The sequence below is a fragment of the Puccinia triticina genome, chromosome 15A, assembly GCF_026914185.1.
Source record: "Puccinia triticina chromosome 15A, complete sequence".
In the NCBI taxonomy this organism is placed as follows: Eukaryota; Fungi; Basidiomycota; class Pucciniomycetes; order Pucciniales; family Pucciniaceae; genus Puccinia; species Puccinia triticina.
The window spans coordinates 2,299,692-2,369,959 of record NC_070572.1 but is presented as its reverse complement, the minus strand read 5'-3'; the positions used below and the strand labels follow the sequence as shown (position 1 = coordinate 2,369,959).

Sequence of the window (70,268 nt, the reverse complement as noted above, 5' to 3'; positions counted from 1 at the left end):
ATGTTGAAAGTTGAACTAGAGTAGGGATGGTACTTTGCACCTGGGTACCCACGTAGGTGCAGGTAACCTGACAGAATTTCATTAAATCAGACACCTGCACCCGTGGAGGGGGTACCCAGGTGCAAATGGCAGGTACCTGGGTGCAAGTGGTGAGTGACTGGGTGCAAGAGGAATACCGGAACAAACCCGTTCATTGGGAGGAGAAATACACCTCTTGGTTGTTAGTATTCATGTATTCTAGCTCTCAGTTTTTTTCACCAGTCTAAATTAGAATAGCTTTATATTGTTTTACCTGTTTTGTAGCATATTGTTTTTACTATTTATAGCCTGAGTTTGTATATCCAGAAATACAAACTCATCAAGTCTTTCCCTCTTTCATTCATCTATTAACAGATTTACAGTCTTGCTTCTCCAACAGAAGCTATCTTTTAGATAATGGTCCTTTGTTGGCTGGATATTGTTCTTCTTCATTTTAGCTGAAGGCCCTTTGTTGGCTGCATATCATCCTTCTTAGACATTTCATGGTCCTTTGTTGACCTCATACATTCATCCTCATATTGTAATGGTCCTTTGTTGACCCTCTTACATAGTTCATGGTCCTTCGTTGGTTAACATACTATTTGGTTTACTCTTCGACTCATTCATGGTGTCATTAGCATTTAGATTACTGTACCAATCTCACTATCAGAACACCCACCATTTCTCATTACGGTCTCTTACATAGTCGACCAAAGTTCTTACTGGCATTACTGGAACATCCAACCGTTATATTGTCTCCGGAACACCCACCAATATCTTCTTTCCACCTCGGTTGTTTGAATTACAAAGGCAATCACATCAGACTAGCAACAAGCAGCCCACCATATCCAGCAATGACAGTATATCATATCACCCGTCTTGATCATCTGCCTTGGATTCCTACGGGGTGTACGATCTGCCTTGAATTCCTACGGGGTGTACGATCAAATCATCTTCATCGTGATCTCTCAACATCTCAAACCCCTTGTTAGCCGTCCAAATGAGGACTCATTGTTGTCTTGGATCGGACTTATTGCCGGAGAATTGGACTCGTCGTTGTTGGATTGGAGTCAATTATTGAACTCTTCATCATCAAAGTGGATCCTCTTTGTTGTAATGGACTGTGTCATCTCCTCTTGACCTTGACCTGTTTGGTCCAAGAACTTTTTGTCTTTGGTCCCTGACCATGCCCTCATCAAATCTACTGCATTCAATGTCAATCTCTTGGATCGCTCTTGAACATCACCCCCGGTTTCCGTCTCATCGTCTGGGCCGAGCCTCTTACAACCAATTACATTCACTCACTCGCTCACCAATCTGTACAGGCTCGATCGTTGGAATCTCTCTCTGGTCGTCGTCATAATCCTTTTGTTGTTGGATTCAACCACTATATTGCCGGTACTTCCCATGCTCGCCTGGATCATCCTCCAGTCGTGGTACAGCACACCAACCGCCCACTTCTTTTCACATTTGCTTCATTGCCGTTACTGAATCACCCGCGCGTCTTCTTGACGCCTCTGAAAGCTCGTCGATCGCATTTGAACTCGTCAAGCACTCCTGGTTCCCCTTGATTGGATAGGATTAGACGCAGTTTTTGATTGACTGGCTTCATAGTTACCTCTCTTTCGTGGTCGGACCATTTCTCTGATCTCGGCACCTGCTTGTTGGTCATTGGAACGGATTCTCCTTGCTGCCACATCAGCTGTGATCAATGATTGATGAAATCAACAGTACAGCAACCCTGTTGCCGCTGAACTTTGGAAGCATTCTCGCCGTTGCCAAAGCATCTTTGTCTCCATAGAAGCCTCCCGGTCTCAACTGATTTTCCCCAGCTCAGCTCAATCTTGCTCAAAAATTGATATCATTTATGTGGACGCAATTCCTGACATGCTAAATTGGATCCCTTTGTTCCCAAAGCAACTTGGCTTGGTCTCCTGAATCCATCCACTCAAACTTTCTTCATCAACCCTGTATCACATCATGACCCTCATCTCATCTTGAACTCAACACTATCAGCATTGTTGACTTTCATATTATTATTGAAGACAATTATCTACCTCTTCATATCTCAAATTTATATCTATATGTATCTCTTCTAAAAAAACAGTTCGCTAGGGGGAGTGTTAGTATTCATGTATTCTAGCTCTCAGTTTTTTTCACCAGTCTAAATTAGAATAGCTTTATATTGTTTTTACCTGTTTTGTAGCATATTGTTTTTACTATTTATAGCCTGAGTTTGTAGATCCAGAAATACAAACTCATCAAGTCTTTCCCTCTTTCATTCATCTATTAACATTGATGACTGGAGCAGACCCAGTCATCAAGGGTCTGCTCCAGTCAGCAAGAGGAGAAACACTCCCTCAATGAACAGAGCAAGCTGTTGAACAAGAGGAATGATATTGAATGGTTTGATCCAGTCATTATGAGGAGCAATTAATCCCCTCAATGGACGGTGTGGAACTAAAGATGGCCCCGTGGGACCCGGGTACCGGTTGACACCCGGGTACCAGCAACGGTGAAACTGATAGGTTGACACCTGGGTACCAGCAACGGTGAAACTGATACTTTACAAGTATCATTATTGTGTGTGTATTGTATTGAAATAGATGTATTGGTTACCAGATACAATACATGGTTTTCCAAAACTGTGTATTTGGGTGCCCAATACAATACAATACAGAATGTATCAGGGGAAATACATGCTGTATTGTATTGAAATACATGTATTTGTGATGTATCTGATATCAGATACAATACACACTTTTCCAAAACTATGTATTGCCAATACAGATACAAATACATATATTGTATCAGTTTCACCGTTGGTACCAGGCCAAATTTTAGCCAAATGTCCGCACCAGGTACCGCACCAGGCCCCAGCAGGCGGGTACCAGTGGTACTTTCAGAGGGACCTGCCACCAAAAAAAAGGAAAATGAATTGATCTTGATGTAATCTGTTTGCCCACACAACACCTGTTAGCGGCGGCAATACCAAGAATACAGTCTTCTAGCTATTCCGGCTGCAAAGAGTATTTATGAGGATGGGCAGGTAAAAAAGGGTACGGTGATTGGTAGATACTAATCACCGGTAGAAGCTTTTTAGAAAATAATTTTTATATATTTTTATTACAGAGGGGCTTGACTTGGTAAAAAGTCAAGGGTATTTAAGTGCCCTCCGTTTATAAGAATTTCAGGGCCTGCAGGGCAGGGGTGTTTTGGATTGCCTGAAGCAGTGGGGGCCTGAGTTACAGGTGTGGCTCGCTGGGATAACCCCTTCTGGAATCTGGGAAGATTCCTGAAGATAATTAAGGAAAGGGGAACTCACTTGTAATACCCGAGTCCTATTCCTTAGAGTAATGAAAAGAAACGTGTCAAAAGGGCGCGCACTAGGAAATGTTGTGAAGGTTAGAACTTCAATCTGATACTGGCTTCTAATACGGTATAGGTTTGGCAAGGTAAGAGTTTGAGGAACAGATAGTACAGTGTCAGGAGTCGGGGTGGATGAAGATGCTTTTCTTTTTCTCAGCGGAAAGAGTTTGTGCTTTTTATACCCTATGGTCTGAGTCCTTTTTTTACCGCAGAGGTCTAAGTCTCTAGGGCTAGTCTGTGACTTTTACGGGAGCTCATCTTCCTGTCATACCTTCAGTCACAAAGATGAGCTCTTCTCTGACGGGGGCTCATTGTTTTGACATGAATTACTAAGATGAGCGCTTCCTACTAGGATGAGCACTTGTGATTCAGCGATTCTAGTTGCAATATCTCAAACAAGTTTGCTAACATAATTACACATGTACAAGTGGTTGGAGCGCTTGGTAGCAATTCCACGTCACAACTGCGCATGCGCGCCATAACTCTCATTGAGTCGTGGGACCCAATTGTAATTCATTGAGTCGCGGGACCTAATCTCATTGAGTCGCGGGACCTAATCGTAATTCATTGAGTCGCAGGAGCTAATCTCAATGAGTCGCAGGACCTAGTCTTAACTCATTGATTCGCGGGACCTAATCTCATTGAGTCGCGGGACCTAATCGTAATCCATTGAGCCGCAGGACCCAATAGTTTACACACTTGGAAGATTAAACCTAATTCATTGAGTCGCAGACCTTTAACTTTTTGGCTTATGTACTCTTTCAATTTGTAGTTTCACCTCCTTATTACTTTTTTTCAAGGAGGTGTGTCCTTTTTTTTAATTAAGTGAGAGGTACCCGGAGAGGTACCCAGGTACCGGGTCAAATTTTGCCCAAAAGCAGGCACCAGGTACCGCACCGGGCACCAGCCGGCGGGTACCTTCACAAGCCAGGAGGTACCCCCAACTGGTGCCGGGTACCTCCAAATGGGTACCGCAATACCATCTTTATGTGGAACTACTCAAAGGGCAGAATAGAACTTGGAAGGGAAATGGATAACTACACTAGTACTAATGTAAGGTATGCCAAGGATGCTGATATGAGAGCTGCCTTCCTGACTAATGCTTATGGGGATGAGAGAAACACTAAGAAAAATAATAAATAGGTGTGCCTAATTTCTACTACTGACTAGTACCTATGAGGTGAGAGGGAGAGTATTGGGGTTGAGAGGGTATGTATACAACTCTTGAGTCAAGGAGGACCAAGCAAGAGAGGGGTTAATCTGAAGTATAGTTTCTCTGGAGTTTATCTGAAGTATGGTTGATGAGTTAATGATCTCTTTAACAGGTAAATACCAGCATAAGTGCTATATAAGTGCATTTAGTACATATATATAAGTGCATGAGGGAAAATACAAGGGGAGTAACTGTAGTCCTTATATAAGTGTTGAGCACAGATGACAAGTGTTCTGGCTATGAGAAGGTGAAATTACAATCTGAGGTTGAGGTGTGAACATGATAACAGGTTGTGATGATGAGCAATACTGAAAAGAGGAAAGCACAGATCCAATGATGTAATGTGAAAAGTACTTAAGTTGTAGAATGGGCTATGTATATGCTGAAAGAGGAATAAGGTCTGAATGTATATTATGTATATATATTATGTAGCTATGGATTAATTTTTATTTAAATATATGTACTAATGGTCTCCCATATGTAACTTTAATGTGTACTGTAATCTACCATGAGAGGATCTAACATTGCTTATAACTATTTAACCATTGATAATTTGAGTGTAGTGTAAGTGAGTGACTACAGGTAAAATGAGGTGTAGAATTTGATTCTGTAATAATTATGTGAGATTTGTCAAGGTTTGATGTGTAATATGTATTCTGTAGATGTTCATATGTAAAGAAATGATAATAAAATACGGCTTATGGTTTGGAATGGATCACCACAACGCAACAGACCCAGCCATTGAGAGGAGGAAAACTCTTGATCACAGGGCTCTGGTCATTGAGGGGAGTGTTTACTCCCCCCAGGCCGTAAAGAGTAAACACTCCTCTCAATGATTATCAAGAGGATTACTTAATCCCCCCAATGACCAGTTGTGTTTCTCCTCATGATGACTGGGTTTGTTCTGGTAATCAAGAGGTTTTTTTACTCCTCTCAATGACCAGGACCATTTCAGTCATTGAGAGGTGTGTTTTCTCAATGACCAGGACTGTTCCAGTCATTGAGAGGTGTGTTTTATCCATGACCACAACTGTTCTGGCCATTGAGAGGCTTCATCCCCTCAATTCTCCTAGTCGGACAGGCGGGTCCCCAACCTGGGTACCCGCCCTTTTTCTAGCAAAACTGAACACCTGCACCCCCACAAGCCACAGGTACCCACCAACAGGTGCCGGGTACCCCTGGCCATCTCTAAACTAGCAGTACTCATAGGCTCTTGAGCATTTCCCTTGTGTCCCTTTGACAAAAATCAGTGATTTGTGAATGAATCAAACAGAGTTCTTACACTTTTTTCTTTCCCACAAACCCCAACCATAATCAACTGGTCAAATTTATGTTGGTTGTGGCTGTTTTTTTTCTCAGCATTGAATTTGGACAAGTCTTCCCTTTCCTTCCTGCCCAAAAATGATCCTGCAGTCCTGGTACCTCCCTGCACTTCATTTGTCACATCTGCAGTCCTATTCTTGGACAAAATTGGTATTTCCCTTGGTCTTTTGAATATCAACACAGGAACCTACCAGTCCCTCTGCCAGCCGCTTGGGCTCATTCAGTGCTAGGTGGACGGTGTACACAGGACCATCCTATCCAACTTCCCAGCCTCCAACACCTCCTTCAACCACTCCTTCTCTGCACTTTCCAACAGCAAAGGTCTTGCTAATTTGTCTAGCTAAAGTCAGGGTGTAAATGGGTTGGGCCAACCCAAAGCCGACCCAAGACGTGTTGGGTTTTGGGTCAGGTTTGGGCATGTTCTTAAAGAAAATGGCATGACCCAAACCCAACCCAACCCGGCTTGTGAAATTGTTGGGTTGGGTTTAGGCAGCCTATGTCCTAATTGGGTTAGCCTACAGCCCAATTATGGCGCCTCCAACAGTCATGTTGGAGGTTTTTGGCGCCTAATAGGTTGGGTCAACCCAAGACCCAAACCGACCGAACCCAAAAAAGTATGACATTCGTTTGGGTTTGAGCAGCATATTTTAAAATCTGCCCTGACCCAACCCAACCCACGCTAAATGTTGGGTTGGGTTCAGGCAATGTTTTTCAACCCAAACCCAACCTTTTTACACCCTGAGGCTACAGTGACCTGCCTCTACTCCCAATGGTCATTTAAACTGAATGATTACCAAAGCCCTGACTGGCCTTGCCTCCTCTGCCCCTTGTCAACCCCACTGCTGGGCCTTTGCCGCCCTCACTTTTCCAACTGCCTGTCCAAAGTTCCTTTTAAATTCAAAGGAACTAAGTTTGACCCTCCTCTGTTCTACCCAACTGCAAATGAAAAGCAGGTAGGTCCCTCCCACCAAACAAGCCCACTCACCTGGCCCATTGAGTTTGGCCAGCTCATGTTTGTCTCCCTCATCCTTGATCTGTCCTGTCCAGCCCCTCTGCCCTGCAAGCTGCAGTACCTATCTGCCCCTCACACTTGATGAAGGCTGTTTCCCACCTTGCCCTTACAGACCTCTATCCAAGTTCACTCTTGCTCTCCTCCAATTTTTACTACCAATTTTTCTCTTGCTTGGTCTTGGAAGAACCACCAAGCAATGCCCCCCAATCCTTTTTTGTTGTTGATCAACCAACCCAACTTCCCAACCTCCCAACCTCCCAACAACTCCCCTTGCCCTGCCAATAGCTTCTTTGAAAACTAACAGCTTCCTTGGGCCTCTGAAGACTTCCTTGACCACCAACAACTTCCTCAAGTGCCAGAGGCGTGATTCATAGTGCCAGAGGGAAGAGGTTTGTGCTAACAAAATTCTGCACATCTTTGAGGACTGGTTTAGCTTCCATGATTTCAATCCATTTGTCAAGTATATGTGTTGGAAATTCATCATCTCCCAGTCTCTGTTCTTCCCTTCCTTCTCTGTCACTCCTTTCACTCCCTGTTGCTCTTTTCTATCTCTCCAGAATGAATATGCAATTTGTCACCTTCTGTCCTACATCTTGTCCCCCCAGATGTAATAGCTTAAGTATTCTCTGTGTAGATAGAAATTCATCATCAGTCTTCTGGGCCTTTTCCCTGAGACCCTTTGAGTCTCTTGTAGTGAGGAGCCTTTTTTCCTCCTCACAAGCTAGCAGCTTTAGCCCTCTTTGAGGGCTTCCTTGTCCTTGTTCCCCACCTCTGAGCTTTTTTCCTCAAGGCCTTTTTCTCACATCCTCGCCCTTTTGTCGCAGCTTCAACAATATGTATGGCCTTGTTGACCCCGCCTGGGCACCTATGTATGGCCTTGTTGACCCATGGGCACATATTCTTGTTGACTGGGAGGGATTCCTCCCCGTCAACAAGGGCTGGTCGACACGGGCATGTATGTATGGCCTCAGGTGTTGAGGTGGATGGCTCTGGGCAACAAGGACCCTGAGCACTTGCGTTCCTCAGCCAACCTTTTGCTCAGTTTGGTTTAATCATAGCAGCCACGAGAAACCCTTTTCAGCACTGGATTGGCCATCCACGTTTCCGTCGTGATTGATCGGGAATGACGCCTTCTCGTTGACGCATACGGACTAGTGGCCAAGAGTAAGGAGGAGGAGCAGGCGGCGTCCAGGAGGAAGAGGTCGTCGGCGTTGGAGCAGAAGCCGATGATGAACGGGATGCCCTCGAGCACGGAGCTGTACCCCGACCGGACCGAGGTGGCGGACCACCGCCGAGCCAAAAGGGCGTCGTCAACACGCTTTCCGACGCGGCCGCTCGGCCGGAGCAAGCTTCCCTGTGCAAGCAGGGAGCGAAGGAGCGGCGGAGGCGAGCTGTCTGTGATGCCATCCCATTACTCTTGTTTGAGTTTTAAGGTGTTTTATGAGCACGAAGTTATGGGAGAGACTCCCACGGGGCCCGGGCTGTTTTTCGAGTGCTCCGGTCAGATGATGATTACATAATCGTGGACAGCATTTTCATTTTCTGGGCGGATGACGTCACTGGAGGTTTCAGCCTGGGTATCATTGGTCAGCCACTTTGACTTCCCCCGCAGTACTTATTTATTTACTCCCCAGTGCCACTGCTTCCTCCAAAAACCCCAACAACTACCACCAACAGCCAGGATGGGATCCCAAGCAAAGCCATTCTCGACGGTCTTCGACACCATCCCCAGTGGCAAACAGCTCAAACCATTCAGCAGGGAGGAGGTCGCCAAGCACGACAAGGAGGGCGACCTGTGGTGCATCATCGACACCGCCGTCTACGATCTCTCCAAGTTCGTCGACTTGCATCCCGGCGGGGCCTCTGTCCTCGTCGACAAGAACGTTGCCGGCAAGGATGCCACCAAAGCCTTCTTCGGCTTGCATCGCTCCGAGGTCTTGAAGAAATACGGCCGGTCAGTGACCTCACTCCATTCTTCCCTCAAGACCAGTCCTGATCTTGCCCCACCCTCCCCGCGACAGCTACGTGATCGGACGAATCGAGGGCGAAAAGTCTCAAGTCATCCTTCCCAAGGATGGCGAACTATCGCTCGTCCCCCACGCCGAACCGTCCTGGCTGTCGAAAGGATACTCGTCCCCCTACTACTCCGACGGCCACCGCGAATTCCAGAAGGCCATGCGTCTCATCTTCGATAAACATATCACCCCCGAGGCCAGGGAGCACGAGCTCAACGGCAAGCGCGTCAGCCAGGAATTGGTCGACCTCATGGCCAAGGAACACATCAATGCTATGCGACTCGGGCCCGGCAAACATCTCCATGGGCTCACTCTGCCTGCCGGCGTCAAAGGCGAAGATTTCGACTACTTTGTGAGCCATTTATCCCACGCTCACGACAACTCATATCTGAGCGACTGCTAGAAACGTGCATACTAACGTGTCTTTCGAACCTGCCCAGCACGAGCTCATCATCACGCAAGAACTAGGCCGCTGCGGAGCCCGAGGATTCTCAGATGGGCTGTTGGGCGGGATGGTGATCGGGTTACCGCCGGTGCTGAACTTCGGCTCGGCGGAGCTGAAGAAGAAAGTGATCCCGGAGGTATTGTCGGGCAAAAAGTACATCGCTTTGGCGATCAGCGAAGCTTTTGCGGGCTCAGATGTAGCCGGCTTGCGATGCACGGCAACCAAGACGGCGGATGGCCAGCATTACATCGTCAACGGGACCAAGAAATGGATCACCAATGGTACCTTTGCTGATTACTTCTCCACCGGCGTCCGCACCGACAAAGGGCTCAGCGTCCTGTTGATCGAACGAGGCGAGGGCGTCGAGACTAAGCCGATCAAAACTAGCTACTCGCCCGCCGCGGGGACTGCCTACATCACCTTCGATAACGTCAAGGTGCCTGTGGCTAATCTGCTCGGGAAAGAGAACAAGGGTCTCCAAGTCATCCTGTCCAACTTCAACGTCAGTAATACTCAAATCAATTGCTTCTAATGCCTTCCCAGCCTGATTGTTTTGGACCCCATTCTTTGTAGCACGAGCGATGGATCATGTGTTGTGGTGTCATCCGCGCCTCCCGATTCATCACCGAAGAGTGCTTCAAAGTAATACCCTCTTTCATCATCCTCCCGAACTCTCCGCCACACTCGTCCTGACTTGTCTTGCTTTTTTTTCTGCAGTGGACTCATCAGCGTGTCGTCTTCGGAAAACCGTTGATTTCTCAACCGGTTATCAGGTAGGTTCCCCGTCTCCATCTCTTTCAAAGACGCAGAGATCGTTTTTTCTTGTTGACATCGGCGTTCTTCCGGACTGTGAAGGAACAAACTCGCGCAGATGTTTGCCAAGTGCGAGGCCACTCAGTCGTGGCTGGAGAACGTGACGTTCCAGATGAACCGAGTAAGTGGAAGAGAGATTGCTCCGTTGTGATGAGGAAAATGATGATTTTGATTCGCTGTGACGGCTGTGATGTTCCTATTGGGTAGATGTCGTATGCCCAACAGGCCGATTTACTAGCGGGCCAGATCGGCCTCTTGAAAGCCTTCTCGACTCGAGTCGCGCACGAGGTAGCCGACGAAGCGGTCCAGTAAGCCTCCGTCCACCCATCGCTGCTGTCGTCTTCCCCAAGCACTCGAATCGCTGAACTCTCTCCGTTGCATTTTTCTTTCTTGATCGAAGGATCTTCGGCGGGCGTGGGATCAGCGCGACCGGCATGGGCCGGTTCGTCGAGATGTTCCAGCGCAGCTACAAGTTCGACGCCGTCCTTGGTGGCTCCGAAGGTCCGTTTCAAGCTCTCTGCCCTCATCATCCTCTCCGTTCTCTTCATTAAATACGACTCCTTTGGGGCACTGCGAACGTCCTGCCTATTTGTCTGATGCTCTTTTTTGTTTGTTTTTTTGTGTCGAGCAGAGGTCTTATTCGATCTGGGTGTCCGTCAGGTACGCTTAGCCATTCCCTTTCCTTCTCTTTCCGTGTCCCTTCGTCCTTCGTGGATGATCATTGACCTGACTGTCGCGCTTCATCATGAATCTCTCTTGCTCCTTCTCGCACGTCTAACAATAGGCCATGCGCAAAATGCCCTCAGCGGTACTCTAAGCCTCACCACTTCCCAAAGATCCCACTCGTCGGACTCGGTTTGTGAATGTCAACAGTCGTGTCGGATTCTTCTCCCCACATTATATGTTTATGCGTGTACATGGAAAACAAATGGCAGGCATGTACATCTCTTTCTTATCTCCATCCTTGTAGACACATACATACATAGTCTCTGTTAGTATTCAGTGGTGTCGACACGTTGTTCATAGTCTAGCAGCATGCATCATCCATCCCTTGTCGCTCTCGACCTCCAGTATTCTTAGGTTTACACTCGTCCTTCCTGTATTACTACTAGTCCTTATCTTTTCTCCTCTTTCTTCATACTCTTCCCTCATCCCCTGCTTTTTTTGTAGCCTAGGCATCCTGCTCTTGCTGAAGAAGAACAAGACTCTCACCACCTTACTCCAGCTGGGCCACGACTAGATCAAGGTCACAGCCAACCACCTCGGGATATACATAAGCGCTTCAGGATGGTTTAGTCGATGAAGAAAGGTGACGAGGGGGCGAAAGATGGGACCCATGGTCAGAGCCAAGCACCCAGGCCAACGTGGCCACCCCATATCGAGGGGCTTTCAACAGGGCTGATTGATGAGGCTCAGCGTTTGTCTTGCGTCTGGTTTGTGCATACTGCATGTCCACTTTTGTTGCCTGCAAGAGACGTGTTCCTGCACTGCGGGGTGAATTTAGAGGAGGCCAGGTGCGCAACACTGCTTCCGGGAGGTTCCACCCGGGGAGTCCATCCACGGGGAAATCACGCGGAGTCCACGAGGACTCCACTGAAGAGCTGGGATATCAGGAAATGGCGAGAATGAGATGAAAACTCCCCCAAGGGGAAATATATTTCTGGAGGACTACTATTTATAGATGAATGTATGTACATAGTTGGGTTGGGGAGAAAACAAAACCCATAAATACATAATCTGTAGTAAAATAGCATGTGAAATATAATGCAAAAGTGATGTGTCACAACATCCACGTGGTAGCCGCGCGCGAGGTCGGACCCAGGGAATCACGGGGTCACCACCGGGAGGATCACCCGTGGATTCCACGGCAGCTTTCGGCTCCGCGTGGAATCCCCGTGGATTCCCTGTGATCCCGACGTGAAGGTCAAGCCCACGGCCCCGGGTGGATCACTGCTCCTTCAACCGTGGACTCCCCTGAACTCCCTCCCTGCGCGAGCACCCTCCCGCTTGCGGGAGGGACTTGTGCCTAATGCCCGACATTTGGCCTGAGGCTGCCCAGCCAAATGGCCAAAAAATCCTTCTAATCCACATATCACCGCATACCCCTCGGATTTCTTCACACCCTCCAGTACCATTAGAATCAGCTCCTTGTTGTACATGTTACCATGTATCCCATCAAAGTTGTATCCTCATCCTTTGGAAGTAATTGTGATGTAAAAAAACTGCCTTGGGAGGTCTGGTGAGGCCAAATCGTGAGAACCTGTCCAATCTTGACCAGCAAGTGGCACGATGGGTCCATCACATTGCTCAGAAACAGCCCTGGAAAGAATGGCTGCTGAGCGGCCAATTTTTGGTGAGAATACTTGAAAAAATATGTACAAGATAGCTGAGATCAAGGGCTACAACATGGTCAGCTGGGATTCGGAGTAAAAGCGTAGAGCTAATCATAAAATAAATGTAAATACAAAATTGCTCATTTTCTTCAAAAAACCTTGTCAGCCTCAGGCCAAGAATCTGACTTTAGTCCTAAGCCTCTACTTCGCAGACGTTTCACGCCTCCTCAGAGAGGCTTAGTTAAGCTTGGGACTCCCCAAGGAACCACCGTGATACCCACGCGCGGGACGGGCCCACAAGGGCCACTCAGCTTTCCCCGTGGTTTGATTAGCTAGCCCGGGGTGGAGCAGATTATATCCGTGGGTAGTAATGTAGCAGAATGTGGTACCACGCGCTGCATTGCAATCCAAATGACCGTTGTGAAAACATCAAAAAAAGAGATACATAGATGAAAAAATGACAAAGATAAAAAAACACAAATGAAATCAGGGAAATGTGAGAGAAATGATAGGGATGTCAGATTGGACAAAACAACCTTTGATCTTTGCGGCAAAGATCGGGGATGATTGGGGTGAGCTTAGCACGACAGGCCTCAGGGCTTGGTTGTTGGCGGCCTTGTGTCTCTTGAACTCGTGCTTGATGAGCTCGAGGTGTACTGGATGTTTGACGGCGACATGGCCGGCAAGGAAGATGAGCTGGCTGAGCTTGAAGGGGCCGACGAGCAGAGCACGATGTTTATGTTGTTGTTGACTTGCCGACATTGACGACGGGCCCAGCAGACTAGCGGATCCCATTCTGCTGGTGTCCTCCTCCTCCCCCGGCGCCGCCTGCGGATCTGTTGTGGGGGGGAGAACATCAGATGGGTGGTTGATGTCCATCATTCCTTCTGTTGGCCCAGTTGATGGCCATCCGCTGGAGGATCTTGGTGCACAACAAGTTGGGATGGTTGGCAAGTCCATATAGAGTATTGAATATTCAGTGCCTTCTCAGCCATTAGGAGCCTGGATGATATTGACGAGCTTGCAGAAGACGGGGTTATTGAGGGGCAAGCGGATGTTGTGGTCGATCAAGGAGCCTATTGTAACACTGGGTGCTTCAGTCTTCTCTTCAGATCCTGTATCAAGCCCTCCTTTGAGACTCGCCTTTCACTTTCTTGGCACTCTCTCCCAGCCGACTGAGTGCAATACAAGAATCTCTAGCAAGCATGAGATCGCCCTACAGACACAAACACAAAAAAAAACCGCACCCAATCAACACTACATGCAACACAAGCATGCCCGATAAAAAACACACCTTTCCCATAGCTCCGAGGCCAACCGCAACAAGCTTATCGAGATGGTCAGCAACGACAGAGGGCCTGGGAGCGGCAAGCATGCCAAGCACAATCGCGGCGCCACGGCGCTGGCGTTGGGAGATCTCTTTGAAGGTTGGATAGAACTCCCACAGCTTATTGAGCATGTCTTCTATCCGCGCTCCATCATCACACCTAGCAGTTCTTTTAGGGATGTAAGTTTGGCTAGCGTTGCATGGTACGTTAATCTGTAAGAGAGTCAACTAAGTAAGTAAGGAAGGTGGGAAAAGGAGAAGGGTGCACGGACTCGATCATGTTGCATGCAATCCGCGCGATTTTCCAGGTTGCATACGCCGCCACACTTTTGCCCTGCTGTTGGACGAGGGGCGCGAAGTAGAGTTCTTGATAGCAATTGATGAGGGCGGCGCGGACGCCCTTGGTGTCCTTGATGGGCTGCGGGGCAGGCTTGCCCTCATTGTTGTCCTTGTTGGGAGGCTTGTCAACGGTGGCGTTCTTGATGGCCCAGATGAGATGGACCAACCTCTTCATGCCGGGCTCGGCCCCTTGAAGCTTGTAAGTCCAGGTGGTCTTGAAGAAGTGGATGGCCTTGAGCACCTCAGATCTTTGTGGATAGGCTGGTCATGATTGGCCGCAGTTTTGACAATGAATGCGGAGAAAATTGAAAGTACCAACCAAGCCAAGGACTCAGGAGTGTGATGGACTGCTTGGTTGTTCCTGGATTTTGTCTTGGTAGGAGGCTTTGTTGCACAAGTCTCTTGTTGCCCTGGGTCATCCAGAGTAATCAAGACGGACCGGAAGTTTGAGCCGCGGCGGTTGTCATCAAATTAGCCCTAATCTCCCAATGAGCTGCGCTCTTGTTGGTTCCACTGGCAATGCAGGGGCAGCCGTGGGTTCCTTGTTGTTGAGAACAACGGGGAATCCACAGCTGCCCCTGCAGGTTGTGTGCTTGTGGGCTACACTGCAATCCCACAGGCGGCCATGGAATCCTCGTCATTCTTGAAGTGGAAGTCCCAGGTGGGTGGAGACAACGGGAAATTAGTCGGTTGTGTCCACCCATTTTCCACGGGAGGGTGGTACCAACGGGGAGAGCAGTGAAATCCATGTGGGTTTCCCAGAGCCGGTGATCCCGTTGTCTCCACAAACCTGCGGGCCAGGAAGCACCCCCACTGTGTATGTCCCCCTCACAGACTGAAATTTCACAGATCTATCACCCAACAGATGCCTTGACAGATCTTTCATCCTAGGCAAACAACATCTAAAAAGGTGTAAACCTGTATTAGATCCAGTTGCTTACAGTGCCCCCCACCACTTCTCGACTACCCCTCCCCCACAAAAAACGTGGAACTTTGAACAATGTGTTCAAAGTCACCAGACATGTATCCTATGTAAACTACATATTTTTGAGCCCTACAGAAGTGGTAGATCACGATTCCAAGGATGTCAAAACCGTTGGGTTACTGCCAGGCGTTGACTCCTATGTATAATGCAACATTGTGTGCCTAATAAAGCCTTCAATCTTCTGTAGTCATGGGAGGAAAGAAAACAATGAATTAGATCTGCACTTACTTCCAAAACGGACTTGTAGTTCTGCTGCATAGCCGAGTAGAGCTAGTGGATATCCTTTGAAACTGTTTGTCTTGCTGGTATGTTTTTTACAACCGTTGAATGAAGGATGGCCCAATGGCTTGAATCCACTAAAGCTGAAAAGGGTCTGGCGGCCTTGGTGCACCATACAGCACAAAGTTGTGGAACATAGGCCAATTTTGGATGTTCAGCATGATTGCCCTGATGCTAGCTTGTTGCCTATTACTCACCTCTTTTGAATCAATGTTGCCTGGTTGATGACATGATGGCGGGGCACACAATGTCTGCCAAAGAGCCAGCAGGCACACCGGTTGGATGGCCGGTGTAATAGCAGTGTCAATGGAGGACTTCCCGTCACGTTTCAACAGATCTGGAATTTGAGATTTTGCAAAGAAATCTAGAGATGGCAAACGGGTACTTGTTTCCGGGTACCCAGTACCCGTTTGGCCCTACAGGTACCCGCCAGTGGGTGCCGGGTGCGGGTGCGGGTGTCCAGAATTCTGGTGGGGAGGACGGCGGGTACCCGCCAGTCAGCCGGTCATCAAAGAGGATACCTCTCGATGACCGACTGACCGGTCATTGAAAGGGATACAACCTCTCGATGACCCGCTGACCGGTCATCAAAGAGGATAAAACCTCTTGATGACCGGTCAGCCGGTCATCAAAGAGGATAAAACCTCTCGATGACCGTTAAGCCAGTCATTGAAGAGCCTATAGCCTCTTGATGACCGGCTGACTCTTGATGACCGGTCAGCCGGCCATCAAAGAGGCTACACTCTCAATGACTGGCTGACCGGTCATCAAGGAGGCTACACTCTCAATGACCGGCTGACCGGTCATGACTCATCAAAAGGGATACAACCTCTTGATGACCGGCTGACCGGTCATCAAAGAGGATAATGGCTCTTGATGACCGGTCATCCGGCCATTGAAGAGGCTACACTCTTGATGACCGGTCAGCCGGCCATTGAAGAGGCTACACTCTTGATGACCGGCTGACCGGTCATCAAAAGGGATACAACCTCTTGATGACCGGCTGGCCGGTCATCAAAAGGGATAAAAACTCTTGATGACCGGTCAGCCGGCCATTGAAGAGGATAAAACCTCTCAATGACCAGTCAGCCAGCCATCAAAGGTGATACCCGGGTACCTGTGCCTGGCACCCGGGTACCTCCCCCTCTGCACCCGGGTACCTCCCAGGGCAGGTGCCGGGTGCGGGTGTGGGTACGGGTGTGAGGAATTTGTGAAAAAACAGGGGGGTACCCGCACCTGCCACAGGTACCAGGGTGCCTTATGCCATTGTGGCGATTTTTGATGTCTGCCCAATAGTTTGAAGGGCAAAGCATCACTTGGACACTTCTGGAAGCATACACTCAGGTCTAAAATATCAATCAAAGTAAGGCTCAAATGAACCATCAGGAGAGATCAGAAAAGTGGCATGGGCTAACTATGAACATCACCCATGACAGACCGTTGACAACCAACATAATCTTTTTCTTACTATATCTCAATCCTTACTCTTGAGTAGAGAGCGGCTCTGTTCCTGCTCTTAGGTACATTTCCTTACTCTTATTTTGTTCTCACGTTCTCATTTTGCATCACAAAACTATTGTACATAATCTTAGCAACATAGTCTGATCAAAATGAACTCTTAGTTCTTTGAAGTTTCTCATAGGAAACTAGGAAAATCCAGAGATTTGGGTAGATAAGTCCTAAGCTATGTATGTTGGAGTTGGAGTGAGAAGAGAAGAAAGAAAAAAAATTGGTCAGGAAGAGTGGTCTTTGGGGTGAATGAGATGAGAGTTGGCCCTGTTGTTGAGTGGGTGTCAAAAAGCTACTGTACCCTCAACATCTAGCGTCCTAGATGAGGATATACCACTGGGTAGCTACTCCATGGCAGCTTAACAGGACCCAGGAAAGCCCCTATGGAACACAGTAACAAAAATGTATGAATTTTTGGTCAAAAAATGAAAAACGTATGCACCCCAGATGTATGAATGGGAAATTTGGAGGATAAGGTACTCACCCCAATTGTATGAAGATTTTTGGGGGACAAGGGGGGTAGTAACTAAAAATGTATGAGAATGAGGATATGATGCCACAGTTTTTTTTGCACCCCCCCCCCCTATATTGGTCCAGCTCTTCCTGTATCAACCACATATCCCAATTGCAGCTGGTTTCTACACTTCCTTGCTGAGAAGTAGCACATCTGCACCATTTATTCACAGTCACCAAAGGCTTAAATATTACGGATGCTGGTGGGAATTGTGTATCCATCTCCCAGAGATTACATTCTGTCAGACACTGAGACACTAAGTCCATGTGTCTACAATGCATAGTACATGTCTTATAACCTAACGGTTAAAGACTTCTTTTAAAATTGATTCATGTACATAAATTCAAGAGTTCAATAGGGGGTATCAAATATGTCCAAATCCACCATTATGTCATTGACTGGTTTGAAAAAACCCACCATTTTTAAAACATGCTGGTCCTTCTTCTACTCCACTGTGGGATCCATGGATGGCAGATTTTGTTTTTGGCTAATTGACTGGTTTCTTATTGTGGATTTCTCATATTTGATACCCCCTAATTCCCTGTCATTACATTGATTATGTACCTTTTATTTCATGTACTCTTATTATGTATTTAAATACATATTTCACACTCTTTTGAGTATGTAATTAACTTTATTTCACATTGATTACATATTTGTTAATACAGAGAGAGATAATCTTATCTCTCTATGTATTTATCCTGATTAAGCACAATATATGTACAAATGGGGAGATTACATACTTATTTATGTAAATCCCCTTCTGAATTCCGTGGATTACTCCTCTCCTTGGAGTTAAGGATCCCTCAGGTCCTTGACTCAAAGGAGGGAGCTGATCCCTGTAATATAAAAGGGGGGGGGATCTTTCCCCAAGATTATTACACATACAAACCCGCCAACCTTACTTTAAAACCATAAAAGTGAGTGGGGTTTATTCTAGTAATCTACTGACCTATTTCTCTTACAGCTTCCTATTTCCTTCGAGTATCCTCCTAGGTACAGGTACTCATACCTGTATCCTAGAAGAATAGGCCTTTCTTATCCTGTTTTGAGCAAAGGTGCTTGGCTAGACTCAGAGTAATTGCCGCGTCCCCTTACTTACGTAAGGGTGCTAGTTGTTGAAATTTCACAGTCTTTTCTCTCCTTCTTCCTCCACCTGTCACACGTTCCCTCCTTCCAGTTGAATATTCATTGTCACACCTTCTGTCCCACAACCTGGCCCCCCGTTGTAAACAGCTTATAGTTCATCCACTACTGTGATAGAATAAAAATCATCAGTTCTCTGCACGCTGTTCCCTGAGACCCAGTGAGTCTCCTGTAGTGAGAAGCTTTTTTTCCTTCTCACAGCTAGCAGTTTAGACCCTCTTTCTGGGTCTCTTGTTCTCTCTTCTTGCCCCCAAGCCTTTCTCCTCAGGCGCTCTTTCCTCCTCCCTCCGATTCGGAGGCCATAGCTTTAACACTAGTCCCTCCGCCTTTGGCGTTGAGTTGGACTTTTTTCCACTTGTTACTTCTAGTAAATGTAGTGTGACCAATCTAAAACCCTATCAACTCCGCGTCACCAAAGAGACCGGAGCTGACACATTCTCTTCTTATTACAATGTCTCAAATTGCTTTTCTAGAACACTGGAAGAACAAATTTTCAAAGATAAAAGCTCTCAAAAAAAGCAATAAAAATGTAGATGAAGAGTAACAATCAGTTGTTGATGATAGTCTATGCAGTTTTCTACTTGAATATGAAATTTAAAATATCTTCTTCTTCCATTTTTTACCTTTGTCACTGCTCCTCTAGGTATGTAGCAGAAATGGCTACTCAAAAAAGTATTTCTAGGATTATTTCTTCACGCCTGCGGCAAAAAAAAACGTACGCACAAAATTTGTATGAATTTTTTGAAAAAAGCTCTGCACCTACGCACAAAACATGTATGAATGGGCTCCAAATATGTGTGAATTTTTCAAAAATCTTGGAATTTAGGTTACTGTGTTCCATAGGGGCTTTCCAGGGTCCTAGCTTAACCAGCAGTCAAAGGGTAGAGCTTTGATTTGGCTAGGTTGGGAAGGAGAACTTTGGAGATCGGGCGAGCAAGATTTGTTGATGGATGTGATGGAACAAGGAGAAGGGGGTCCAGGCGAGTCTCTGGGGCTCCCCAGTTTTTTGGGTGGGGAACCAACCCTATCTAAAACCTAAGCAGTCTCATCCGGCTAGGGCCAGAAGACGAGCGATGGTCAACAGCAGCATCCCCCTCGACCCCCTCCTCCTCAGCACCCTCGACCAGCAACCGCCCACGCCAGCACCCCCAGCAAAGCCCCGCCTGCCCAAGTCCAAGCTAGTCCAATGCGACCAGCTCAACAGCGCCGCCCAGCAGGCCCTCGAGGGCGTCTGGGAGTCCCTCCAGACCGCCAACCTGGCCAACGACCAGCTCGCCATCTCTCGGAACCTCGACCGGCAGTTCGGTGAACTACATGGTCAGTCCACACACACACACACACACAAGCAAACAACCACGGCAAGCTGACGAGGCTCGACAGCATCGGCCGCACCCTTCAAACAGGACGCCCTGGCCCTCATCTGGCCCCAGTGCATCGCCAACAAGACCCTCAAGACCGCCTTCGCCTCCCGCCTCCCGCCCGTCTACTTTGCCATCCGCCGCGCGAACATCGCCTTCGTCGCCGAATACGTCCTCTACGCTATGCCCGGCGAAGAGGCCTACGGGAAAAACGATATCGTCTTCGCCTGCGAGGGCTTCCTGCCCCTCGTCCTCGACCCCGAAATGGTCCTCGAACCCCAGAGCTGGAAACTGTTCAACGAACTCAAAGTCCAGGTCCATCTCTCTCTCTCTTTCACTGCCCACCCTTGGCTCTCCTTAACCTCTTCTCTCTTGACAGATCTACATCCAACGGCTCGATCAGAGCGGCCAAGAAGAGGCCGACTCCCGCGTCCTCCCCAACCTGTTCGTCGAAAGTCTGTCGAGCTATTCCGGGCTAGAAGTGCCTGCGGAGTCGGAGATCGAGTTTGAGAAGCTGGCCACGGAGACCAAAGAAGAGGCACGCCAACCAGCCCATTCCCCTGCCCGTCCCCACAAGCTGACACTGCTCTCCATCGTTCAGCTCATTGGAGCAGGCGCCGATCTGGCGCTGTTGCAGCGCCGACATCCGTACAGCAAGTTTGCGGTCTGGGCGCTCGAGTTCCTGCATCGCTGTGCGAGCCGGGTAGACCACGAGGCGGCGGAGCAAGAGCAGCAGACGGGTGGGTCGTCGGCTGCGCCCCCATCGATGGGGAAGTCGAAGAAACGGGCGCGCCAGAGCGAGGACGGCCCGGTGCCCTCGTCGCCGCTCGCTGGCCCCGCCATACCCACCCCAGCCTCGCCCGGCTCAGCACCGCACTCGTCCGGCGTCCAAGTGGACATCAACGTGGGTCCTGTGTCGGAGGAAGAGTACGCCCAGGACGGCGAACAAGGCTCCAAAGGGTACCGGCTCCCCCTCCCTCTTCTTCCCTCCTCAAGGCCTGACAATCTGTGTCTTGTCCGGCCAACAGATACAACCCGTACCGGCTGGGAAGAGGCAAGGGCCCGACATCGGCGCCCCGCAGACGATGGACCCAGGAGGAGTACGAGCTGCTGCTGGAGGAGGTCCGGCTGCACTCGAACAAGTACGACTGTATGGCCCAGATCATGAAGCGGCATGGCCGCGGCGGGGAGATCTCGGAGACGCTCAAGGACCAGAACAACGTCAGCCTCAAAGACAAGGCCCGCAACGTCCGTCCCCTCCTCTCCTTCGCTCCAAACTGCACGAGCCGCTGACTGGTGGGCATTGACAGTTGACGATGGAGTGGCAGCGGCATGGGTATCCTGAAGATAAGCCCTGGCTGAAGGACGCCTTTGCGCGCTTCTCGGTCAAGAACATGAAGCGGTACACGCCGCGGAACGGGGCCGGGGGCGGTGACGGCGAGTCGGGGGGAGGCGAGGAGGACGAGGGCTCGCCGAGCTTTGAGCCCACAGCACGGCGCCCGAAGCGGGTCCGGCCCGCGCCGGCCACGGACGACGAAGGCCCGGCCGACCCGCCCGACATCGGCGTCCTGCCCGCCCCGCCCTCGTTCCCCTGTATCCCAGGCTTCCCCGACTTCTCGCTCGACCTGGCTTCCTCCTTGCTCGGCCAGGACGACCCACTGGCCCCCACCGACCTTCCCGCACTCGCCTCCTCGCCTCCGCCAGCACCATCGGCCTCCGAGATCCATCCCCTGCTAACCTCGCTCGCCCCGCCGGCTGCTCCTCCTTCGCCGCCTCTGGCTCCTCCAGCCCCGCTCGACCTGGGCCCGCTGGCCCCCTTCCTCTCCGCCCTCTCCGCCCCGTCCTCCGCCGCCAACCCGCTCTTCGCCTCCCCCTCCGCCCGTGCCCCCGCCTCTCCGCCCCTCGCCCTGCCCGCCCCGCTTCTTCCGCCCGCCCTCGACGCCGCTCCCGGTCCTGATGGGGGCGCAGCCGGGCCCGCACCGGCGGCCCCCGCGCCTCCGCTTCCGGCCCTCGACTCGCCGCCCCCGGCCGCGCCGCCCATCCTGATGGACCCTAGCCTCCTGTAGCCTCCTCACATACACACTTGCCCCCCCTTTTTTGTTACTCTCTCTTCTTCTTCGCATTGCATCTTCCATTCATGGTTTTTTGTGGGTCTGGGTCCTGTCCATGGGCGCCGGCCGAGGAGCACAGGCGATCGAAGCCGCGCGGATGATGCTTAAATTCACCGCGTCCAAAGCCGCCATTCATTGAGGACTTGCCGACTGTCTGGAGACTCGGATTCCTCGAGATTTCGCACAGCGTTTGATTGTCCCAAATCCTAGATCTGCCTGATCTGAGGACATCTGGGGGATCCCGGAGTGACGGGAAGGCCTCCGATGCATGTGTGGATGTGTGAAGTGGGCTTCACCCCAATCTTCTTAGATAGAGCGGCTTCTCCAACAGCCTCGCTCCGAACTTAACAAGTCCCTCCCACTGTGAAAAAAACTCAAGAAACTGCTGCCAGTTGACATGCAATATTACAAAGGCCCCTTTTTAATAATGCATGTCAACTGGCAGCAGTTTCTTGAGTTTTTTTCAGTGTCCCTCATGCCTACGCTCGGGGGGGCCTGAAGGGCCCGCTTGCTGAAGGGAGGGACTTGCACCTACAGTCAGCTCACGAGGGGGAGAGCTACCAGCCAAATGGCTGGGGAGTGATCTCATCCCACTGTATCCCCCATTAGCCTTTGGATAACCATCTGGCCCTTGGCACCATGAGAAGCGCAAGGCTCCAAAGATTCTTAGCACAGCTTGAAATTCCAGAATAGCTCCATCCCCTCCCAATAATCTTTGTGTAAAAAATGCCATTGTAAACAATCCAACCCTTTTGGGACTGGATATCTAAATGGATAGATCTTGTGCTAGTTACATACATAAGTATCACACAGTTCAAAAATCAGATACTATGTATTTACCCAGCTCAATATCTCAACAAAGCGTGAAAGGGTCTGTGAACCAATGATCCAAATGGTTACAGTGCCCCCCACAACTTCTCAACTACCCCACACCTGCAAAAAAAATTTGAACTTTGAACAATGTGTTCAAAGTCACCAGAAATGTATCACATGTAAACTATACATTTTTGAGCCCTACAGACGTAGGAGAACTCAAAAATATAACTTTGAAGTCTGTGCAATGCCTCAAAAAAAAGTTTCATTTTTTTCAGATGCAAAATTTGGAACAGCTGGTTTTAAGACCATAGTATGTGGTTACAGACATGTTCTATGGACTTATAGAATATTCATTATGTATTTAGAGACCAAAGTATCTATGTACATACATACTACAGGTGTAGGTATTTATGTAAATATGTACCTCCTTAGTTATTGATGATTGCCATATCCATCAGTACACTCTTTGGAATGTGGCAATGTGAAGAATATTTCTTCATTGCTCTCTTGGCAGCGAGTCCAGTGAAATTTCAATGAATTTGGACTATCATCATGCATGTTACCAGGTCTGGTTGGTGAAATGTGACATTTGCATCAAAAAATGGGCCAAAAAGAGCCCAGCATCAGCCCACTTTTAAAATAATTTTTGGAAAAAAAATCTCCAAAATTTGGAACCCCCCTGTAGTAGGGATGGCCACTCGCACCCGGGTACCTGCTGCGGGTGCGGGTACTACCCTGGAATTTCACTCATGTCAGATACCCGCACCCGCCAAGGCGGGTACCCGGGTGCAGGTGGCGGGTACCCACTGTTAAGGATGATCATTGGCACCCGGGTATTGCTAGCGGTACCAGGGTACCCGGTGTTTTTTGAGCCAAAATGGGCACCCGGCACCGCCCAGCTGGTGCCGGCGGTACTTACCGCCGGTACCAGCGGTACCAGAAGGATCTGAGGTGGTGAGTGCGATCAGATATGTATTGGACCTGTGACAAGTCTGAAACAGTGTCACAGGACCTCTGTCCGTTTGCACGCAAACGGACAGGAAGCAACTGTATCAGATGGCCGCAAGGAGGATTGAGGGAACTGGTTGGCGGCGCCGGAACTATTGAAGAATCTCAGACCCGGGGCGGGTACCCTGCTTTGCAGCACCGCAGTTGTACTGTTGGATTACGTGTAATCCAACAGTACAACTGCGGCGCATTTGATGCCCTGGAAATCTAAATGTGCTGGGCGGGTACCTGGGTGGGTACCCGCCCTCTTTTTCTCTACAAAACCAGACACCCGCACCCGCACCCGCCAGCAGGTACTAGGCACGTAAACGGGTACCCGCCAATGGGTGCCGGGTACCCATGGCCATCCCTACCCTGTAGGGGTAGTTGAGAAGTCATGGGGGGCACTGTACCGGTCTGTCAATCTGTACTTGGCAAAATCCAAGGATTGGCTGAATGCAACCTGCAAGCAACTGCTCATTTTGAGCCAAATCACTCCAAAAGGGCAGTAGAAGATGCCTGAGAAGCAAGGCTACAAATCTGTTTATTTGGAAGCACTTTCAATAATAATGGTTTTATTCAAGGAGCTTTGGAGTCTAAAAATTGCAAAAATTACATGAATTTCTCAAAGTGCTCAGGCCACGCGGCCAACTTTGTGCGTAAGCCTCTCCCATGGACAACAGTGGGTAGTTACTTTACTTTACGATATCTGCGAGATTTTTGTAAAGTAACTACCCACCGTTACTTTTTGCACCGTTATTGTGAGCAGTAACCCGCAAACAGCGGCATCACGTGTAACGTAGCGGGCCTCTTTTTTTGAGGCCGTTACCAGTAAAGTAACGTGTTATCCAGCGGATAACGCGTTATTGAGCAACAAAAGGCCAAATTGGCCCCATTTTGGCCTTTTATTGCTTGTTATCTTGCCCAATGTCTGTCGCTACGCGCTCAGATATAGTAACAGCCGTCGCAAAAAAAGAAACTCTTGGTGTGATATTGATATCGCACTGCCGTTACTGGTAACAATAACAATAACAATAACGGCCAAAAAACGTTACGCGTTACTGTAGCAATAACTACCCACTGTTGCTACGGAGAGTCCCTTTAGGACCCCGCTTGAGAGGCTTTGCTAAGCTCGGACTTGCTCAACACCCCAATTTCCCAAGGTGGGCAAGTTTTGGCAAGAGTTTAGAAGACTGAGATGTATTTCAAGATCTTTTGCACAAGTTTTAGCAATTGAATAGTGAAAGCAGAAAACAGGCTCAGAGTCATACCTAAGAGCTGAACTTAAAAAGTCCCTCCTGTGCTTGCAGGGTGTGAGCACCCTCCCGCCAGGGAGGGATGGCTGTGTGAACCATGAAACCCCACAGATGACCCCCACCCTCTTCAACAATTGACAAGCCAATGGCACCTTCAGAATCCTGATGACTTTGTACATATTCTGAATTTTTTATTTTTATTTTTTCAAAAAAAGCCATAAATCAGGTTGAAAGCACTTGTAAATTTGGCCAATATTTCACAGGAATTACAGGCTGCTTGCCGGGGCAGACCACCATCACACCCCTTTCACAACCCTCAAACCCCCCAAAATGGGTCTCTTGAAACACGCTTAGAGCATCTCCACCTGGGGAGGTAAACCGGGTTGCTATCCCGCATTTACCAATTCAAACCCAAAAAACACCACCCACCTGGGGTGGCAAACAAGTTTCTATTTTGCCTCTGGAGGGAAAAATTGACATTTGGTTGCTACATCTGGCAACCCGCTAGCAACTCTTCCCAGCTCATCCCCCCTCCAACCTTACCACCTCCAGTACATACAACAACCCTAGTACAGCTACAACCTGCCATAAAAAAAGTCATTGAGAGCAACACAACCTATCAATGACTGGCTTTCCTGTTTCAATTTATGCCCAGTCATTGGGAGCATCAAAAGCTATCAATGACCTGCTGTATATACCAAACATTGAGAACATTGCAAGCTACCAATGACCGGCTAGACTGGTCATCAAGAGCTCTCTCAATGACTATAAAGAGCTCTATCAATAAGTATAAAGAGCTCTATCAATGAGTATAAAGAGCTCTATCAATGACTATCAAGGGCTCTCTTTATGACTATTGAGTGCTCTCTTGATGACTGGCTATACCTGTCATTGAGAGAGCTTGGTCATCAAAAGAAAAATGCCTATTGGGAGCTCTCTAAATGAATGGCTATAGAGAGGTTGGTCATTGAGAGAACTATGACTATCAAGAGCTCTCTCAATGACTATCAAGAGCTCTCTCAATGACTATCAAGAGCTCTATTAATGACTATTGAGAGCTCTCTCAATGACTATCAAGAGCTCTCTTGATGAATATTGAGTGCTCTCTCAATGACTGGCTATACCAGTCATTGAGAGAGCTTGGTCATCAAGAAAACTGAGTAATCAGGAGAGCTCAGTCATCAAAAGCTATCAATGAATATCTCTACACAGGTTGCTCTATCATTGACTTGCAATAGCATTCATTGAGAGCTGTCTCAATACTGGACATGGAGAGCCCTCTTGATGACTGGCAGTCTCTCAATGATTGGCTATACCTTTCATTGAGTACAGTCATCAAGATCTCTCTTGATGTGCTGCTTTATTTTTGGTGACTTGGTTTCTTCTAGTTGCGTATTTATTATAGCACCCACGGGTTTGTGCCAGATCTGCACAGTTTGATATATGCAAAAATTGAGTTGCCATCCCGGGGTTTTAGGAACCAAGTTTTACCTCCCTGGGTGGAGGTGCTCTTAGAAACCTCAATATTACTACTTTTGAAATAGTTTTTTTAGGAATGATAGGCAAGAAGGTAGGCTCCACTCCCCCAATTTCTTTTCTTTTGTAAGATGCTCTGTTGTAGGTGCTACAGGACATTGAAGTCAAAATACGACAAAATAACACAAAAGCCCCAGTGTAAAACCCTGCAACTGGTGGCCCAAAGAAGACTAAACTCTTTGCTTCAGCACATATTTTTTCACCAAGGAGGGATGGGTACAGGGAGTGCCTGGTCACAAGAAATGAATGGAATACAAAAAAAGTAAATTCTAGGATCTCTTGCCCCTGGCTGCTCTGATCCAATCTTGAGTGTACAACAATTCATCCAAAGTTTCTTCATTGAGGTGCATTTGATAATTGTCCAGAACACATCCACTATCAGAGAATGTCAACTTGGACACCCCCAATGTCATTGGAATCATGAGCATTAGGGGGTATCAAATATGAGAAATCCACAATTAGATGTTAAGTTTGTGCAATTAATATTTCTATTTCTCTTTGTGTTTTAAGTCTGTTGAGCTAAGGCTACCAGACTTGTGTAATGATTGTGTATATAAAATGGTAATGTGATGATGATGGAGATGATATAAGATAATTTGTAAAAAATACAACTTGTCCCAAAACTGAAGCCTATTTATATCAATGCCCACCACTGGTGGGTGTGCACAAGTCCGTGAGCGCCTCCTCTTCTGTTGAAGCATTTAAGGAGGCTGAAGTTCTCAGTGCATTTCACTTTTTTCATTCTGTACTTTCCAAGCATAACTCAACGCTTCTTAGGTGTTGCACACTCAGCCCACTGGGCTTTTCTCTTACAAGCATTTAAGAGCTTTTACTTTATCTTTTATTGCTTTTGTGTTTGCCTCTATTAACTCAGCTAGGTCCTTAGTTGATCTTTTCTCAATCTGATTATCTTTCCGTTGTTGGTACTGCTTTTGACACTGGCTGAAAGCAACAGTGGGCCGCTATGCTAAACTATGCTATTTTAGCCCTAATGTTTGGCGTAGCGGCAAAAAGTGCTGGCCTTTTTTGAATAGCGTTAGCACGCTGTTAGCGCCGCTACGCTGCGCTAATTTTCAGTGGCGCTAAAATCACACCAATTTTTGTTTAGTGTTAGCGCTACACTACAGCTGCTACGCTGTGCTATGTTGCGCTAAGGCGCTTTTAGTGGAAAAAAGGCCTTTTTTGCCTCAAAAAGCGCTGTAGCCCAGCGTAGCAAATGCTCTTTTGCGCCCTGCGTGCTTAGCGTTAGCGCCATTGCGTGAATCTGCGCTAACGCTACGCTAAAAGCTAAAATAGCTTTGCACCCTGTGCGCGTAGCGTTAGCACAGATGCGCGCGATTGCGCTAACAGTACTACGCTAAAAAATAGTGCATTTGCGCTGCGCTACGCTACGCTGACAGCTATGGTAGCGTAGCTGACCCACTGTTGCTGAAAGCAATCCAAGTGTGCTCTTCATGTTCCAATGACTGTAGCTTGGGTAGTTGGGGGTCATTGATATTGAGTTTGGACGCTTGGATAACACTGGTCTCATGTGACAGACTTTGTGACACTTCTGGAGATGGCTGAGTCAAGAGCATACAAAGATTGGCTATGGCCATCTTCTCAACATTAGAAACCAGTCAATTAGCCAAAAATGAAATTGTTCACCAGTGGATCCCAAAATGGGGTAGAAGAAGGACCAGCATGTTTTAAAAATGGTGGATTTTTTCAAACCAGTCAATTACATAATTGTGGATGTGGTCATATTTGATACCCCCTATTATTCTGGAAATGATGGGAATTGAGAAGCATTCCCTTCCCACCACCAATGCTGAAACAAGTATGATACATGGAGCGTATCACCAGGAAAAAAAAGTAGTCAGTTGATGACAACTGACATAACACAGCTCTGGTTTCAGCTCCAAAGCTACTCCATCTGCTAGTTCAGGGCTGGCTGGCACACAGCTCAGTGCCCATTTTGGCACAGCTGAAGCCTCTAGCTTGCAATTTTCACAAGCTGCTCCTCAGCTTTGTCCCAGGCAAAGCTGCTGCTCAGCCTTGGCCCAGGCCCAGCTGCCCCTCAGTCTTGGCACAGGACAAGCCACTGCTCAGCCTTTGCCTGAGCAAGAACGGGTGTTGATAGACACACACCCGTCCCCCGGAGGCAAGCCCTCGCCCACGCCCTTTGAAAAGGGCGTGTGAGACCGCACACCCTTGATAAAGGGCGAAAGGGCATGCACACCCCTGTATGGGCGTGCGAGGGCGTGCACGCCCCCACATGGGCGTTCACGGGCGTGCACCATGGCTCGTCGGGAGCTCCTCGGCGGGCAGATGCAAGTATACCTGCTCGCCGAGAGCCCCTCGGCGGGCAGTTACAGATACCACCTCGCCGAGAGCCTCTCGGAGAGCAGGTATACATGCACCTGCTCGCCGAGAGCCTTGCCTGCTCGCCGAGAAGGATAACTCTCGGCGAGCAGGTATACAAACACCTACCCGCCGAGCCTGCTCACCGAGAGCCCCTCGGCGGGCAGGTGCATGTATACCTGCTCGCGCAGAGAAATCCTCGGCGAGCAGGCATACAGATCCCACCTCGCCGAGAGCCTCTCGGCGAGCAGGTATACATACACCTGCCCACCGAGCCTGCTCACCGAGAGCCCCTCGGCGGGCAGGTGCATTTATACCTGCTCGCCGAGAGAAATCCTCGGCGAGCAGGCATACATATCCCACCTCGCCAAGAGCCTCTCGGCGAGCAGGTATACTTGCACCTGCCCGCGGAGAGGCTCTTGGTGAGCAGGCTCGGCGGGCAGGTGTTTGTATACCTGCTCGCCGAGAGTTATCCTTGTCGGCGAGCAGGGATACATACACCATACCCGCCGAGGGGCTCTCGGCGAGCAGGTATATGTACTTGCGCCTGCCCACCGAGGGGCTCTCGGCGAGCAGGCACGGTGCACGCTTGTGCACGCCTATGTGGGGGCGTGCACGCCCTTGATAAAGGGTGCGCGGTCCCACACGCCCTGTTCGAAGGGCGTGGTCGTGGGCGTGCCCCCGGAGGACAGGTGTGCATTTATCAATGCCCGTTCTTGCTCAGGCAAAGGCTGAGCAGTGGCTTGTCCTGTGCCAAGACTGGAGGCAGCTGTGCCTGGGACAAAGCTGAGGATCAGCTCGTGAAAATTGCACTAGAGGCTGGATAGCCAGCTGGAGCAGGTGTCATGTCAGTTGTCATCTAGTGACTACTGATTTTTCCTGGTGTATCTGGTAAACGTTTTTCATTGAAGATACAGACCTACAAGTCCTTTTTTTTGTTTTTAGCCCTGATTATGTGTAGGATGACTGAAAACAAAAAATAGGGCATGTAGGTCTCCATCTTCAATGAAAAACGTTTACCATATACGCTTCATGTATTGTACTTGTTTCAGTGTTGCCACCACCTAAGAATCTTGAACTGCTGGTTGTTATGGGGTTTGCAGATGATATTTTGTGCTTCCAAATACAAATCAAATTTGGCCTCAGGAGCAGGGAATAGCACATCGAATCAAATCAATTCAAGTATTCATATTCAAATTTGATTCAAGTCAAATAATGCCTGGGCAAATTTAAGCTCAAATATTTGAAAAAATTGAATAATGGCTCAAAGGGGCGCGTAGAGGGCCAATGCAATCTTCTTTGGGGCCCAAAGGCCCCAGATGAGTTTGCACAGGCCCTATACCAGCCGCTTTGGTGCAACACAAAAAAAATCTGCCTCTGGCACTTTGAAAAGTGCATCCGCCACTACAAAAGGTGCGTCTGCCACTATGCAAAGTGCGTCTGCCACTTTGAAAAGTGCGTCCGCCACTATCAAAAGTGTGTCCAGCACTCTGAATAGTGAGTCCGCCACTATCAAAATTGCGTCCGTCACTGTGAAAAGTGCGTCCACCACTATGAAGAGTGCGTCCGGCACTATCAAAAGTGCGTCCGGCAGTCTGAATAGTGAGTCCGCCACTATCAAAAGTGTGTCCGCCACTATGAAAAGTGCGTCTGCCACTATGAAAAGTGCGTCCGCCACTATGAAAAGTGCGTCTGCCACTATGAAGAGTGCGTCCAGCACTATCAAAAGTGCGTCCAGCACTATCAAAAGTGCATCCAGCACTATCAAAAGTGCATCCAGCACTATCAAAAGTGCATCCAGCACTATCAAAAGTGCGTCCGGGACTATCAAAAGTGTGTCCAGCACTCTGAAGAGTGAGTCCGCCACTATCAAAAGTGCGTCTACCACTATGAAAAGTGCTTCCGCCACTATGAAAAGTGTGTCCGCCACTATGAAAAGTGCATCCGGCACTATCAAAAGTGCGTCCGGCACTCTGAATAGTGCGTCCGCCATTATGAGATATGCCTCTGGCAATATTATAAGCGCCTTTGGCACCATTATAAATTTGATGGATGACCCCCTCAAAATTATATGGCCCAGAAATGGGCCAAAATAAGTCAAAAACACCAAAAATGTAATTTTTTGGTGTTTTTAATGTATTTTGGAAGTTTTTCCGTTGAATATCTCCAAATACTCGAATATTTGACAAATCGGTATTTGTGGGGCCCAAAAAACGTGTTGAATACTACCGTGCTATGCCCTGCTCAGGAGCATTGAATTGAGATCCAGACATGCTACCAGATATGTATTTGTTGAGACCTGAGAGATCTTTGTCAATATTCTTAACCTTGGTAGTTGAGATGGCTGGAGTGGCTGGCTTGGAGACAAATGATTGAGGAACAAATTGGTTCCAGAGTTATAGGATGGCTGAATTAACCTTCCCCAAAGAATTGTCAATGGCAGATAGCAAAATGGATTTATTCTGAAGACTGTGGCAGAGATAGCAAATCATATATCAAGGGTCTAGAACAAGTCTGATAGCTGCAAGTTCATTTGCTGGATTCCAGTACTTTTTGAACTTATCATTCATTGGCTTGACAATATTGATGAGGCAATGTTCCAAGAATTTGGATCCTCAAATTGAAACCTGAAGAAAAGAAGGCACTGGGGAGATGCTGGGTGTTTGCTACAAAAACTGGGGTGGATGGGTCTGGTTTGAGGTTCAAGGCACAATATGTAGTGAAGGGTTTCACCCAGGTTGAAGGCAAAGATTTCAACACCACATTTTTACCCACGGCAACTTTTGTGTCCCTATTTTTTTTTTCTGGTAGTGGTGGCAGCATACAGATGGGCAGTCCAGAGTTTCAATTTTGTGGTGGAATATCTCAACTCACCCATTGACAAGAAGGTATGGGCCAAACCTCCAGAAGTTATGAAAGCCCCTCCTGGACATGCACTGATTCTGCAAAAGGCAGGTGGTACAGTGCTGGTGGCTACACCTTAAAATTTACCCAACAAATTTGGCTACTCTCCATCCCAATACAAAAATAGCCTGTATAGACTTCACCACCCAGAGGAGGCAGGTTTAGTATGGCTACATGTAGACAAGAGCGTTGGAACAGCCTCCAGTACACTGCCAGATCTCCTCAAGAAATTGGAACTCAAGATTAAATGTTCTCAGGGAATTGACTCAATTGTGGGTCTTAATATTGTTTGATTGGGTGGTGGTTTCCGACTGTTTCAAAAAGAGTTTGTGGAGGGGAGTCTGGAAGATCACTGGGACAGCACTGCGATAGCAGCAACACTGCTTCCAGGAGGTTTCAACACAACCATGGATGAAGATGGAGTGACAGCAGACTCAGGAAACTACCTGTGACTGTCCGTCATTGGGTCCCTCAGCTACCTGGCGGTGGGAATGCAGCCCAATATCTGTTACGCCATGAAATTCCTGGGGTGTTTTGCAGCTAAACCAGGTTTAACCATTGGATTAAACACCTGGTTATCTATGCTGTGGGACACAGTGATATCCAATTGTCTTTGTTGGTGAGTACTGACAACAAGCCTTCAAAGTCTTTTGCAGATGCTTTGTGGGGTGGAGAGTTCTCATGCTCATCATGTGGTATTTTGATCACCTTCCTACACTGCCCTGTTCTATTGGTATTGCACCCTCAACAATCAGTGGCATCCTTGAAATGTCAAGCCAAGTACATGTTGCTGGGGATGGCGACTAGGCAACCTCTATTGGTATAGCACCTCCTACAAGATGTCTTGAGGAAGGATTTTGTAGGTTATCTCTTCTGTGATAACCAATCAGCTATTAAAGTCACCACTGACAATGCATCAAACAAGAGGATGTGTCACACTGATAAAGATTTTTACATTACTAACAAAGTACTCTTTCAAAAAAAGGGTGAGTGGGTATGCACAAAACACCAGCTTGCGGATATATTTACAAAATGCATGCCACCTGGTATTTTTGTATCACTGAGAGAATGATGGATTGATAAAGAAAATCTGTCCATTTTTCCCTCTTGTGTGTCTTTTACATTTCCTTTTGTTTATTTTGTTGTGTTTCATTTTTTCTATTTTTGGCATACTAGGTCTACGGCAAGAGGGGGGGGTGTTGTAGCCCAGAGGGGCTACCGCTAAGCACTCCAAGACTGTCCAAGTTGTGGTATCATCCTCATCTTAGGCTGAGAGCTTATGCATTGAACATTGGTCTCAGTCTTTTGACAACCTTAAGCAGCCTCTCTGGAGATGTTGCGGGGGCAACACTCCAGTAGAGAGACTTGGGTCGCGGGGCTGACAGCATGGGTAAATAACTCAAATCACCTCTTAAAATTAGATTTAAGAAAAGTATCACACTCAGGTGACTATCCAAACAGATGGAATCCATCATTGTCCTGATGGGCATTTTGGGTGATATGTAGCTTTTTGGTACTGTGTAAACCTGATTTTCTGGTGACAAAAGAAAATCCAGTAAAACTTCTCTTCTTGTACAATGAAATCCCTAATTGTACTTTGTGCTATTGGTTTCTTTAGTTAAGGTTGCACCAGGGGAGATATGTTCCCACTCCCCAGGGAGTGCCTTACCGTAACTTTTTTCCATAACTGTGCTGGAGGCCTTTGGTAAAGCAATATTGAATAGGTATGAGCAAGACTGGAAGTCAGCGTGGAAATCAGTTGGAAATCATCCTGAAATAAACCACAACTTGCCAAAAAAACCATCCAGAACTCATCTATAATTCATCCAGAACTCATCCAGAATATAGTCCTTTCTTGGCTCCATGACCAGTGTGTCCTTTCCATGGAGATGTGAAAGGCCCAGCCTGTGATTTTTTCCCCCTCATGTACTCGCGTACATCAGGGGGACAATTGGTGTCTCAAAACAAATTTTTTACTTTTCATGTGGCTGTGAAAGGCCCATCCTGTGATATTTCCACCTCAATGTACGCGCGTACATCAGGGTGACTATTAGCAAAGTGCAAAAAGGTTAACTTGCATGTGCACATGTGAATTTTGAAAAGCAAAAAAATACAAAATTCACTAGATCATTTTCATGAGGAGGACAGGATATATGGCCAAAGTGAATTGGCACCACAATCCAACCTTGACTTAACTCAGACTTTCACCCTATTAAAACAGTTTTTTGTCATTTTTATCAGCCAAATTCAAATTAATTCCCACATTTCCAAGAAGATGGGTTTCAATTTCAATGACTGCAACATTACCACATTCCAAAAATCTAAACCCAATAATACCAAGTCAACTTTTAGTTTAATTTTGTACATCAGGGCATATAATGTGAATTACAAGAGACCCATTTTTTTGGAGGAATTACTTTTGAGAATGGGAATTTTGCTTTGCTATCCTTAAAAATCAGTAAACAGGAGCAATTGATGAGTTGGACTTTGGTGAAATATCATTTCATCATATTTCTTCCTACATTTGTACATAGAAAACAAAAGAATTCTACACAACATTGTGTTGACTTCCAAATCAATTGTGACTGACTTTTCACTAACTTCTCCATCCAATTTACTATTTTGGGGATGGGTTACTAATCCACATCAGGCTCACATCCGTCCAAAACTCACATAAAATTCAGCTCTGGCACTCCCTGGGGAGTGGGAACATATCTCCCCTGGTGCTGGTTGGAAAAGAAGGAGAAAAGGTACAAGAAATTTAATTTGGTTTTTTTACAACAGATCATGCAGTTTGATTATGATGGTCAACAAGGGAGCCCCAAAAACAGCAACTTAAAAATAGATAAGATAACTTTTGAGTTCAAAATTAACAATTTGAATAGACTATTATGGTGTTCAAAATTGCATCAGATTTTTTTACATAAAATCATAAACTGTAATTTTGGCTGGGAGATGTCACTTTAAGCACTGACATCTCCCTGCCAAATATGATTTTATGTAAACAGTGAGATGGAATTTTGAACACCATATATGATGATGGCAAGATGCAGGCCATTATCCATGTTGAAAAACAAATTACGGTTTTCTGAGTTTCTGGGGTGAAATGATTTTCTGCTCTCAGGCCACAAAGCTGACTTTGCGCAAGTCAGGACCCTGGAAGGGGTCTTTCAAGCCGCCTTATGTACGTATCCAAACTTTACAGCCCCTACCTACAGCTACCCTGGATCAATGCATCAACAAAAATATGTGTAGTGACACCTTTAAACCCATATTAATCCTGTACAGGGGTTTAAAAAGCAAAAGTGATGATGGCAGAATAGATAAATTCAAATAACTCATTGTGTACACGTATCTTTTTTTAAAGTTTGGCTGGAGCCTACATAAGGCGGCTTGAAAGACCCCTTCTGGGGTCCTTGCAAGCAAGCTTAACCGAGCCTCTCTGGAGGAGAGCCCCGCAGGGTCTCTGTCTCACAGAAAGGCTTGCCCCCAAGCGGCAAATTCTGGCGTGAGAGCTGACAGACCGTAGTCCTGGCCAGCACCCAAATTCCACTAAATCAATGCCTACACATTTTTCACGCAACATACGGGGTCATGAGTAGCACGGCCTTGTAGCCTGGCTGCTTGCGCAGCCATCCATCCATCCATCATCTATCCATCTCCCCAGAGCAGTGCTAGACATCCTTTCAAAAAACACAATGAGCTGTTTTCCAAAAGTCAAACTCTTGTTTTTTTTCACTCCTGTACACTCCACTATCCAATAAACTTGCTGTATCCTACCTGTACCGTGACAAAAACATAGTACAGAAGCCACCATAACTGTACACTTTGGCATGTGTACTTAGCTCTTATGTACTTGCCTCGCATGTACAAATGTACGGACAATCCAAGAATCTTGGTAAGATGATGTTACAAGCTTTGTAACTTCAAGACCGTTTGAGTTAAAGACATGTGATCTATGTAGGATTGAAGGCGAGATGCAGGCCTTCAATCTGGCACCAGGGCGGCCTGATTGGCCCACAGGAGGCAAATTTAGTGTGGTGTTGAAGTTTGACACCAGCCAAATGGTTGGAGGTGGTCCTCAGCGCTCACGCCAAATTTCCCCGCTTACTCCCAAGTCCCTCCTTCGGAGGCTCGCGCTTCGCGCGAGGGGAGCCAGCCTGCCAACTCAGAAGGGAGGACTGACTAAGTTCGCCTCGCAAGTCCCTCTACTAGGGGTAGTGGGGTTGCACACGCCGTCCGCGCCTCTCTACCAAACTGGGTACGAGGGACTCAAGTCAACTTTGCTGCCCCTTGTACCACTTCAGGTCACATACATATCCTGTTCGCCACGAAGGCCTTCTCAAGAAGGCCGCTGCTCTGTGGCGGCCCTCTGGTGGGTCTGGGGACCACTCGGCTGGAGCTATTCGGGTGGCACGCTACTCTAGCGTGGGCTACCGGATAAGTGCTGCCTGCGGACGTGACCGCCCTACGTAGCTCGGCAGATTCTCTGCTGACTGTGAGACTGCCGATCGACTTCAGGCTCCCGTGGAGACCAGGCGTCTCTAGGCGTCAGCCGGCCACCTCACATAGTACCGCTTGTGTGTAGAATGGATTTCAAGTTAGGGGAAGGGGGGAATAACATTTCATCGGTTGGCAGGCTTGGCTCCTTTGGCTTGTTGTTTAGATACCTTGGGAGCAGTTGATTTGCCCATGGGGGCTTTGACGGCCTGAAAGATAACAAGTTGTTCAAGTCAGAAAACCAGGCAGCAGAGGAGCGTGATAAGATACTGACCGATTTCTTGGCAGCCTCCGCTTTCTTCTTTTTCTCTTCCTTGGCTTTTCGGATAGCCTCTTCCCTTTGGGCAGTTCGGACCTGAGATGTGAAGGATAGGATTACCTCAGATGAGAGGAAAATGATTTCTGTGGGTTTGGAAGCGAGCTTACCTCAGGCTTTTGGTTTCGTCGGGCAAGAATGGTAGCAAGATCGGCACCAACGATTCCTCGCTGAGCTTTGATGGACTTCTTGGACCTCTTCTTGGCCACTTCCTCAGTCACACCCTGGAGAGAAGCGGGAGAGTCAAGGGGACAGATCTGGTCAGATGGTTGAAATGTGGAGAAGTGTGCGGAAGTCGGCTGACCTTGCGTCGGACTCTTCGGAAGACAACGGTCCATGATAGCTTTCGGGGGTTCTTGCGGTGAAGGTGAAGGCTTTCCTCCTTAGACCGAATAAAACGGTAAACTTTCGAGTCTTTTTGGACATAGAGTTTACCCTAGGTGGTAAAAGCAGAGCAACAGGTCGGAGGAATAAGTGATTCTTTCCAAGTCGGACGAGGGAGGAGTGAGAGCAGGCAAACTTTTGATGGGTAAATCTTGTATCCGGAGAAAGAGCATGTTTCGACCTTCATGACGCCTACCTTGAGCGGAAAAAGACGTAAGGTACACGGGTGTCAGTCGGGAGCTCACACAGTGGGCGAGGGAGTGAGTAGGCGGCTCGGATGGGCGGGTGATTCGTTCGAGGTGATGGATTATTTACCTTTGGTGTGAATCCGTCCGATCAGAGGTACTTGGGTCGGCCCGGGCGTGTCATGGGCCATTCGGCGGCTGCTCCCCCCGATTGCTTGGCCCCGTGGCCCCTACAACCCTAGTTGGGAGTCTCACCAGAGCCGGGCAGCCCGAAGCGATCACCGCTGCGGCCCGAGCTTACCAAAGCCCGCGGCACCGCCAACCAAGCGGTGGGCCCCATTTATGGCTGTCGGCGCCAGCCCTCATGGCGCGCCTAGGTGCGCCCGCCCCGCACCCGCGCACCTAGGCGCGCACTATTTCCTGAAAAAGGGGTCCGCGCGCCCTCAGGAATACAAGTTTGTAAGGAGCTGGGAAAGGATGACATTAAAAACCAATTGAAACAAGTCCCAGGGCCATAAATGATGGAGTTTGAATCACCAATGGCCCTGAGAATATAAGTTCGCCAAGGCTTGTGGAGGGTGCTTCTCACTTGACTCTTAGGAAGCTAGGTGGCCTTCCACCTTGGCCTCATTCATTGATTTGAAGTCCCAAATCTGCTTTAATATGCTGCTAACTAGAAACTTGCCTGCTGCACCTGATTGGTTGAAGCCAACAGTCTCCCATGGACCAAAATGGGCTGGCTTCCAGATGACCAATCTCTGAAAAAAGTCAAGAGTACAAATAGCCAATTGCACATATTGTAACAAAATCTCCAACCAAACAAAATCACACCTTAATCTATTTGTGCACATTAAGGATACTATTACTTCTCAAAATCTTCCTGCCAAAGACAGATATGCTTTTTTAAAAAATGATTTCAAGGTTGAAGAGAAAGAGTTGAGAAGTAAAAGTTTTGCTGCCAAATCCTCCAATCAATGCTGAAACCAATACTATACACAGAAAGTATCACGGGGTTTTCTACCAACTTGCACAGCTAAAAAACATTTTTTTTGGATTGCATGAGCCCTATATTCAAATAGGTCAGAAAATAATCTTCATTGGGATACAGATACATGAAAAGATACATGCCAATACATTGCAGATACAGTATCTGTTTCAGTGTTGCTCCAATGACAACAATGGCCAGATATCTGTTTTGATCCCCTCCAATAGCAAGTGCAGCCAATCAGTAGAATACTACTTCCTTCCATTATCAAATGATGAGACGCAGATACTTCACAAGTGGCCCTCAAGTGGGTTGTCAAAGCTCTTATTAGCTGTAATCTACCATTTACAATTCTAGAGAATTATTTTCAAGAATATCAGTCTGAACTAGGACAACCAGGTCATTGATGTTGATACAACCAATACCAAACCCAATGAGGATTCAAACTGGGACCCCAAAGACCACACCAGTGTTGATCTACTTGAAATTGTATGATTTTACCAAAAAAAAGACTTCATGCCCCCGCACCCCTTGGTGCCCCCATCCAAAAGTGCTTCTGTTGGTTTGGAGGTGCCAGCTGGCGCGCACTTTTTCAAAAGTGGCACTGACAACCATACAGTTGCAAAAGGCAATCCGCTGTCACACTTTTTTTACAGTCCTGAATGTGAGGGGCCAAAATTTGGTTCAACATTTTTTTGGGGGGCACCGGCTTTTTGGAGTGTGGAATCTCCAAATACCCAGCAGGCTCCATTTGTGGATTATGATCACACCCTTGTGGCCTCCAGGAACAAATACACTCAATAAACTGCAACCTTGATTGGAGTCTTCAATAGCAAGAATCATCTTTGGTTTGTCTGTAGCTTATTGCAAGAAATCTCACACTTGCAAGACTTTTCCTACCTGTAAGGCTCTGATCAAAACATTAAGGCAATCCTGCCCTCTGATCATCATCTGAAAGTACCACGGGCGTACCAAACAACAGATCTCAATAGGCTCTCAAGTTGCAGGGATCTCCACCTTTCTTCTTCTCCAGAGATTGACACTGAACCTTGGATTGTTCAAAGATCTCAAAGTGACTCCAAACCCATAAACTCTTTGTTGCTGGCCTTGGTGATGTTAAATCAGGGGTGCTGGTACTGATAGGATGACATTTGGATGTTGAATTTGGAACAACTTCAATATCTTCCATATTTACATGTCTCAGTGCGTGGAACTAGAGATGGACAGGGACAGTCCAACACCACTGCCAGCATAATTGGCTGGGTTGAGTTTATCCCAGTTAAACTGGGATGCACTCAACCAATTTAAACTTGGTTGATCTCAACTGATGGAATATAAATATAAGGTACCCCCCTTGGTTTTATATTTCATTGGATGAGATCAACCCATTTTAAATTGGTTGAGTGCATCCCAGTTAAACTGGGATGAATTCATCCCAGACAAATATGCTGGCAGTGCACCTACAGGGATTCCAACAAACTGTAGAGTTTTTTATATATGTATGGAGTCTGGAGGCCTGTTTGCGGGCATACCCGTCCAGGCTGTCTAAATCAAGCCATTTTGCAGGTAAACCGTACAGGATGGCAGGTATGTGCCCATCTAGACGGGAGGTACCCGTGCCCCGTCAAGCTAGACGGGTAGCCCCGTACCAACGGGTATCTGTCCAGGATGTCTAAATTTGGGACACGCAGGTTGGGTATGCCCTCCGGGCAGGGGAAGGGATACATTGAAGCTGCCAGGTACCCCCACGGGTTCCAGTGCTATTGCAGAGTGGGATTTGGCTGTCAGTCTCAAGTGCATTGAGGAAGTGCCTCAACACACCATAAGGCCTCAAAGAGAGGGAAGAGCTATGCTCATTGGCTTCAAATTCAATGCCAATCCTTGGGATAACAAACTTGCTATTGACAAACCCTCTTCAGCAATTGTGAACAAATTTATTGTTTGGGGTGTTTGGTCCCCTTGTAAAAAATTTCTGTCAAAGGTTTTCAATAGACATGTAGGCAAATAGTTCTGTTTTTCCATAAATTTGTAGAGCATTTTTGTGAAAAACCAAGAAAAAATTATATTAAGAACGCAAAGACAAAGTGAAAGTGTATATCAACAGAAAACAGAAAGCCCAATTTTAAAATCAATCCAGAATGTAACAATCAACAAAGCAGCGTGAGTATTCCTGTCGCCGCCAGTGAGAGTAGGGAGTTCCAGTAGAGTGTGCTGGACCTCAGCGGGAAACGATTGAAAGAAGCATCCGAGTAATATCCATATCCACGGTTGCCAAAGCCCTGGAGATTAAAAGGGGCAGTTAGTCTCTTGGAAATGTAATCAAAAGAAAGGTCAGCACTCACTCCTCCTAAACCGCCACCAAAGCCCAGACCTAGGCCGGCCCCGCCCAAGCCGCCCAAGCCGGCCCCGCCCAAGCCGCCCAAACCGCCCCCGCCCAGGCCACCCAAGCCACCCCCAAAGCCTCCAAGGCCACCTCCACCAATTCCTCCGCGGTATCCACCCCCGCCCAGACCGCCGCCGTTGAAGCCTCCGCCGTATGGATCGCTCTAAGGAAGAAGAAAAACAAAGATGCAAGAAAAGTTTTTGTGTTAGATTCTAGTGTCTTTGTCTGGTGAATCGAGTGGGTGAGTGCGCTTACGGTAAGGAATTGGGGAAATGAACTGGTTTGGGTGGCGCTCAGGACTATCAATACCAGCAGTGGCAATCCGAACTGGCAGAAGAGGCTTCCGAAAATCATCTTGTCCTGTCGGGCTTCCTTGTTTTGTAAATAAATAAATAAACCGAGTGTAATATATGGTATAAGAAAGTGGATTAAAAGGGCAACGCGCTGCGTCGACGAAAGAACAACTGAAATAATAAAGGTACTTGGAGGGTCAGGGAAAGTTTCGGTGGAGGATGACTGTCTGAGGGATAGAAGCAGAAGAAGAACGAGGAGGAGCAGTTATATAAGCAACCAGATGTAAACCAAGGTAGCTTTGGCTGGGTGCGGAGTGTGCATCATCGTCGTCATCATCGAGCTTCCAGACGGCCTGGTCAGTTGTCGTTTCCTAGGAAATCTTCGAGTCGACGCACTGGACCGGCTGTGTAATTTCGTATGGACACACACATACACACATACTCGACGGCCAGGCCGGACCGAACAAAGGCCACGCACTCTCGGGAGCTCTCCTGGGCCGTGGCCGTTTCCTGGCAGGCTGATCTTTTCTTGATAGCTTGGTTTCCTTTTTCCTCTATTTCTCGCTGAGTTACATAAACGCGGAAATCACTTGCTTTTTAACGATATTTTGTGAAACAAGAAGCTCAGCAGAGACTTGCACATCAGCAGGCGATTGAGGAAGAAAAACAACAAACGCGCTTCGAGGCTGATCGGAAATTGCAGGAGTGACGCGAAGAGGCGGCTGTAGTTAAGCAAAAGTACGAGGCAGAGGTAATGATTTTCGTCATCTTGTTGCTCTGTTTCTACCTATCTTTCTAATTGTAATACCATTTTTATCGGCATCCTCTGCACAAACGCATAGCTGGTTCTTTGTAAAGAGCGCCAAGAACGCACGTTAGCATTAGAGAGAAAGGCTGTGTCTTGGAACGATTGAAACAACAACCGATTGAAGATTATAAACAGACGCACGAGGAGCTCAGACGTGCTCAAGAAGAACAGCTGCGCAAAGAGTTGGAAGACGCAAGGCACAAGATTCTAGAAGAAAGGGCTTCCCGGAAAGCTTCTCTTGAAGCAGAAAGGGAGGCCATGCTCCTGAAAGTGAAGCAAGAAGCCCAGCTTGAATATCAGAAAAAGCTCGATTCTCATCTTCAACTTGGAGAAGAAACTACCGAGGCACTGAAAGAAGTCTTAGCCTAAGCAGGTTTGCTGCCCTACCTTCATGTTTACTCAAAAACGTCTTCCTCGCTTACTTAGTTGAATCTTTCATCTGATGAGGTACACACCGGGACGATTGGGGCGCCCCCCGAATTCAAAGCACAATCGCAAGAAGCTATCAAGAACCTGCGTAGTATTCCTATTTCCAGCTGCCCGCGCTCTGAAAGATCAGCTACTCAAATTTATGGTATTCAAAATTGCATATGCCACTGTTTACATAAAATCATAAAGCCCATTTTGGCTGGGAGATGTCAGCGAGGGGGTTTCAAAATTGATCCAGGAAGCGTTCCAGGTCGGAGTTTCCAGGAAAAATGAGCAACCTGGAACGCTTCCTGCGGACCTGATCTCCTTCTTCCTATGCCCTTCCAGGACATCCAGGAAAACAGGAAATCAGGAAATTAAAAGAGGACAAAAGAGGATAAATCCCACCTTTCTTCTCAAACCCTGGACCCCCGCCTTTTTTTTTGACACCCCTACATCATCTTTCCCACCACCGCACACTAACTTCGAGCAAATGGTTGTACACCGCCCGCCATGCTAGAAAGTACCTCCCGCTCAACAGTGATATCAAGCAGTCGAGACTCAACCCAGAGGAGTCCCTCCCGGTCGACAGCCATATAAGGCAGTTGGCCGGGAGCAGTACCTCCCGGTCGGCAACCACATACATACAAGAGTTGACCGGGAGGAGTCTCTCCCGGTCAACAGCCATAAAAGGCAGTTGACCGGGAGCAGTAACTCCCGGTCGACAGCCATATAAGGCAGTCGACCGGGAGCAGTACCTCCCGGTCGACAATAACATACATACAAGAGTCAACTGGGAGGAACCGGGAGGAGTCCCTCCTGGTCAACAGCCATATTGAGCAGTCATCCGGGAGGGACTGGAGCAGTAGTACAGTACCTCCCGGTCGACAGCCATATAAGGCAGTCGACCGGGAGCAGTACCTCCCGGTCAACAACCACATACATACAAGAGTCGACCGGGAGGAGTCCCTCCCAGCCAACAGCCATATCAGGCAGTCATCCGGGAGGGACTTCTCCCGGTCAACTGCCTTATATGGCTGCCAACAGGGAAAGTCCCTCCCAGTGGACAGCAATCAGAGCAGTCGGAATTGTTGCAGTCTGAGCTAATTTGAAACTGCTGATGAAAAGAAAAAAAAATGCACAAGAGAGTCCGATGAGGTCAGATCAACTTGTGGTTGCGTGGGGGGAAGGAGCTGGTCCTTTGGGGACCCCAAAGGCATGGGACAAAATATGTTCAAACTGATAATCATTTCCAGGTCTTGTTCTTCTGGGTTCAAATGCAGGAAGTTCCTCTTTCTGGGGGTCTCAATGTAGAACCTCCAGGAATTATTTTTTGGCTGTGTTTTGGCTTTCCTGGAGTTTGGACCTGGAACGCTTCCTGGATCAATTTTGAAGCCCCCTTTTAATCATCGGCCGGTAAAACTTCGTCTCTCAATCCAACCTTGGATTCCAAAACATCGGCTTCTAATGAGGTCTGACGCGACAGGCCTGCAGATCCACAAGCTCAACGAAGCTCGTCCGAAGAGGAAAACCTCAAAAAACGGGCCACCAGCATCAGCCTCATCCTCGCCAGACAACAAAGAAACTGAAGATGGAGACGGCCCTGACGGGCTGGCACTGGAATTGTGTATTTAATTTGATGTCCGCTAATCATTATGACACTCCTAAACTATCCACTTCACACACAACTTGCAAACGGGTGACAAAATTTGAATTGCTTTGTCACCTGCCATTCTCAATGGCAGGCGCAAGAGCAAAGCACAACATCCTCAATGGCCGGTTAGCACCGGCCATCAAGGGGCATACACACCTCCCTTTATGGCCCATCTGTACCATCCATCAAGAGGAACATACTACATTTTCTCAATGGCCGGTCAGTACCGGCCAACAAGAGTAAAGCACTAGTTATACTCTCAATGGAGGCCGTTGAGAGGTTATATACACCTACCTCAATGGCCTGTCAGTACACCAGCCATTGAGAGGAAATCACTAAACTCTCAATGGCCCGTATTGGCCGGCCATCACAAGCAAAACTCACATGTGGATGTGCATACACATCTCCCTTGATGGCCTGTCAGTAACGGCCATTGAGAGGAATATACTACACTCTTGATTGGCTGCACTGATTCAACAATGCATCCTGATGCATCTATTACGCTACAGTTAGTGTTTAATACCCTAATTTAGCGGTTTTTTAGCGCCGCTACCCTAAACTAAATTGTAGCAGATGGACTATTACATTTACAGCTAACTCAGATTGGGCAAAAAAGGGCAATTTTTGCTGCAAATTACAGCTAATTTAGCGTAGCAAGCTGCCACCAGGGGAGATTTTGACGCACTCTCCAGAGAGTGCCATACCATACCCTTTTTCTGTAACTGTGCTGGATGCCTTTGGTGAAAGTAGTGTAAGAAGTAATGAACAATGCTGGAACTCATCCACAACTGATCCTGGATTCATCCATAATTATCTAGAAGTCAACTGGAACTCAACTAGAACACAGTTGAAAGCACTAAAACACAATGGCCACAATCCTATCATAATTTGATTTGAACTGTTTGTTAATTGAGATGAATTCTTGGTGTTCAATTCATATTATTTACATGCTCATGAAGGTGTTCATTGTTTTCACTTTGCTAATGTAACCCTTGTGTGTGCTCATACAATTTTGTTGCAAATTGCAGGTTGGGCCTTCTGCAGATCAACAACATGTACTCCCCTGTTAGAATGATTTGAAAGGCCCATCTGAATTGGCATATTTCCATAAAAAAAGGCAGTTATCATCTAGAATTGAGCCAAAAAAAGATGGAAATAGGGTGGAAATATGATTCAATTCAAGCTTGGAGGTGTGTGGTACCAGATTTCAGCTAGACATCCTGGCCTCTTAATGCATATAAGCTTGCAAGTTGTTTTTGTTTGTTTTCCAATGTCTCCATGCACTTGCATGTGAGCTGCTTTTGACTTCACCAATGTCACCTTTGTGTACGCGCGTACATTGGGGTGACAGGTCACTGGAGGGGCCTTTCAAAGCTCCATGACAAGTACAAACTGGTCAGAAAGCCATTAAAGCCCCAGCTATTCACATTTACATTGTGTGAAACCCCTTGCACATAGATAAATTGATCAAAATAAATTCACCATGAAGTATTAACCATTGGGCATTAATTAACAATCATTATATTATAGGTTGCAATCAAGTAATTATATTTAGAGAATGAAATGGTTCTATACAACATTGTACAAGTTCACATGTCAATTCCGCATCACTTCTGACACACTTCCCATTGACTTCTGAAGAATTTATCAATCATTTCCTAATCCACATCTGACTCACATCCAACCCAGAAAAACATAAAATTAGACTCTGGTACTCTCTGGAGAGTGCATCAAAGCTCCCCCTGGTGTACTAATTAGCTTTAATTTAGTGTTGGTGGGTTTTTGCAAGTTGGTGTTATGCTAAATATTACAGCCCCAGATTATTAGTGACAAGCGCTACAATTTAGTTTTAGCGGCGCTAATTACATAATAGATGCATTTTTGACTGACTAGGGAAATTGCGGCTGCGCCGCTGCTACAGGATTTTTTACATGGACATTACTCATCAAGTCTCAACACATCTTATGCAGAATGCCCTTAAGGAATGATTCAAAAAGTAAGAACTTGCTGAAAAGGAAAATGAGCCATGACCCAAATTATAGCTAGCTCTGGAAGTAATGTTACATGATAGTTAAATGCAAGTTTCATCACAAAAAATGACAGATGAAATTGATAAGCAATGAACACAATTTGGTTATATTGAATGGAGCCCAAATGGACAATGAATGAATCGGTTGGCGGAGAGATGATACTGCAAATGAAATTACAGGAACGGCAAGACACACATTAAAAATTATGAATTTTGATTGTGATATGGTTTTGTAGGCTTGTCTTTTAACCGTTAATGTGGATGCCCTAGCAAAGCACACATTTTCCCAAAAGTAGTAGTTGATAATTCAGCCAAATGATCAGGGCATTATAAAACAGATTTATGAGATACAGTAATGCTCATGATTCAATGATTTCTGCTTATGAAAATTCAACATTGGGTATGCAATGAGCCCAAAAACAGCTGTTGATGATGCGTCAACAGGTTGCGCGTAGATGATTGTGGATTGTGAATTTTTCCCAAGTGTGCACATTTAGAGCTGTTAAACAGACAAAGAAGTGAGAGGTATCAAAGATAGAAATACCAAGGTCTGAGTTTATGACAGTGCACGTGACTATTGCGCGCTTCATTTATCAACAAACAGCGGACAAGAAAATTGTCTATCAGGTGGATGTGATTTCAAAAATTGTGCAAGCAGAATTTCCTATTGCAAAGGTGTTGCTTTGTGGTGCAGGTACCAAATTCAGAGATACATCTTGATCAGGTCCAATTATTTTTCCAACAAAATTTCCACTTTTCCAAATGCAATCTTGAATAACAGAGCAAGTCAAATAAAAAGTCCCCAGAACTTGAAACTTATTGACGGATAAAGGCATACATATTAACATAATTTCAAAGCAATGCAAAAGACACATTTGGATTAACCTCTTGAAAAACTTCACTTATTTTCTGGACCCCATTTCCACTTTTCCAAATACACTTGGTGCTTCGGCCGTTTCCGCGCGGAAAGTGCCGATGGTACACACGCAGCTCCCGGCTCACCGGTACCGTCCCCGTCGGGTCTCTGTCTCCAACGACACCTCCGTCGCGCCTGGTTGGGTGCGCCCCTGCGCGAGCGTGCTTTAGCGAGTTCCGCACCGCATCCTCTACATCAAGGAGTCCCCTCCACCCGAGAACGAGTCCGTTGTGCAGTTCACAATCGACATCAAATGAGTGTGGCTGCTCAGATCCAAGGGCCAACAGCCCGCCGCGGTCAAATTCGTCTTCCTACCACCGCTGGCCATCTCTGTCGATGTGCTAACATTTCGCTTCAGATCAGCCAGTATTGTTTTGATTAGCTTCTGTGTCTCTGGATGGATCATTTTCCTGGCCCCACTGAAATGAACAAAACAATTTTACAACCTGAGTCGAGTTGATTGACAAGATCATTAGTTAGATGAGGAAGAAAAACGATGATGATGGTGGTGGTGGTGATGGAAAGGATGGATTGACGGACTCAGTGAGAGGGTCTAATACAAATTTCCGTTCGACGATGCCGATGTAAGGGATTGTCAGGTTTTCTTGCCGGGCGATGTCAGAGTTGTACAATGTGATGTTAATGACGATCGGACACGAGCCGTTTGCGGCATATTTTCGAGGATCCTGCCTTAATCAGCCTCAATTCCTTTGATGAGTATTAAGAGTTCGTGCAGCAATAGTGAAACGGATATCTCAAGGGAGACAAATGATCAAATCAGGGTACACACTCTTTTTTCACTTTCTCTTGCTCTTAAGGAGATGATAAGGATAGACAAACGTTAAAAGCCTTGCTGAGGAGCTCAGGTTGGTTGGTGACATACATGGGTTTGGATTGATAGACAAAGCTTGAGTCAATTACATGGGTTGAAGGATGGTGGGTGGAGAGGGAGTGGAAGCTCTGGAGCATGTTGTAGATGTTTATTTCAAAGCGGTGCAAAAGTCGCATTTGGTTTAACGTCTTGAACAGCTTCACTTAATTTTTTGGACAACATTTACTTTTCCAAATGCACTTTTTTAAAAGCAGAGCAAGCCAAAACATGTTGAACGGGTAATGAAACATAATTACAAAGCAGCGCAACTTTAAGATTGGATGAGGTGCGGACTACCTGTTTGACAGGTGCAATTAAGCGCGGTGGTAACTTGCATATGTGACTATGCGACAAAATTGCTTTTCACAAATAGCAAAAGGCAAAGTCCTGCTCCAATCATGAGTTGCAGCCCCCCAAATGGAAAAGAGCTCCCTATTTGACAAAGGAACTGGTAAGGCTGCTGGGAGGTAATGACTGCGACTTTGGGAGATGTGTTGGCCGACGGTTAGATGATGATTCCTTTTCCAATGGGTTGCAGACGGGTGTATCCTATTTTGGTGTCAGTGGAGGACTTCCTGCCAATCTGGAAACCCAGATTTTCCCAGATTTTGCAGGGAAATCTGGGCAGATCTAGGATTTGGGAAGATCAAGCCCAGATTTCCCCGCAAAATCTGGAAAAATCTGGGTTCCCAGATTGACGGGAAGTCCTCCAGTAATGGTGAAGTTGGGGTATGGTTGATAATGTGAGGGCTTTGTAAAATGTGGAGAATATAAAAATTGACCATTTTTTACTGAAAAAGTAATGGATCAAAGCTGAGGAACATGCACAATCTGACGGTTTTGGATTGTGTTTGGCCAGATTTGGAAACGGACTGGTCTCTTCTGCCGCTGAAGGACCCGGGCTTTGCCCTGCTTTTGGAGTAAATTCACATTTCTGATGATGATTTTGGAAATGTGATGTACGGAAAACTTGCGCTTTATCATGGTTTTGTCGAAATGTCCGGACAACTTTTAGCGACCTGCATTTGGAAATGATGGCGCGTTCAGCTGGATATTTGTCTAGCTCCAGGAGGAAAACTTGCGGCGCGCCGAATATAAAAGGAGCCGATGAAGGAGGTGTGTGACGGTCAGGCCGCTGGGAGGTATTGATTGGCTCTGCTGTAATTGTCGTCCTCCCAGTCAGTGCCTTACATTAGAAATCATTAATTACATCAATGACTCCTTTTTTTTTTGCTCAGCTTTCACAGACCCAATCAAGGGGAAATGCTGCGCAAAAAAAGTAGTTGCCAATGTAATTAAGGATTTTTAATTGGCCATTGAGAGGACATACACACATCACTCAATGGCCCATCAGTACTGGCCATCAAGAGGAACATCCTACACTCTTGGTGACTGGTTGGTGTGGAACTCTCACGTAAGCGTAAGCAGAGCTTGGAGGGGAAATTCAAAGTACATATAAGTGATACCATATTGCATCAGATCTGTTACAGTGTTGTTAGGAGTGTGCCAATTTAGCACCCCGGGTCTTCTTCCTAATGTCCTACATTTGGCTTGAGGCTGCCCATCCAAATGCCTAAAATTCCATTCTAACTCACATATCACCCTCTACCCATTGGGTTTCTTTACAGCCTCTGGCACCACTAGAATCAGCTTTTGTTTCTATACACTTTTTCATGTATTCAACACTGCGTAAAATTCTATTTCTTGAAAATAATTGCAATATAAAAAATTGGACTTGTGAGGCTATCTGACCTGATGCAGACCGGATAGCCAGCCCAGGTTAAGTACATAGCCATACATTCTCTCCTATGTCCATACATGTACACTTGCACTGTGGGATCCATGTGGCTATTCAGTTCATACTGAAAAAATCTGACCTTGACCGTTGAATGATCCAATGGTTCCATTGCATTAGCCCCGGTTCACGTTGGTGACTTTGAACCTATTTTTATCTGATTTTATCATGAAATTTTGACAAATTTTCCAATCATCAGAAAAAGTGGTTTCAGAAGAATCTGACCAACTTGAAAAAAATGATGAACTTGAATGATAAAATGGATAAAAATGGCCTTAAAAATCCAATGTGAACTGGGCTATTGCTCAAGAACAGCGCTCACAAGGATGGCCGCTGAGTTCCCAGCTTCTGATGAATTTGCTTGAACAAAGCAAGTACAGGATAGCTGTGATCAAGGGCTATAACATGGCATTCAAGAATTTGATTTATCAAAGAGATGCGAGTACAAAAATGAGGATTTTCTGTGAAAAACCCTGTCAGCCTCAGGCCTAGACTTGGTGCCTGCTCACCTGGGCAGACCAGTCTCAACCCTCCAACTGGGTTGACGTGACATGTCAAGTCTTTTCGCCATGAGCGCATAATCCATCATCTACAATTCCGTAAATCATAAAATTTTGAAAATATATCCACTTAAAGTTCAACCACATTTCACTCATTCCAGGTCTCGATAAACTTCATTCCCACTGTCTCATCGAGTGTAGATACAGAAAGTAGGCTATGACACTGTTACCATTATAAAAGCAGGGAAAGAGATTGACCTGCAACTCAACATAAAATAGGCTTGTTCTCCTAAGGCAGCAAGGCTACAGCACAGCTGCTGGCATCTTGCGCATAGCCTATATAGACAAAACATTTGATTGCCCGCAATGCATCAAGTCATTAATTGCTAAAATTTCAATGAGATCATGTGTAAATGTGCTTACTTGACGAACCCCAAGATCAAACATAATCTCTACCAGTCCCAAGAAAAAGGGGATGATGAGTCAACAAACCGCTTTCAAGATAGATCAAAGAGACGAGAAAAAAAGGGGGAAAATACCTTCTGATCCACCAAGAACGGAGCCAAATTTATACGTCCGTTGGAAGGCTTCTACAAACCTACCCATTCCGGTAGCAGTGATCCCACGTCCACCAAAGATTCTATTCCCAAAAGCAACAGGCAAAGTCATGGTCCCATCAATCTAACTTTGCCTTTTTTTTTTGGAGATGAGATGGTGGATAGAGAGTAACACAAAGTTAGTGCTGACTGGACTGCTTCGTCGGCTACCTCGTGAGACACCCGAGTCGAGTAAGCTTTCAGAAGGCCGATTGGACCAGCTAATAAATCAGCTTGTTGTGCATAAGTCATCTAGAGGCACAAAAATCAGGACCCTGGCTCCATAACAATAAGCATTGCGGTAGGAGAGACTGACTTGGTTCATTTGGAAGGTCACACTCTCGAGCCATGATTGAGTCGCCTCGCACTTCGCAAACATCTGTGCAAGCTTTTGTCTTGAGATATAGGAAACAAAAAGAAGGTTCGTAAATTCCGGAAACAAGAAGAGAGCCAGGGCGTGAAATTTGCAGCTTACCTGATGACCGGCTGAGAGATCAAAGGTTTCCCAAAAACGGAGCGTTGATAGGTCCACTGAAAAGAGGCAACTACCAAAAAGTCAAGAGAGTCCTTGTATACACAGAGAAAATCGGGATTACAGCGGGAGGTTGTTGAATACTTTGAAACACTCTTCGGTGATGAATCGGATGGAGCGGATGATGACGCAGCACATCATCCAGCGTTCGTGCTACACAAGCAAGAACAATGTTAATGAGACTCAAGAGTGTGTTTGAGAATGCGTGAAGGTGGGACTGACGTTAAAGTTGGAGAGAATGACGGGAAGGCCGTTGTTCTCCTTACCCAACAGATTAGTGACGGGCACCTTGACGTTATCGAAGGTGATGAACGCCGTGCCAGCAGCGGCGGAGTAGCTAGTCTTGATTGGCTTAGTCTCGACGCCCTCGCCCCTCTCGATGAGCAGGACGCTGAGCCCCTTATCGGTGCGGACGCCGGTGGAGAAGTAGTCGGCGAAGGCGCCATTAGTGATCCACTTCTTGGTCCCGTTGACGATGAAATGCTGGCCGTCCGCCGTCTTCGTCGCCGTGCACCGTATGCCGGCCACATCGGAACCCGCAAAGGCTTCGCTGATCGCCAACGCTATATACTTCTTCCCCGATAACACCTCCGGGATCACTTTGTTCTTGAGCTCCATCGAGCCGAAGTTTAGGACCGGCGGTAGGCCAATCACCATCCCCGCTAGCAATCCATCTAGGTATCCGGGCGCCCCCATCCGAGATAGTTCTTGGATGATAATCAGCTCGTGCTTTTGGATACAAGAGAAACCAGACAACCGATCAACGCCAGGCTTTTGTCGACCAATCTACAATGAACAGGCTCACAAAGTAATCGAAATGTTCACCCTTAATGCCGGCAGGTAGAGTGAGACCATGGAGATGTTTCCCGGGCCCGAGTCGCATAGCATTGACGTGTTGCTTAGCCAAGAACTCGACCAACCCTTGCGAGGGTTTTTTGCCGCTCAGTTCGTGTTCCCTAGCTTCAGGAGTGACATGGGTCTCGACGATCAATCGCATCGCTTTCTGGAACGCCCGATGACCCTCGTTGTAGTATGGAGACGAATATCCCTTCGAGAGCCAGGCTGGTTCGGCATGCGGCACGAGCGATAGCTCTCCGTCCTTCGGGAGCATCACTTGCGTCTTTTCGTCCTTGATTCGTCCTATCATATATCTGTACGTGATTCACCTGGATCAACACGCTGCCTTCCCATACTTTTTATCACATTCGATTGAGGACACACACATCATAAAAGAAAAGAGCTCACCGGCCGTATTTTTTCAAGACTTCGGAGCGATGCAAGCCGAAGAAAGCCTTGGTGGCATCTTTCCCGGCGATGTTCTTATCGAGAAGGACGAAAGCTCCGCCGGGATGCAAGTCAACGAACTTGGAGAGATCGTAGACGGCGGTGTCGATGATGCACCAAAGGTCGTCCGGCGTGTTATGTTTCGCTACTTCGTCCCGTGTCAGAGATCTGAGTTGTTTTCCACTCGGGATGGTATCATAGACAGTCGAGAAAGCTTCGTTGGCCATCTTGCTCTCGTGGTTTGGTATCCTTCAAGTTATTCAATCCGGTCGTTCCTGGTCGCGGTCTCTTCTTTCTCTGGTAAGTGTGCAGTTTGCTGCATGCTGCATGTACATAACCGATAGACGAGACTGAATGTAAACGTTACATGAAACTTCGGACTTCAAAGATTGAACCAGCGACAAACCCGATACTGAACATTGGCGAAGTGGCTGCCCCAGAAGAGTAGACATAAGGCCGTTTGATGCGCAAGTTGCAAGACCGGCGTTGCTCGTCGTTCGAAGTTTCATCTCAATTTGGGCTCATAGCAGCCTGAGCTTAAACACATATGCTTCGACTTGGCTCGTTGATGAGATTCTGTCTGCCGAAGAGCAGCTAGATACGCGACAAAAGATCGGCCCCAAAACCAAACTCAGTCTTGTCTCCATTGATGCGCGGGCAGATGTGAAGATGTCTAACATTGCTGATTTTGCCCCCTCTTACATGAATATTTGGGAATGGTTTTGGATTGAAGAGAGTTCTGAATTGAAGAGATATAACATGACGAGGAGATGGGGGGATGTAGATTAGACCAGACGGATGCAGTGGGAGTCTGTAGACCCAACGGAAGCAGTCCCGGAGGCCTGTCCGGCCCGATTAAATGCGCCGATCGTGACGATGTCGGTGTCTGTACCGGACAGTAAGACAGGTCGGACATGGGTGTCCTGGTTTACCAGGTCGACAACCACGCCATCGTCTCGGATCAACTTCCATCGGACTGAAGAAATCATACACATTCCATCAGATTTGTTTCGGAGAAAGCGATCTCTGTCAAGTCACTCAACTGATTTCGAACTCCGATCCCCTCTCGCGTCGGACTGATGTGAAATACACCATCCCTGAGCCTTTTTTTGCGAACAACGCATGATCAATGTTGGCAGGATGTGAGAGCAGCTCTTAATATAGGACTTTAAGTGCTTACGTTCGGAACCTGTGACACGGAAAGCGACGTCGACCGATCCTTGCATGAGATTGATCTAAACCAGCGACCAGAAAGAGAACAGAAGAAAGCAAGAGAAATCAGAAGCAATTCCAGAGGAGAAGAAATGCTGAATGAGGTTCTTTGTGTGAGGAGGGGATCCACGAACCGAGCCGTCGACCAATAGCTGTCCAAACAAGTCGTCCTTCTGGGGTTTAATGGAGTGGCCGAGCGCAGAAAGCACGCTCGGGTTACTCCGGAGCTCGAAGAGAACGGCCTTGACGATCGACGAGTTGGCCTTCTCAGCGTTCGTCGAGAAGTATATGAACCCGGCCCAGACCGAGGCGATCACCAAGAAACTGCCGACATAGAGCGGCGTCCGACTCTTCACCATCCAAAAAAAGGCAACAGCTGGGTCAGGATTGTAAAGCTCGGACGAGAGACAAGCGGAGCAGCAGCATACGGGCAGGTCGGGCAGCTCCCGATGGGAGTCCGGGACGGTCCTCGATTTCTCGGAGCGGATGGGCGGATCTGGGGACGAAGAAGGCGGGATGATCTGGGTGGGATGCTTGACTGAGCCCGAGGGATAAGCGGTTGACGAAGTGTTGATGGGGCGGCGGAGCTCCGGCGATGGCCGGCTTGCTAGCAGGAGCCTCGTTGGCGGCGGCGGCGTCGTGGGGGTTGCCGACTGTGCAAGCGCTCGCCGGCCGAGCACCCTGATCGCCCCAGTCGTCGTCGTCGGTCGCAGCATTTCCTTCTCCGCCGTCCTTCCCCGCACGCGGACCCGAACTCATCTTTTTTGCTGACACCCGGCCAGGGCCAGGGAGAAAAAAACCCACTTCTCACTCCACTTTTCATCAAAGAGGTGTGACTTTAATCAAACCAGCACACGTACTTGATGTCCACTTTATCAGGAAAAATTATAGGTCAACTGGGGACATCCGGCATGGAAGCAAACAGGCTAAATGCCTACCCCAATTTCCACACTGCCACAACTCTCATGCAACTTGGTGTTAAACTTTTTCTCACCCAGGGTGCTTGAGTCAGACTGAGCACTCATCCACCACCTGCGGGGGGGTTTGTGATAAGTTTTGTTTGCAATCATTCAAAATTCGGGTTTTTTTTTGTGGTGCTGATAGACGAGGACCCAGGAAACCCCCTATAAACGAGGGTCCTGAAAATAATATATGTTTTTTTTTGGCAAAAACCCGGCGAAATTCTGCATTTTACATTACCCCCATTCCTTTATAGGGGGTTTCCTGGGTCCTGATACATGGTGCACCTTGACAGGAAAACTGCGCCTAGCTGGTTTACGTGCACTTCCTCGCGCCTGTACGGCAAGTAACTTGCTTCAAAGGCAAAAACCTTTGCAAGAAGACGTGCGATGATCAGACTTGCAGTTCAGCTAGATACATAGACACTCTAAGTGGGAAGAATCAGGCCAGAGCTTTACAACTTGATGGCAATGCCAATGTGGTTTCCTCTTCAGGGAGCTTGCACTAGTATTGTCCTTGGCCTTTTTTCACAAATGCTTCTTGTTCTGCATCACAGCTTGATTTTCTGTGGATCTAGAGCCCAGGAGCTGACTTGGGTTTCGGCTCAACAAACGGGCTGGAGAATCACACTCCCAATTCATTGATTACCGACATACGGATTGGCCGGTTGGATCAGATGGTTTACCGGGTATTTTGGATCTTTGAGTATTTACTACCCTGCATCTGAACTGTTGGGTTTGGCCCCGTGGGTTAGCAATGGTATGGCCAATCCAACGCTGAAAAAGGTTTCTCGCGGCTTCTAGACGTTGGCTCTCCATGTTTCACCGTAGAGCTTCAGTCCAAGGAGTCATCCAATGGGCTGCGGCTTCCTAATCGCCTTTGAAGGCTCTATCCGGAGGTTCATTGTCCGCCATGGGATGGGAACCGGAACCCAGACAGGATTTGTTTCACTAGGCTCTGCAACCAGTACACTTTTGCATAGCTGGGCAGTGGTTGGATTCCGGCAGAGTGCTCTCAAAATTCACGAGTCAGTCTGACCGCTCAATACTTAATGTGAGGCTTGGCGGTTGCATCGTGAGGGTTGTCGACTGAGGTCCTCGGGGACAGTATACTTGGTTTCCCATCCGTACTTATCCTTGAAATTCAGGTGCTCCTACTTACCCTGAAGCCGTTTTAGTTCTGAGACCGTTGAGTAGACTGAAAGACAGAGACAGTTTCACATGGAATATTGTGCAACTGGGCCCGAGGCCCTATCATTCCAACTGTTTTACAGCTGTTGAATCTTGCACTGAAGCAGTAAAGCGTGCGAGGTTGCGTCGCCAAAACATTGACCACCAAAACGAACGGAATAGCCAGGGCAAAGCGTCTGCGCTTCGAGGTGTAAGGTCTGCATCGGTGTGACGACGCATTGGCAACATTAACACATAAAAGTTGAGCTACTTCCCACTTCGAGGAATCCTGGAAACCAGATGAATTATTTACTTTTCTAATTTTTACTCTTCCAATAATGCTACTACGTGCCATCTTCCTACCGAGTTATCCCCTGTGCCACTTTTTGTGGTCTTTTGCAACAATAACATCGATAATTTCAGTAAAGCTGGACGCTGCTGAGTCTGACGTGGTACACCTAGAGCCACCGCAACAGCTTCCACAGGATCACTTGGACAGTTTGCCACCATTTCTGACTTCGAGTGGCCCGGCTCGAGCTCAAGGAGGTTTGGAACAGTCGCGAAATGGCTCACAAAATCAATTCCATCTGTTGAGATCAAGCTTTTCGCCAGGATACGCAGGCGTAACATCCCCCACAATTTCAGGCTCGACGGTCCCCAGGCATCAGCCACATTCCAATGTAGGAACCAGCACATACCAGAGGAAATACCCTCGGAAACATTCAAAATATGCTCCAACTTCGGACTCTGATGGTCCATCTAATTTAGGTGCTCAACGTCCTAGGACTTCCACTGCCAGTGAGCTGCTCTTCGTTGACAAGAAAAGCTGACAGGTTCTACTTGATTGACTTAGAACATAATTACAATTTCGGGGACAAAACAAACATTCAATCACGCGCAGCAGATAACACTTTGATGAAAAAATCGGGTAAAAGTATTGAGAGCATCGACAACCAGCAAGGTTAGTCAATCTACCCGGATTAGGTTAATTTGTTTTTTATCAAACTGAACTTGCCCTGTTCCTACAGTCCGCCAACCATACGATACCCAAATGCCCTCGCACCATCCGTTGCATCCCATGATTGATGGGTTCGCTGCGGCTAAATCAAATAAGAGATCTACTGTAATACGGCTGGCTCACGCGGCAGAGGCACATGGCTACGTTGACGAAGCTTCTCTTCTTCAGGCATATAATCAGAACAGACTCCTCCGAACATATTTTGAAAGATTTTCAACCAGAATTCGTTCACCAGAACATAACTTTGATTCGCAAAATTGTCTTGGGAAATCGCGAGATTTACCAATTGGAATGTTCGGTCAGTCTAACGCCGAGTTAGGATTCGTACTCTGGGTTCTAAAGTCTGAAAAAAAGGGACCACAAAATGCAGCTCGTGAACCTCAGTCAATTTTGGACCTGGAAAATTCATATTTCTCCTTAATCAAATGGATGTATTTTCTCCATGAACAACAAATGAACAAATTGGATATTCCAACAATTTCATACAGGGATCACCAAAAAAACCTATTGCTATGGCTAGAACAGCAAGTCTTTGGGTCTGATAAACTTGTTCCACTTTTTGGGGAAACAGCACAAATTGTGTGGAAGAAAGATGACATCTTTGAGCCTACTCAGATTAAATTAATTTATTGCTTCTCCAGCCATCCAAATCCTAAAATGGTAGCAGATGCAAAATCCACTGCTGCTGATCTACTTGATGCCTTCCAAGCAGAACATCCAAGTGAGTGACATCATTCTAATGCTCAGAACAAAATAGCAGATTTCTAATCCAACACAATTAAATTTTGAATCCATAAATGTCATACCTGATGCTTTCTGGGGTGACTCCAACTTGTTTTATACAACTAACCACAATGTAGAGGATTATCAATCTCAAGTCAACAATCCCCCATATTTTACCACAATTCCAATGGATGATGATTTTAAGAAAGACATGCAGTACTTGTCAACACTGTTCAAGTCAACTACCATCAACAATGAATTTTGGTTCAAAAAAGGAGAGGAGCAGGCTGAATCATTTTCAAAAGAACTAAATCAAATGCTTTCAAGAGATGTTCCCAATGTTAGCACAAGTAATCATCCCAAGTTACCAATAAGTCTTCACTACATTGATGAAAAATCTAATCTTCAGCTCATACGTGTGCTTAATAAAGATCGTACATCAGCACTAAGCAGACGATATGCGGCTGGAAAGTTGAAACAATTAATCAAAGCAGTAAATCACAATTTCATGAAAACTAACAGAGTTACAGCAATTCACAATTTTGAATTTTCAGTAAAATACAAGATCTTGTTCAAATGGCTTTCAGGACTAATCTTTGATTCTAGGGGAAATTATTTGCCTTTGTTTGGTTTGGTTGAAATACACAATGATTTAGCACCTTGGGAGGATCCTAAAAGAGGAAATCAGGAATTATATCAGCAAGTTCAATTGCAATTGATCAAATTCATCCATGGAGAAGAGACACCTGATCTTTTACAAGAAACAGTAAATTTTGTTCTGAATATTTGGTTTTGGGATCACGATATGCAGACACTTTTAAAGATGAAGAGTATGGCACCCATTGAAACCTTGGAAGAATTTCCTATTAGCCGCCTAGATACTGGTGAAATCAGAAAAAATAAGGAGGATATTTCTCCTTTTGAATATGTTACACCCCAGATAAATCATCATATTAGTTCAGAAAATCAACCAACCAAGATAAAACAGATAGCAAGTGATCTCATGCAGAATAAAAAAACCAAGCTTGACCATCCAAATACATCATCAAACCTTTATTCTTCTCTCACATTATCAACTGGAAGGTTTCCCTCAGCTGCTACCATGAAGATTCAGCCTCACCAAGAAACCCTCCATAATTATCTCAAACCTTATGGCCAAACAAGCAAATCAACTTCCTCTCCTGCCATCCTAGATGCCCTGGTGTCTCACAAAGTAAAACAATTATTTACACAACATCATTTACCATTTGAATTGAACACTGCACCTCAACAAGAGAATGAATATAATTATTTTGAGCCTTTAGTCCATGAAACAGCTTCATCTTCTCCTGCTGGGCAGGTGAAATCATTTGTTGCCCAGAAAGGATCCCTTCCTTATCTACCTCAAAGTACTGCAATAGACTTGGAAAGTGATGCTCACCACAATCATTCTCACATCAATTCAAATTTCATACCCTCAACACAACCAAGTACATCAAATTTACCACCCAGCCAGATACAATCAGTAGTCTCCCATACAGGCCATCCCTCTTCCTCTCATGAAATTATCCCTATTGACTTGGAAAGTGGGTCTCAAAAAGAACATCCCTACAATGTTTTCAATCCTTTGTCCCAAACAGATCCAAATCTTCAGTACTTGATCCAATACCACAATGATTTACCAATATGCATCTTTGGGTTCATCCACAAAATTAATGATCCTCCAAAGGATGGCCATTGTGGATACAATGCTGTGGCGGATCAAATTAGGTTTAAGAACCATAGGAGAGTCAGACAGAAGTGCTATTTAGAGTTAGTTGAATATGCAGGATTCTATAAGAAAATATGGGATTCAGAACTTTTCAAACCTTACAGTTTTTTTGAGAAGAATATACTTACTCAAGATGCAGTTGTTGGTGAGCAAAATTGGTTGAATATTGCACAGCTAGGTGATGTGTTGGCCAATGCATTAGAGCGTCCAGTGATTTCATACTCCAAGAACATGTCAATCACATATCTACCCTGGAGGGTCCCTCCAAGAAACAGCAAACCCCCTATCTTTATAGGATATGTCAACCGTGATCACTATTTGTCCTTGAAGCTCAAGATGGACACAGCCAATAGTTACAAGTATAGGAACCTTATCCCCTACCCACCTCCCTCAACACTGTGGCAAAAAAGACAGCAAAATATAGAAATTAGAGGTGTCAACTATGCCCACATACACCCACTCTGGATGGAAAAATTGAAACAAAATTTTGAACTCTGGAAGCACCTCAATCCCCCTCCTGAACCTTCTTCCACTGGAGCTCGCAATTGCCCAATTGATCTGGATTCTGATGATGATATTTAACTCCTGCCAATCAATCTTCTTCCTGATAGTGAATGATTAGCTTTGGCCTGAATTCCTTTTGTCAAGTAGATATCTACTAATGCTCCTTTTTGATAGTTTGATATTTCCTTTCTAGATATAATTTTCTTCTTGTCGCGTATTTCATGCGTCTTGAGTTCTTTGGATGATCAAAATAATAATATAACGCACAAAAAACAAATTTGAATTGGGCTCTGATACTTGGAAAGGGGAGAGAGATGGATGGCAGTGCCACAAAATACACATAGGGTTGTAGGTGGAAGTTGCATGGCAACAAAATGCCCCTTTGAACAACAAAATGCCCCTTTGAATGAACACCGGTGCCCGATTCTCGACACCCTTGATTTGGGGTGTGGTACCACTGCAAGCTCACATAAAATCCTATAAAATCTACAACTCGAACTCGACTCGGATAGGTTTCAGGAATCAGAACTGAGTTGCCCCCGCCGGTCTTCAAGGAGGTGTGGATTCTGGAAAGAGGTTCTTCGCCTGCTGGCACCCGAATTCAATTGGCTGAGCTGAACCCCAAAGATAAACAAAAGTTCAAAACAATTGAGGATAGCTAGCCAGGTTTACTGGCAAGAATATGACCCTGGGGTTCTCTTGGAGGCGTGGGTCATAGCCTGATGCTGTATGTATTAGACTCTGGAAATGCCAACTCAACAGTACACTTGTGTTGTTTGGCAGTTCTTTATTGATGAGCAGTCTGCCATTTGAAATGAATGGGCTTCTGTTTGGATACGGCGTGCCCATCGAGAGGACCCTCATAAAGGCTGCTGTCGTGGTGCTCCTGCCCATCCCCAGCCAGCCTTAACCCACCATACCATACCAGCCGCGATGAAGCTCGCCCGGGCCATCCACCTCCTCGGCCTCCTCCCGGCAGCCCTGGCCGTCCAACTGCATGCCGGCGTCCAGCTCAACGAGAACAACTTCGACTCGACCATCCAGCACGGGTTATGGTCAGCCTTCCTGCCCCCATTCGCTTGAACCTCCCAGCCGCTGACTCCAATCGTCGCTGATCCCCAAACAGGTTCCTCGAATGCTACTCGTCCGTTTGTTCCGTGGCTTGCCTCGTCTGTTCCCGACTGACCTTCCTCGCACACTTATCCACAGACCGTTCTGTCCCCACTGCAAACACTTCGCACCAACATGGATACAGTGCGCTCCCCCCCCCCCCCCCCCCCCCCACATCTCCGCACAGAAAGACAGGGTTCAGCTGGCTGAACTTTCTCTTGTTTTCTTTTCGCTGTCGATCTCGCAGGTTGGTGGACAAGATGAAACACTATGAAGCTGAAGGACTGAAGATGGGCCAGGTGGACTGCATCGCACAGGGCGACCTGTGCATCCGATTAAGCGTTGATTTCTACCCCCAGATGAAGCTATACGAGGACGGGAAACATGTCGAATCTTACAGTTCAGTCCCTTCTTCCTAACACATGACTCCCTCTCCGCCCCATCGGCCGCTCAAGGAACAGCACAGAGCTAAAGACACAACCGCGAACCCACGGCGCCGGTTCCGTTTCTCCTGCAGATGGCGAAAAGGATATCCCGGCGCTCGCGAAGTACCTCGAGAAGAAAGTAGAGGAGTACCAGTCCAAGCACAAGAAGCCGGCCGAGCCAGTCGCCACGATTGACCCCCAGCCGGCGGTCGCTGATCAACCAGGCTCGGCTGCGCAGACCCCGGTCCACGCCGAGCCACAGCACCCCTCGCCGCCCTCGCCCGACACCCATCCATCCGTCCATCCCGCCCCGCCCGCCGCCCCGCTCCCCGTCTCCGAACACCCTGCCCACACCTCTGCTCCCGCTCCTCAGACCGATACCCCACTCAAGACCCCCAATCCGCTCGGCCAGCTCGTCACGCTGGACAAGGACAACTGGAGCTCCTTCACCAAAGCAGCCCCGCACCTCCCCATCCTCGTCCAATTGTCCGTCGGCTCTCTTCTCCTGCCTTCCTCCCCGGACCACTGATCTCTCGCTCTTTCTCCAGCCAAACCGCCTGGTGCAAAGAGTGTCGCACGTTGGTTCCTGGTCAGTCCGATCCCTCCTAATAAAACACAAGAGAGGCTAACTCTGCCTACTCTGCACTTTGTTTTCTGCTGGGGTTGACAGTTTGGGAAGAAACTGCACGGCTATTGAAGGATCAAGCCAACGTGGCCCAGATCGACTGCGAATCGAAGTGGAACAAGGAGATCTGCACCGTCGAAAACATCCGCCAATTCCCCTTTTTTGTCTTGTTAGTTCTCTCTCTCTCTCTCTCAGCCTCAGAAGATACAGGAGTCCTGATCATTTACGTGCATGTTGAAGATACCATGATGGAACTAAGCTCGACTACTCAGGACCGAAAGTGGCTTCCTCGATGGCCGAATTCGTTCGCAAGGCCGTCGCCACGTGAGTTGCAGCTTTCGTTTTTCTCGGGGGGGAAACTCTAGCTAACCAAGATCCTCTATCAGGCCCGGCTCGCACGAGATCACCATGCGGGAGTTCGACGAAGCGTTACAAAAGAAGAACCTCTTCTTCTTATTCCTGCACTCGAGTGGGACGCCGATCACGGTAGTTGTGAGTGTGATTGTTTTCCCAGAGCCGGAAGAAATGTTGACGAGGGATGGGGATGGTTCTGCTGCAGGATGCGGTGCGGACGGTCGGGAAGGGATTTCTGGGCTCGGCAGAGATCCTAAAGTCGGACAGTCAGGCGATCTACGAGCGGTTGAAGCTGCCGTCCTCGCACGCCTATCTGCTCGTGTTCAAGGAATACGAGCGAGTGCCATGGGCGAAGTTAGAGCTAGAGGAAGACGCGGGAAGCCCCCAGGAACGGGAGGGGCCGAGGGCGCGCCAACAGAAGCTGACGCAGGCCGTCCAGCACTGGATCACCGTGCACTCGATCCCCCTCCTGGCCGAGCTCGACCAGCAGAACGTCCACCGGGTCCTCAACTCCGGCGCCCGCAAGCTCGTCGTCCTCGTCGCCCTCTCCGGCATCGTCGCCCAGCACGCCCACATCGACCTCCAGAAATCCAACCCCAAGTCGGTCGCCCTTCGGGACGAGGTCAAGCTCTGGGCCGTCCAGTGGCGCAAGAGCCAACACGCCAGGGCCGTAGACATGCCCATCGACTGGGTCTGGGTCAACCCCGAAGCTTGGGCCCATTGGCTCTACGTCCGTCCTTTTCCTCCCCCCACCACCACCAAGCTAGAACTCCGCTCACCATTCATTGCGTTTCCGGGCCTTGTAGACCTCCTATGGCCTCCTCCTCCCCCGTCCTTCAGACGATCCCAAGCTCTCCAGCGCCATCATCGTCGTCGACCCCCACCACCATCGGTACTACGACCGCCAAGAAAACGGCGTCACGCTCGCTTTTAAACCTACCTCCGTCTTCCAGACCCTGCTGGCCATCGAGATGCACAAGCTCTCGGGCAAACTCGCCGGCACATTCTGGAGCCGTCTTGCTTGGGTCCGTCTTCTCTTCCTCCTGTCTCTCTCTCTTCCCCTCGCCCTCACCAATACTGACTGGACGGGCTCGGGTTCCACACGCGTATACAGCGATCCCATCTATTCGTGCATTCAATGAGGGTAAGTCACGACTCTTTCTCTTCCACACACACGCACCAAAACGGATCTCCACACGAGAGAAGAGGCTAACAGAAAGAACGTCGATGTGTGTGTGTCTGCAGTTCATGTTGGAGCCGCGATGGATAATGGTGTGGATGGTGGTGATGGGGCTGGTTGGCTACTGGCTCAAGAGCTCCCATCCGCGCCGCCCGCCGGGCTCCAGCTCGCTCTCTCCGCAACCCGCGAAGCCGTTCCTGCACGCCTCGTCCAGCGACCCGGCGCCCTCCAAGCCGCCCGGCTTCGCCACCGTCTTCGGCCTCAACTCCAACGTCGCCCTCAAGGCCGACTAACCCCCCCCCCCCCCCCCCCCCCCCCCCCCCCCTTTTCTTCCCGCTCTCCCGCCCTCCCATCTCCTTTCTTCGTTGTTTTACTTTTTCCTCTTCTTCTTTTTGGTCGGGCCTTTTCTCCCCCCGTCCCGCGTGTTTCGGCGCGGGAACAGCAGGCACATCGCGACGCCATCGACGGCGCATCCGCTCCTGTCCTAGATCAATATAACCCGAGAGAGCCCGTCGGACGTGTGTGTAGATGACAATGTGACAATTGTAAACATATACCCTGGTGTCTGTGCAAGGAAGAGAGTGACCGATAGGCCGTTGTTCACGCATCAGAACTTGGCTTCCTGTTGCATAAAGCCTTTTTCCTTCTCAGAAAAATTAAATGGCTTCGATGTGAGGACGTTGGGAAGATCGTGGGAGATCAAGTTTTAAAGTCCGCGGCATCCAACATCGGCTGCCTGGCCCAATGGTCAAGGCGCCTGCCTACGATCCCCGGGTCCGCCTGGTTGTTAGCAGGAGATTCCAGGTTCGAGTCCTGGGGTGGTCGCTTGCCTTTTGCATCCGCCCGCCAGACCTCACCTTTTATTTCTGTTGTAACCTAATCGATTAGGTTACAATCGGTGACACTCGCCTACCCCAAAGACCATACTGAGTAACCGGGAGAATAATCTGCAGAGCTTATTCTCCACCAATACTTGCTTTTGTCTCATTAATTTCAGCAAGGAGCTCATTGCTTTTGTCTCATTAATTTCAGCAAGGAGCCATTATAGCCGCCAGACTAGGCCATTCTAATCTGGCTTGACTAAGCCTCCCAAGCATCTCCCATTCCCAATGGGGGGAGGCTGGTATTTTTCCGTGAGAGCTTTGGCAAATTTGTGGCTTTTGGCCAACTTTTTGAATCAAAGTGAAATTACACAGTGCACACTCATTGTGAGGCAGCAAGCTGAAGTGCAGAGGATAGCTGAGCATCTCAGCTTCAATGTACTCCGCAAAGGTACCCCAGAGGGGAAGTCTTGCTGCCCAGCAGTTGAGGTGGGTAGAGGATAGAATCCTGTATCTCGATTGAATCCACATGGAACTAACTTCTGGCCAAACACCCAAAAATGAGAAACTTTAAAAGGGGAAAGGGAGGACAGTGTGAGGAGGTGCAATGTTCTGATTGGCACCAAAAGGAAGAGAAATGTTAGGTCTTTAATCTGGTACCACAGGCGTAAAGTACTTGTCAGGGGAAGACACCGGAAAAAACTCCCACCAAAAGGGCAAAAGCCCTCCCACCAAAATTTTGCAATTGCCTGCAATTCCCTCCTTCAGAGATTGCGCTTTGCGCCAGCCCAGGCTACCAGGGCCCTTGTAAGCAAGGGAATTGTGAGAAGTCAGACTCTAATGGTGTTGTGTATCCGTTGAGCTTGGATGGCGCGCCACGTGTGGCCTGGTGCGCTTGTTGTTTTTATCAAGGCTTTTGTAGAGTGTATAGAGGTTGTCATCATAACCCACACCGGCCAGTTTTTACGTTTTCCCTGTCTCTTTTGGGTGCCACAAATAAACCCAGAGAAATTCTTGATTCAGAGACCACCCTGCTGTAGCTACTGGCCGGGACCATGGAAAAAAGAAGTTACATACTAGAGTCAAAAAGATAATTAATGTGGATTTCCCATTTGGACGTGCACCAATGGTATCCTCCCCAGCCCCGTAAGACTGTAAGTCCACCTGGGACGTTGAGTTTAGAAAAATTCAAGTAACCATCTCCAAGGAGAGCATTCACATTCATTCACTAGATATTTGGGTCAAATAAGTTTGGGTTTCACTTTGAGGTTAGGTGACTGAGGTTGGCAAATGCATTCAATTGGTCAGTTCTAGGCTAAAGTGGCCTGAAATCAGCGGGAGACCGCCCTAGCCTGAGGCCAGATTTCAGGTTAAGGCTAGCTAGATTTAGCTGAACTCAGCCTGAAATAAAACCTGACGTTTGTTGACCTGGGGTTAACCTGGACCAATGTGATTGCCAGCCAGGTTAAGTTCCCAGAAATTGTCAACTTAACCCACCAAATGTGAATGCTCTTACAAGTGAAAGCCCCATATCAAGGACCGCTTCTCTCTTTCCACCAATAATTCACCCCCCTAAATAATCTGGTTCCATTCTGGAATTTATTTCCCTTACTTGTTATTACTACTTCTCTGCTTTCTATATTTCTACATGTTTGAGCTCACAAACTACTTCAACCATATATAAACACAAAATTTTCAGCATCATTGCAGGATATCAACAAAATTTTGAGCATCCTTGAGTTCAATCCCATCAAAGATACCCTTTGACAATCCAGCCCTTATCTCCAATCTCCATCTACACTCTTAGTTCACCCTTGCATACTTTGTCTGAGATTATTGGCATACTTTGGCCCTTACATCTCACCTTCAACTGGTTGTTGGTTCTACTACTGCAATAACACTCTAACTGACTAAACTCTACGCTACTCAAAGGACTACTACTGCCAAACTACCACATGTGACCAGAGCTCTATAGGTTGATGAGGAAAAAGAGAAATTATGGGGGGGAGAAGAGCTCATTCTATATTGAAGAGTGAGGGATTTAAGCTCTAGGGGAATGTGTGCAAGGGAGTTTAGCTGCAGGAGATCTGAGTTGCACAGCACATGTACACCTGCACTGCACAGCCACACAAACAATGAGGGAATTATGCTTCAGTGGCACTCTTTGTACACCTTATCTGCCTGCATATATTGTACTGCCTGATGTTGTGTGTTGCTATGTAATCAATCCACCTTCCATAGCCTTCAGAATGTGTTGCTATGTAACCAAGCCACCTTCCATGCTGTCAGCTAGCTACTGGTATCAGAGCTAACTGATCAAATAGAAAAACAAATAAATACTAAAAATCTAAGTATAAAATAAAAAAAACTCCATCTGAGTAGCGAGCGGATGCGCAATAAAGTAGTCAGTATTTGTTTTGATAACCAAACGCGTCCACACAGTAAGTGTACTGCGTAACTAAGAGCAGAAAAGTACACTGCGCAACTAAGCGCTAAAGAACAACAGACATACATAAAAAAAAGAAAAAAAAAAAGGACTGAGCTCATCAACGAGAGAAGAGCTCTTCCTCCAAAAAGAAATTACATATAAAGAGAGCGCTCATCTTCATGACAGAAAGAGACTAAGATTCTCCTTGTCAAAAGAAGATGAGCCCTAGACGAGAGAAAAAGAATAAAGAAATACCCTATAAATAGAGCGGGTGTTTCCTGAGTAATAGATCCCCATCTTCAACCACACCAACATCGTACATAGCACCTTCCACTTGAATACTCATTCAACAAGAAAGTTCACTCTGTTCAGTTGTTTTCTGTTTGAAGTTTGAATACTTCTCCAGCGCTAATATACGAAGCGCTGAATAAACCCTCTTGGTTCTCCTTGAAGAAACCTAGTCTAGATTCCTGGTAAGTAAAGGTTTAACGCAGCCAACTAGTGAGTCTCTTCAGTTTCTTCCTCTCAGAAATCCTTCTTCTGGAGGTTTCTCACCGGGGCATCTCAGCAAAACAAACCTGATCATCAGGCCCCCGCTGCATCAGGCACTTCAAATACCCCTGCTTAGCAGGCCCTGATAAATTACGGAGGGCACTCAAATACCCTTAACTCCTAGAGTTAAGCCCCTCCGCTAAAAATATAAAAATATTTCTATAGTTCTCTTTATTTCGCAGGTATTCCTTACCAGAAACCGCGCTATTACTTCTTTTTACTATTACTCACCGGTATTTTTTGCAGCTGGTGTAGCTAGAAGACTTTATTCTTGGTATCACCACAGCTGACACATGCAATCTGCACCTAACTAGAATATTCCTTCTTTCCAGGATTTGGGGGTCAAAGCCTCTGTGTGATCCTTCCTCCTTCCCCGTCCTTGTGTCTCCGTTGTGTATTCTTCTGTCCAATTCGCTGTGGTGACCAAAGGGTGTATGTATGTAAATGTTGTGACTGTTGTGTAAGACTGTCAGTGCACCTCCTCGTAGCTCCTTGTATAATGGGTTTCACATTTATGTAACTGTACTATCACAATACCTTTGCATATATGCTTTTGGCATTGCAACAGGCACAGCACAGCACATCAGCCACGCCACATCCACAATCAACAGTGAAACAGATGCAATACAATGTGATATTGCACATTTAGCAGTATTGCACTGTTGCGGCCCGGCATTGTCAATGCCGGGCCGCTACGCTAAACTATCCGTAGTGTGCGCTATCCGCTAGTTTAGTGTTGCGTAGTTCCTGACACAGTGCTGTTAGCTGTAGCGCCCGCTACGGGCCGCTACGCTACACTAATGGGCGCTAACAGCGCTATCAGCATTTTTAGCTGTTGAATAGCACTGCTAGCGCTGATAGCGGCGATAAAGTCCCTGTAGCTTCAAGGGGTGCCTGTTAGCGGTAGCGGGCAATCACTGTCCGCTAACAGAAAACCCCGTCATTTGTAGTTTAGATCCACTACGCTGCGCTGAACTACAGACTAGATGTAGTGTAGCGGTGTGAGCCTGAGTCTCTATAGTGACAGCAGGACACAAGAAAGAAGTGGGGAATATTTGGATTTCTTTGGATAAAGAAAATACAAATATAAGAGAGAGAAACTGAGCAGGATCAAGATAAGCAGATATTCAAGGTTATTCTGGTGGGAATGCACGTCCACTGGCAATGCTACCTCTTCAGAAGAGTGCTGTCAAGCTGTGCTAGAGAGTGCTACAGCCTCCTCTCACCAAAGAAACGTGGAGGGATCCTGGATTAGACAAGTTTAATCCAGCCACAATTTTTTAGCTTCCTTCTGGATATTCAAGGCTCTTTAAAGGGAAACCTATGTGGTTTGTTCCTTGCAAAAACCACAGAAAAAGAATGATGTTAAGCAGGGACAGCCCTGTGATCAAGAATGAGGCAAAGGCCAGCAAAGAAGAGCAGATCAAGCAAGACACAGAGTTGTACCTCTGAGATAAACAAGGTTCAGTGAAAGAGGTTACTTACTGTCAATATCCTAGGCGCCTGTGACGGTAGGTATACTGGGAGTGTTGTAAACTCTTTGGTGGTGATCCTGGGGTTATCTGGGGTGTGGTTCTGGTGTGCTGGAGTCTGTGGATCCTCCAGCTGCATGGGGGATCCTGACTTCGAAAATTTTCAAAGTTGGATGACATAATCACACATGTACATGTGGTTGGGGGCACTCAGGCGCGACTACAAGGCGCTGCTGCGCATGCGTGTCACAAACCACAAACTCTATGAAGGAGTAGAGATATTGGAATGTGATCAGTGAACAATAGGGTCAAAATTTCATGAGAAATCAGAAGCTGAAGTCAAAACAACCTTATGTCTTAAGGTTAAAAAGATATGAACACATTTAGGTATAAAATGGAGATAAAAGGCAGTTTTAGGTCGACTGTGTTGACTCTAAGGCTGACAAGCGGCCCACCGTTGCCAGCAATGCACCATATTGCTCATCCGCTGTAACGGATTACAAAATTGATGCATGGAATTGCTTTATTGATACAAATTGCAATGGGTGAGAAAACCTCACATTGCATTGTAGAGACAATGCAATGCAATGCAACAAATATATGCGCAGATAGAAAGATAAATATTGGTATTGCATGTATTGGCATCAGGTTGGTTAATCCAATTCAAATACAAGGAAGAGCCTGTATTGTAATGCTCAAGTGATGTGCTTTTGAACAATGCATATTGCATTGACATTCCAAGAAAATGTGCTCCAATGCACAGTATTGGGGGCTGCAAGACTCCCAAGGCCTTCAGCAATGACTCTTGCCTCCAGGGCCCAGCCTGTGTAGCACCCTCCGCAGAGCCACCAGTGCTGCTCATCATGGCCAACTAGTTGAGGCTTGGTAGCTTGTTGAGGACCTTGACGCCAACCAAGCGGGACCAGACAGCCGGCGGGGTCTCCAGCCAGTACAGCTTATTGAGCTTGTTGTCTGTTGCCATCATTGTCCAAGAAACAATGGGTAGTTATGTTATGTTGCGTTATCCACACAATTTGGGTGACATAACTACCCTTTTTACCCGCAACACCTTGTTATGTTATCTGTAACGGGATCTTTTCTGGCCTTGCGCGTAACGTAACGGCCTCTCTTCATGAGGTTGTTACGGTGATAACAAACGGGCCAAAATAGGCTCTTTTCAGCCCAAAATTTATCATTTATAAGGCGCTGTGAGAATAAAGTATGATCAGTGGGTAGAAATGACCACTAGACGCCTTCTTCAAAAATATATGTGTACGGGCTGAGTGATTATCGGTGTCTTGGCTCTGCACTGCTACTATCTGCTAGCCTTCAGTGCTCCTCTATGAGCCTGATCTATAGTGTAATAATCCGCAAGTGAATAAAGCTCCGCACTCTGCAAGCACATAATCCGCAAGTAATCCCGTAAGTAAAGATAATTTCATGTAAAACTCTTCTAATACCCTTGTGCGTCCGTAAGTGTAAGTACAATAATGAGTAGTAAGTAAGATGCTACACCCAAATAAGAGTGAAGAGAACCCGTGAACCTCCCCCCCATACAATTTGCCTTTCCCACCC

At 47.2% G+C, this 70,268-nt stretch overlaps 9 protein-coding genes across 9 annotated transcripts; 4 read left to right on the top strand and 5 right to left on the bottom strand.

Moving 5' to 3' along the window:
* Positions 1-7,373: 7,373 nt before the first annotated feature.
* On the top strand, positions 7,374-8,367 carry PtA15_15A230 (uncharacterized protein; the record flags this gene model as incomplete). Its single annotated transcript, XM_053163416.1, has 2 exons — positions 7,374-7,395; positions 8,105-8,367. 2 exons carry the CDS (start codon positions 7,374-7,376, stop codon positions 8,365-8,367), a joined length of 285 nt encoding a protein of 94 aa, XP_053027393.1.
* Positions 8,368-8,617: 250 nt separating this feature from the next.
* On the top strand, positions 8,618-11,025 carry PtA15_15A229 (uncharacterized protein; the record flags this gene model as incomplete). The annotated part of the gene is made up of 10 exons (XM_053163414.1): positions 8,618-8,889; positions 8,957-9,302; positions 9,391-9,897; positions 9,969-10,037; positions 10,113-10,168; positions 10,251-10,329; positions 10,416-10,516; positions 10,609-10,709; positions 10,840-10,868; positions 10,993-11,025. 10 exons carry the CDS (start codon positions 8,618-8,620, stop codon positions 11,023-11,025), a joined length of 1,593 nt encoding a protein of 530 aa, XP_053027392.1.
* Positions 11,026-19,713: 8,688 nt separating this feature from the next.
* Positions 19,714-22,064, top strand: PtA15_15A228 (uncharacterized protein; the record flags this gene model as incomplete). The annotated part of the gene is made up of 7 exons (XM_053163413.1): positions 19,714-19,957; positions 20,021-20,313; positions 20,378-20,536; positions 20,600-20,958; positions 21,027-21,246; positions 21,309-21,383; positions 21,648-22,064. 7 exons carry the CDS (start codon positions 19,714-19,716, stop codon positions 22,062-22,064), a joined length of 1,767 nt encoding a protein of 588 aa, XP_053027391.1.
* A 14,512-nt stretch (positions 22,065-36,576) lies between these two features.
* Positions 36,577-37,527, bottom strand: PtA15_15A227 (uncharacterized protein; the record flags this gene model as incomplete). Its single annotated transcript, XM_053163412.1, has 6 exons — positions 36,577-36,660; positions 36,726-36,806; positions 36,878-36,991; positions 37,072-37,203; positions 37,288-37,343; positions 37,467-37,527. 6 exons carry the CDS (start codon positions 37,525-37,527, stop codon positions 36,577-36,579), a joined length of 528 nt encoding a protein of 175 aa, XP_053027390.1.
* A 2,941-nt stretch (positions 37,528-40,468) lies between these two features.
* Positions 40,469-41,058, bottom strand: PtA15_15A226 (uncharacterized protein; the record flags this gene model as incomplete). The annotated part of the gene is made up of 3 exons (XM_053163411.1): positions 40,469-40,600; positions 40,664-40,867; positions 40,960-41,058. The coding sequence occupies 3 exons, from the start codon at positions 41,056-41,058 to the stop codon at positions 40,469-40,471; spliced, it is 435 nt and encodes a 144-aa protein (XP_053027389.1).
* Positions 41,059-47,251: 6,193 nt separating this feature from the next.
* PtA15_15A225 (uncharacterized protein) lies at positions 47,252-47,781 on the bottom strand (the record flags this gene model as incomplete). The annotated part of the gene is made up of 3 exons (XM_053163410.1): positions 47,252-47,258; positions 47,353-47,498; positions 47,653-47,781. 3 exons carry the CDS (start codon positions 47,779-47,781, stop codon positions 47,252-47,254), a joined length of 282 nt encoding a protein of 93 aa, XP_053027388.1.
* Positions 47,782-50,281: 2,500 nt separating this feature from the next.
* On the bottom strand, positions 50,282-52,617 carry PtA15_15A224 (uncharacterized protein; the record flags this gene model as incomplete). The annotated part of the gene is made up of 10 exons (XM_053163409.1): positions 50,282-50,314; positions 50,402-50,430; positions 50,518-50,618; positions 50,726-50,826; positions 50,891-50,969; positions 51,050-51,105; positions 51,191-51,259; positions 51,329-51,835; positions 51,912-52,257; positions 52,352-52,617. 10 exons carry the CDS (start codon positions 52,615-52,617, stop codon positions 50,282-50,284), a joined length of 1,587 nt encoding a protein of 528 aa, XP_053027387.1.
* Positions 52,618-53,175: 558 nt separating this feature from the next.
* On the bottom strand, positions 53,176-54,318 carry PtA15_15A223 (uncharacterized protein; the record flags this gene model as incomplete). Its single annotated transcript, XM_053163408.1, has 5 exons — positions 53,176-53,366; positions 53,434-53,493; positions 53,571-53,625; positions 53,737-53,952; positions 54,031-54,318. The coding sequence occupies 5 exons, from the start codon at positions 54,316-54,318 to the stop codon at positions 53,176-53,178; spliced, it is 810 nt and encodes a 269-aa protein (XP_053027386.1).
* Positions 54,319-60,659: 6,341 nt separating this feature from the next.
* On the top strand, positions 60,660-63,713 carry PtA15_15A222 (uncharacterized protein; the record flags this gene model as incomplete). Its single annotated transcript, XM_053163407.1, has 13 exons — positions 60,660-60,781; positions 60,853-60,870; positions 60,936-60,980; positions 61,084-61,235; positions 61,354-61,747; positions 61,810-61,850; positions 61,932-62,055; positions 62,127-62,210; positions 62,273-62,378; positions 62,446-62,970; positions 63,047-63,265; positions 63,355-63,384; positions 63,486-63,713. 13 exons carry the CDS (start codon positions 60,660-60,662, stop codon positions 63,711-63,713), a joined length of 2,088 nt encoding a protein of 695 aa, XP_053027385.1.
* Between the last annotated feature and the right edge of the window lie 6,555 nt (positions 63,714-70,268).